At 33.6% G+C, this 72,089-nt stretch overlaps 1 protein-coding gene across 1 annotated transcript; it reads right to left on the bottom strand.

The window, feature by feature from the left end:
- Positions 1–11,805: 11,805 nt before the first annotated feature.
- LOC124369496 (glucose dehydrogenase [FAD, quinone]-like) lies at positions 11,806–36,956 on the bottom strand. The gene is made up of 2 exons (XM_046827510.1): positions 36,546–36,956; positions 11,806–13,868 (listed from the first exon to the last, which is right to left on the bottom strand). The coding sequence occupies exons 1-2, from the start codon at positions 36,954–36,956 to the stop codon at positions 12,423–12,425; spliced, it is 1,857 nt and encodes a 618-aa protein (XP_046683466.1). The 3' UTR covers positions 11,806–12,422.
- Positions 36,957–72,089: the final 35,133 nt, after the last annotated feature.

Raw genomic sequence — 72,089 nt, forward strand, 5'->3', positions numbered from 1 at the left:
TGTTGTTTTACGCTACTAAAAAGTTTTGATTTAAAATATGTTGTTCTTAATGCCTACTGTATTTATATTGTGTGTTTTAAAAGGTTCACTATATTTTATATGATAAAGCTCAAACATTCCAACATTGATCAATAAAGCAATCACATTTATAATATCAGTAAAGTACAATAAGGATTATATGAGTATCACCTGCAGGTTAAGGCGCTGATTTTGATATAATGATTCTTGGCCACAACATGTTTAAAGCATCAAATACTTAATTAATGTATTTAACATAGTTTTACACACAAAATATTTATTTAGTTAATATGAAGAAAGTATCCTATGAAACAGGAATCCAAACAAACTGTATAAGAATCTTCGTATATATATATATATATATATATATATATATATATATATATATAAAGATATAATGTAAGAATCAAGAATCAAGAATCTTTATTGTCGGCCCACAATAACTGCATTGACAATGTCATCAGATGGTTTATACATATACACAGTATAACACCAACATTAAAGAATAAAATAATACATACTACATACTTATGGTAAATAGTACAAGTCACCTAAATGAACCTAAATTTATGCTGGTTCATGAAACAGCATTGAATATATAACATTTATAATAAAATGAATCGGTTCAGTCACATTTTATTTTTATACAGCGAAGGACATTATGATACCAAATAATGGCACAGCCAGAACAATTTTTGGGAGGGAACGTTTTCTGGAAGTTTAAAAAGTGGCCTACTTGGAAATTTGAATAGACTTTTTGTTCAGAATTGTATTTTTAGGCTAATTTTACTTAACTAATAAAAAATGCCTCCTTGAATAAGTTGTGCAGTCAAACATTTAAGAATAAATTGACAAAATTGTCAAACGTATTGAAGAGTTGTATTCTTAATATACTAGTTAAAAAAAAGTTTTTCGGAAATCCTTAAATACAAGAAACAAGCTTTACATTAAAATTTTAATGTGTGTGTCTTTTGTATTTTTAACATAAAGCGATAAGTTTGGTCTGTAACTTTATATGCAGTTTATTGACTTTGCCAACAATCTTGATAAAATAAATTACCTGTAAGGTATAACCAAGTCAGAATTACTCAATAGTTGTGTACTTCAGAACAAGTCAGTAGGATTACAAAGTAGAAGTATGCCACACCACATGTAACGTTGCAGGCTACACTAAAGTTGTATGCTAAATTTCAAGTCTAAAGTTCATTTCATCAAGTCAGTTTTGTTCTATAGACAGACAGAAAAGAAATATTTTCCAGCCCCTTTAGACTTCAATAACGATCAGTCAAATCCCATGGATGGACGTTCACCATCCTAAAACACGATGTTGCATATGTAGATATGAGATTACGTGCAAAATTTCATTATTTTTGTTGCTAAATTTGTTCTTGAGATATTCTGTGGAACACAGACAGACAGAAATGAAATTTTATCAATCCTCTAAGTAATAACAAAATGTACAACATTTCAATTCTATAGTTTAATTAATTTTCAATATATCCCCCTGTTATGAGCTTTGGTAACGCTTAGCCGAGTCACATGGTGGGGCATGCACTATCATCAAACTCAACCTTTTTGTGTGTAGAAATTAACATTTACACATAATCTGCAAAGAGTTAGACTAATGCCGTTGGTTAACGGCATAGACAAACAATGTATCATACAGACTGTTGGTGCCCATGCGCTAAGCCGTAGTTAGTAATGATGGTATCAGAGAGCACAAGTGTTGCCAATCCTAACTCACAGTGCTTTTGCCAATGAAAGCAGACAGCTTTGTGCACTGATGATTCATTGCCTTCCACTGATACTCTTGCTTCAACACCTGGTCTGTAGTCCTGCTGCCTGAGATAGTCACCACTATTCCTGGCCTCTGGCCTCTGTGTTTCCATTTAATAATATAAATCTCAGAATTGGTAATGAAAATTTAGTTTTATACCACGCAAAACCCAAAACAATCATGTTTTATTTCTACCTTTGTGCAAGTTCAAATTATAGCAACCAACAATAGTATTAAATAGTTTATTCAAATTTTGTCTTTCAGATCTTCAGTATGCATATAATATTCTCTACTTGTAATTAATAAAATAATGTAAATTTAGGAAATAGGTGTAGGTAAAACCCAAAAAAAAAGAAACCAAAGGAGTTTTAGTGTTATACTGGATTTAAAATGTAATTTTTCATATACTTACATTGAATGCCCTGCAATAGTTATATGGATGTAGTTAATAACTAAAATGGAAAATGGTTACTGTATATATTGTACTTATGAAGAGTAAATAATAACAGCTGTTGGTTAAAAAAACGTCTCCACTTGAGTTTTAAATTACATATGTCAAAAAGTTTATTCAATCAAGGTAAGGTTAAATTACGTACAGTTAATTGTTTAGTTATATCCCTTTATCTTTTATAATAAACATGTTTATGAATATAAAATGAATAGGTAAAAATAAAAGCAAATATCAATTTGAGTCTATTTTTTACTTACATTTTTTAGACGATAGACAAATATTTATTGTAAAATATGTTTTCTGCTATTACAATGTAATAAAAACTGGTACATAGTCAATGATTAAAAACTATGTAACTAAACTTATTCTAAAACATTACTTTTGATACATATAAAAAAATATTCGTTGCTTCCTACAAACCAATGTGCAATTCCACCTGGGAAGACTTTACGCCTAAAGATTTGGCGATTGGATAAAGTCATTAAAAAAAAAACTTTATTATAATCACGATATCATTTTGAGGGTGGATGAAACAAGATTGGTTCCTTGTAAATGAAGTACACAACTTATTGCAGATTTTATTGAGGATAAGCGATTTTTGTGAATAATCCACAAAATATTTGATAGTACGTAATGGAGGAATAATACTTTATGGAGGTTAGATTATAAATCAATTTATTTTTATATTGTCTGTTTTTAAATCAATATTATAGAATAAAGTTATATAAAAGTTCACTTGAATAAATTAAAAATACGTTGAGTGTATTTCGAGCTATTACAAAGCTTTCCTTTAGAATTTTTTCAAAAATGTCTACCGTTTTATTTTTTATTCCTGTTAAAGCATTTCTTATTTAGATGTGATTACAGTTTATTTTAAAAAAACTTTATAAAGTGATGCATTCATTTTCTTTTATTCATTGAGATATTAAATGAAGTTTGTCCTAGTGGTGTTGAATGGAAGGGGGTAGAGCAGTGGTGGTGGACAGGCATTGATTTACAACAACCCTAGATGCCTTATTCTAATAGGTGCAAAAATAATTACTTTAATACAGTATTTACACAAATGTTTTTTGTTTGATTTAAATATTATCAATAATTAGTGTTATATTAGTGACCAGTCCCTCCATTTTTTATCCTTTTGCTACAGTAAATATGGCATCCCACAATGTCAAAGGAAACAAATTTAGAGTATCCAAACCAAACTAAATGGTTTTAATTCATACCTGATGCCATGTATAGTAAAAGTGAAATCATAACTATTTGCAGCACAATACGACAGATGGTATTTTTTCATGAAAATTCAAAATTTTGATACAAGTACTTTGTAATAAGTAGTATTTTGGATTTAAAATGTGTCCATGTGTTATTCATATATTCAAGCAATATACATGCCAAATTTCATCCAAATTTGAGAACTAGATTTTGTGTAATTGAGTATCGAACATATAAATACATGAATATACAAATGAAAAAAGTTCCAAATATCATTCTACACAAACTTTTGCATTTATAGGATTAATAGGATTAATAATTAAAAAAAATATTAATAGGATTCCAACTTCTGTCCCACTTTAGGAGTAATAAAACATTTTTACTAAGAAATTACCACATTGTGGCTGACAAGGATTACCGACAAAAAAGTTGTTTCACACTGCATCCTGTCACAGAGGATCACATCTTGTGTCATGTTTCCAGTCTGGGGGGGGGGGGGGCTCTGCCACCGGTTGCGATGGCATTTCCGCTGAAGTACTTAAATTGAATTTTAACATTATTTGCAAACCTATACTACAGTTAATTTATTTGAGCATTAGTTCTGGTATTTTCTCAAATAGTTTTAAGATAGCTAAAGTTCTTAATCTCAACCAATTCATAAATCTGTTGAATATTCTGAAAAAAGTAATTTCCAACCGTTCTCTTTGTTAAGTGTCCTGTCTAAATTAATAGAAAAAATAATAAAATAACAGTTTGTTGAATATCTTTTTGCTCATTATATTATGTCGAAAAATCAATATGGGTTTCGGTCAGGCAAAAACATTTCATTTCAGATGCTCTATTTGATGTCTGCAGAGAAATAAATCTGGAAAAATCAAGTTAAGAGCGGCCAATGTTAATTTGTTTAGAACTAAAAAATGTATTTAGTTATGTAAACAGGAATAAGCTCAAGGCTGTGGGTGTTTGGGGTGGCACTCTTTCCTAGTTCTAATCCTACCTCACTGACAGATGACAGATAACAATAGTCTGTGGAGTCAAAATTGATTAAATGCCCATTAATTACGGAGTGATCCAAGGGAGCACACTTTGGCCTTTATTATTTTTAATATATATATTATAACGACTTGGATTGTAGGTATTAATATTCCAGAGTATTAATATTTAAATTATCAATGAGACATGAAAGACAATATAAAATATTTTTTGATTAGTAAGCTCCTAGTGAATATTCAGTACAATTTATTACTAAATTTGTTAACTATTAAATATTATCTGGTTTGTCTAAAATAAAAATCACAGTTCTAAATAAAAGCAATGGATTTATTTTAAACTGGCTAATTAATAAGTTCGTTTCAGAATTTTTATCACTCTATTTTCCACAAAGAATTGTCAAACCTTTTAGTAAATTTAGAAGTTTCTTTGGCAGGAAATAAAAAATATTAATCAAATATATCAAACGAAAATCAGAGCTCTCTTCCAAAATAAAATAATAAAGTTTTAAAATAAAAATCAAATACCACTTGGAAATAACTAAAATAATACAACTCTCTCAAACAATCATTAATGTTCAATTAATTTCCAATTAATAATTCACAATAAAACAGTTCCAATTAAATATTAATAAATTACGACTTTTCCAAATCTCAATTAAAATTATTAGCAAAGTTCAATTTTAATTCACCTTTCTAGCAAGTATGAACCAAATTTAACTTGACTGATTCTATTATGCTTTATTGTTCATCGAGAATTAACTATGCAGATTGCTCTGTAGTTTCTATGAATTTAATTTTTTCCTATAAAAAAGACAACAAAATTAATTTAATATCAGATCTGGAAGACAATTTCAATAAAACATACAATAAATTTGGTGCTTACCTCAAAATCCCTCGCGGAAAAAAATTTAGAAACACAGCGCACTGTAGTTAACTTAACTCACGAAAATAACCAAAAGAAGGGCAAAAATTATAAGTTGGCGCTTTTATACTCCTTCCCTCCAAGCAACTTTGCAGGACATCCGCGGTGTTCTCTCTCTCATTGGTCCAGCTGTATCAAACAAGGAGGACAATAGTCACAACAAGACAAGTTCTAATCAATTCAAGGCAGTAAACCTGCCTTCCTAACAATTTAAAACTACCAGTACTAACTTGCCAAAGGATTACATGTTCGTTTTTACCCTGACTTTTAATTTAAAATTAAATCCCAATATTTCTTTCTCAAAATTTATATATATATTGATATATATATCAATAATATAAGAAGTTGAATATAACAATTAGAATAGTTCTCTTTGCCGATGACACGCTTATTTTAACGAGGGAAAAACCTACGCCTAATGCTCTACACAATTTGATGATTGAGAAAATTTGATCAAATTATTTTAACATGAAACATTTCGAAAACGAAATTTATTTCTATTTTTTTGATTAAATAATCAGATTATGAACTCTCAGATTGGACCATTCACTCTTTTGGAAATTACATCAACACTAACTGTAATTGTGGAAATGTACAGCGTTCTTAGCAGTTACAAATATCTGGAAATTATGTTTGACAATGGTATGAAATGGACGGAACATGTTGAGTATTTGAAAAATAGACTGAGAAAATATATTTTTGCTTTTAAAGAGTTAATTAGTATTCTGAACGAGAATGAAATTAGAGTAGCTTATTTTGCATATGTACAATTGATAACGTCTTTTGACATTATTGGCTGGGGTGGAGCAAATAAAACTTTAATACATAAACTTATATTTATAATTTAAAAACCAATATTAAAAGTGGCTTTTAGGAAAAGTAAACGCTGCCCGACCATCACTCTATTTCAAGAGACAAGACTTTTTACTGTCCGGTAAATTTTCATTAAAACTTTATTAATACATATGTACAATAATTTAACTGTAATTTGTATTCTAATTAGTCATAATTACAGCACTAGATACTCTAGAAACATAGGAATTACTACCTCCAATCCTCTTAAATCGTTTTTAGCTACTAATTACTATTACATTTCTCAACAGCTCTACAGAATTTATGTTTGAACTATGAAGGCATAGAACTTTTTCAAACACAGGCATTGTCGACTTTCAAAAGGAAAGTATCAGAACAGCTTATCAGTCTCACTGAAGAGGAAGTCAGGGCCATTATTGTGACTGGGTACAGCAGGCTGACCTAACCTTGCTCCCCCTCACTTACCCCTGTCATCACGTCATACATTGCACACCCTGCTGCTCCTGAGCATGGATGACATTAAATTCATCCAACTGATATTGCTTTTTAATTATTGATCTTAATATATTATTTATTTTGATTATTTTTTAACTTAAAGAGGTTGTCATTATTAACAGAAAGATCATCCACTAAAACAGTTAACACTAAAATTTTATTGTTCTATTTATTTTGTTGGTATTTACTTGTTTCTAAAATTAATACATTACAATTCATTTTGTTTCTTCTAATTATCCGCACCATAGTGGCTCAGGTCTACGCACAGACTTACTTGCCCATGTAGACCCTAATTTCCCTAAAGGAACTGTGTCCAGTACATACATAATATAGTTAGTCTTTTTATTTTTGTTTTCATATATAATATGTTTCTTCATGTTTTAAAATAAAATGTAATGTAAGATACATATGAATTTTACCTTGTATCATTGAAAAATTGCATCATTGTAGCATTGGAAAATGAATATTAATTCATTCAAAATCAAAGCTCAGTTCTACAATGTGTCAAGCTCATTTAAGCATATATGATTTGTTTAGTATAACAATAACTGGCCAGTCCTTGTGCTAATTCAAACACAATTTAATATGATTGAAAATTTGAAGAAATTTTACATTTGGTTGTCAGATCAAGTTCAAAAATAAAATAAAAAAACGTTACATACGTTACGTTATATTAATGTAAAATATTTCCTTACTTTTATAATTTTATATTTTCTTCTATATTGTGATTCTATAATTTGTATTATACTTGAATGTGACTATCATTTTTTTATATGAGGATCATTTGAGGGTCTAACATATGTAACATTCATGTTAAGGGATGAATTACTGCTGTACTTCCTCCCAGCGGTCTCCCATCCAAGAAACTTAGTTGCGACTGCGAGAGAATTATGTCATTCCAACCTTGCTGGTTAAAGGGATGTTTATCGAACCTGAAAGTTAAACTTCCAGAGTATTAGCATGAATTATCAATTACAATGAAAGTTTATTGTTTACATGCATAACAAAATCTGTTTGTGATGTCATTATTTTAACATTTCTTTGAAACTAAACTAAAAATTCATAATTATTAGTGTCTATTTAAGGCAATTCAGCTGAGATAACTCTGTCAGCTTTGTTTAGTTCCTTTATTTGACTTTCATCTACAATTCAGCTGAGATAACTCTGTCAGCTTTGTTTAGTTCCTTTATTTGACTTTCGTCTGCAATTTAGCTGAGATGACTCCACTCCAATGAATGATGCCATCCTGGGTCCTCTTTCGGAAGAATCAAAGGGTAAGCCAGTGGATCAATGAAGGCTTAATATGGATGGACGTTTGGTTACAGATGTCCCATTCAATGGATGTATTACAAGATTTATTTCTCCAGGAAATGTTCCATCTGGTAAGGCAACATCTGTACAAATCAGAGCAGTATACTGATGAAGGCCTGTTGTAGCATCAGGCACTATTACCAACTTTAAATCTATTAAATCCTCAAATTGGCCAGACTGAACAATACAATACATTTGACAATAACTTTGTACATAAGGACTTACCTCATCTAAATAATTCAATAGCATTTTCATAACAACATCCGAGCAATTCAATTTTTCTGGACAGTTCCTCCTGAGTCTGTTAGTTTTTTCAGAGAAGTAAAAGTAAAGCTGTGGATATAACAATTCACAATTTGTACTAATGGCATATGACCGTGATAAAAGGTTCCATGAATTTAAAAATTATAAGGTCCTCCTCTCCACTCATTCATAGAGGCCTTAGCATTCACTATTGCCATGGCTGCATTGTAATATCTTATGCCTGTTATACCGGGTGTTTGAAAAGTATGGGTACGGCTTAATATTTTAAAAACCATAGGAGTTAACATCTATAAACTTTGCAGAGTGTCGTATGGCTATGTAAACTATTTTCCCTTGCTATTACCATGACATGCCAACCATGGGGGGATGGCCCACAGAGGAAAACATGGAAATCTTAAATTGAAGCATGGGTCGAGTGATACCTCATTTGAAAGAGCTCACGTAGTGGAGTTGAATTCCGCAAACCGCATCTCAAAAGGTTTATCCAATCAGAAATGGCGGGTTGTTTTAGGTACACATTGTGAAGTACATTATGCGCTGCCATTTCTGACTGGATCGTCGTATTCTGATGCGGTAGGCGGCGTTTCACTCTATTAACCAATGTGTTTTCACTGACTTTTTTTAATTACCAAATTATGTCATAAATGTATAACACAATAAATACCGATGTGGCAATGAGGCAATAAATATTGAAGGACTATTGAATAGGCCCCTAGGCCATCCTACAATTTGCAGCCCTCTCCCTCCTCCTCCCGTACATACACAAATTGCTGATAAACGCCGGCACTTGGGCTGATCATCACTGATATGTGAAATGATAGAGAGCAAAATCAATGCTATCCCATAAAATTTGACCTTTGATGTAACTTTTGTAACCAGCTGAAAACATTTTTATAGTCAATTTGTTTTATAAATATAAAAGGTATTATATAATTTAACCCTTTTCAATAAGATAGCACTGCTGGGCTGCCACCATTCCTATACCAGGTCAGAGTGATTTTGTTATAATTGTCTTCTCTGGTTGAGCACATGGTTGTATTGTCCATTAGAGTTAATAATGTGCCTATTCCCTGATGTAAGATGTTCAGCACAACTTGCCTTTTAAGAATTGTTTATTATATTCTATATATTACCCATATGATATTCTATATTTATTATCTTCTGGCCACCCCACCTGGATGACATTTTGATAAATGTGCAACTACCAAGATGACACAGAAATAGTAGTGGCCAGCAGAAACCTGATGTAACAATTCTTAAAATTCCGTTCTGAAGGAAAATGTTTCATCTTTGTCCATCTCATTCTCAAAATACTATGAAGTCAAGTAATTAATTAAACAACACATAACAATATGTATCATGCACAAAGTTACACAGAATGTAATTAATCATAACCTACTTTAGTATCTACTGGTTAAGCCATTAATATATTAACAACAGTAAATATATTTATTTTTAGTATTTGTCGTCCAAGCAGTAAATATGGGATTGGTGTTATTATGTTAAGTTTATGAGGAAGAATTAGTAATTTACAAAGGGGAAATTTCTGCAGAAATGTAAAACTTTTCTGATTTAAATCGCTTTTGACTGTAATCAAAATCTGTTAAGATGAAACAATCATTGGATATATCTTAAAAGACTTATTTATTATTATTCATTATAGTGAATAATACTATTGTTTTACACTCCTGTACTCTGTTTTAAACCAGTAAATTAAGCTTTGGATAGATTGTTTGGTAATGGTAATAAAGTATTAGCAGTCAAATTAATAAGCTTCTAATTATGTTATATTTAGTGTAAAGAGTAGCACCAATAATATACAATATAAGATCAATACAAGAGTGATATAAACAAGAACAGTTTGAACAAGAATGAAAAATTACAATAAAAAAAATTATAAACCAAAATTGTTATATTTGAATAATAATTGAAGGTGGTATTGATCGACTTTAATAAACCACATAATCATGTTTTAAAAGTGATAATGTGAAAAGCATTCCAGTACATATTTTATATACATAGTGGATTTGAAAATTAGTTAAGTTTCTAGAGTCTACCTGACAAGATTATGAATAGTAATGAGATTTTTGACAAAGCTCCTCATTCTTTAAAAAAAGGAATTGCTAATTATCTGAATAGATAGCACTCATCAATGAGAACCCAATAAACCTATTCGAAATTCATTGCAAACCAATATATTCAACATTATATACTCGATTATAAAGTACACCAACATCTCATTGGTTATAGATGAAATTCCTGAATTCTTCATAGACATTTCTTACTACCTTTTTGCTTGCCTATCAAATTGTATAAAATTACTAATTTGCTTATTTATAGAAGACTGTGAGGAAGTTAGTAAAGAATGAAAGAAATGTTTTCATGTATTAAGCAACAATTGTATTTATCTACTTCATTTTGTACAACTTTTGATTAGCAAACATGATGATCAGAGATACTTAATAGTACATACAACCATTAAAAGTTATTTATAACTTGTAATTTCATTAAATAAATTTTCAGTTTAAGAATGAAATTCATAGATATTTTCTATTGAAAAATACAAATTATTTTCCTTTAGATTCTACTTACCTACTACCAAAGGTGTTTGCCAATAAATGCATAATATATTATGTACATGATATTAAATAATATTATGATCAACAATCTTACACTTAAGAAATAAATTAAAATTATTCATATTTTAATAGAAGCTATTATAAACTAATAACTAAAATATACAGTAAAATGTGTTACTATTTATTAAACTTTGCCATTACTGATATTAATCTGTGCACAATTAACTGATACACTTACATTTGATGAAACTTTAAATTGTAGTAAATGGATATTATGGTTAATTTGTAGTGTAATTTTAGGCAGATTATTTATAGGATCAGTGGTCTTTGGTGCAATTTATTCATTGGAAAAAACTTCTTAAAATTGATGTATGCCAATTCAATTATTTTCAAATCACTTCAACACTTATTTTGACATATAGACATTTTTTGAATCTCTGAAAAGCATTGTGATGGAAAGAGGATTTTTCCTGACATTTGCCATTGTTCAGTGATACAAAAAATCAGTAATGCTATGTTTTGGGATCTGCAATCTGATCTTTTCTTCAGGTAAATAACTAACCTAACACATAATTACTAACTAGGTTAAAATAAACAAACCATACCAAAGCATCGTGAAATGCGTAAATCAGGAATCACAACCACCATGTTGTGTGGCAACTTCACTAACTCTAAAACATACACTTAATACAAAACTAAACTAATAATTAGTGTTGTATTTAGTTTGTAATAAGTGCATATTTTAGAGTTAGTGAAGTTGACACACTACATGGCAGTTGTGATTCCTGACTTAAGCACGTCAACGCTCTGGTATGATTTGTTTATTTTAACCTAAGTTTGTAATTGTGTGTTAGGCTAGTTATTTACCAGAAGAAGAGGTCAGATTGCAGATCTCGAAACGTAATATTAATGATTTTTTGTATCACTAAACAATGGCAAATGTTCGGAAAAATCCTGTTTCCTTCACAATCCTTCCATTGTCAAAAACAAACTTCAAATGAAGAGCATTATTAGACATTATTTTAAACGTTTTAATTCAAACTTTAAAAGTTTGTTAGTATCTTTTTATTTTTAGTTATAAATAATTTTCTTGACAACTATCACATTCATTTGTTGAAGAGTAAAACAAAGGACCTATAATATTCCACAATATTAATTTAACGAATATTTGTATAGTATTCAGTACAAGTTAAATAAATTTGAAAATAGACATTGCTGTTTATCATTGCAATCTGTTCACTAAAAATAGAATACTTATGGAATTCAAACAATTTAGTTTTGGAGAACTTTGAAAACTTCGAATGAAATGTGTTTTGTCAAAAATATTATTTGGCCTCAAAATATTTATAAGCCAAAGGGAGCCAACATTCATTCAATCAGTCTCACATCACCCTAACATTCATTTCAATTATGTACAAAATATGGTACAAGACTTAAAAACTGGCTATTCCTATAAAACATTATTTAATTATAAAAGAGATTTTGGCTGTAGCAGTGAAATTACATCACATACTTATTCTAAAAGTTCTCATAATCCAAGATTACAAGTATTAGTAGGAATTCCTGCTAACAATTTTGGCAAATTCTGTCACCATTTGGTCCAGAGTTGTTTCCCAATCCATCTGCTTTTAATCAAATCTGATCCTTTTTCTGCAATCATTATTGTTGGTGCATTGGTGTTGCCGGAAGTTACACTGGGCATGACAGAGGCATCAATAACCCTCAGCTTGTCCACTCCATGAACTCTAAGTTCAGGATCTACCACGGCACCAGGATCACCAGAAGGTCCCATTCTGCAGCTGCCAGCTTGGTGATTCTCTGGACCAGTGTTTCTGCGGATTGCGCACTCCCAGTAGGCGTCACAACCGAAGGAAATATTTTCACACCCCATGGCTGGAGTTGTATCCATTCTGAAACCGTACTTTTGCAAAGCCTGAGTCTCCGAGAGTCTGATACCAAACTTTATTCCTTCTATCATTGTGGCTACATCGGCGGGGTTTGTCAAGTACCTCGCAAAGATCATCGGAGGTGAAAGAGGGTTATTGTCTCTTAATCTAAGAAATCCGCGACTCTTTGGATGTAGCACTGCAGGAATAATATTCACCTCTCTTTGTGGTGGAGGTCCTGTAGTATTCATTGCATCACCAGTTCTCTCACCGACTTGCCCAGTCCTAGCACAGTTTGCAAGGAAGCCACCGAAAAAGAATTGAATATCCGGGTGATCGTCGTTAGGATTTGCGAACTTGGAGTTGATAAAACCAGTAGTGTCTGAAAGACCGGTGCCTGACATAAGGCCATCTCGGAATAGAAGATATTCCATAGCTGTAGCCCAGTTAAGGGGTGTTGTAGATGTATCATTGATGAAGAATCTCATGAAGTAGGCCACATGATTGTGAAGGTTTCTCCCAACTCCTGGAAGGTGATGGACTACAGGTACTCCAACTTTGGTCAAATCTTCTTGAGGCCCAATTCCTGACAAAAGAAGGATTTGAGGGGAATTAACTGCCCCCCCACATACAACTACTTCATTTTTTGCCAATATATTCTCCCTCCCTCCATCCCCTCTGATAATTTCTACTCCATATGCCTGTTTCTTATTGGGATCGACGAGAACACGAGCTACAGTTGTGTTGAGCATAATATGCAAATTAGGTCTATCTTTAACAGGACGGAGGAAAGCTCGAGATGAACTGAACCTAGAACCGTTCTTACTCGTTGTCTGAGCTATGGCAAACCCTGTGTGAGACACACCATTAAGGTCACGGACAGGGTAGCCCAACTCGATAGCTGCCTGCAGTATGGCATGGGAAAGTGGAGGGTGGTATGGAAACTGGGTGACGGGTAAGTATCCTCCCACACCGTGGAAACCAGGGTCCATCATGTCTGCTTGCAGGTTGTCCTCTGATTTGAGGAAGTAAGGTAGAACGTCTTGGTACGCCCATCCAGTGTTCCCTAGTTTCGCCCAGTCATCGAAGTCCTTCCTGCTGCCTCTCATGTACATCATGCCATTGAGGACACTCGTTCCTCCAATAACCTGCAACAGATTATGTTTACAGCACCATTAATTAACACTTAATCAACAAAAAAGTAATTCCATTCTTTATTTCACATTCAAAAAAAATTAAATGATTAGTATAATTTTTTTATAGTTTTCAGATGTAATGCTGATGTTACCCATGCTGTATAAAAAGTTATGATTTGTTCAACATTGTATACTGACATAAATTCTCTCAAGCAGTAATGTCTTCAAATCAATATCTCAACTTAGATCTGAAGTTTATATTCTGTATGAGAATATAGATCGTTATATATCAAGTGAAAAAGTAAATTTCTTCACCATATTGTGAACATGACATGGTCATAAATAATCTTGATAATTGAAATTTTCAAACAATAAATATTAAGATATATGTATATATATATATATATATATATATATATATATATATATATATATATCACATAACTTTATAAGACCTTTATTTATTTGTCTATTCCAATGCAGAAACCCATTTACAATGGTTAGTTCAAAAACAGCAATGAAGAACTTAATTGACAAGGAAAATAATACAAGAATAATACATAGTTTAAATATAATAAATGCAAGGTCTCTGCAACAATATCTGCATTTCTTTAAACTGGTTGCTGCTACCAAAGGTATGATTGAGGCTTAGTTCCCAAGACTTTGGATACGAGACATTGTGAGGGCATAATTTGTAGTCTGGAAATTTCCCTTAAAGAGATGTACTTTGTAATGGAATGTGGAAGTTGACTAGTCCAAAAAAGTTCAGTACGACTGAACAAAGTAACAAAAGCCGTATAAAAATCAGCATAACACATTGTTTTTTATGTAGGAAGGAAAAAAGATGTGTTACAAGTTTATATATTTTCATATTTTTAGACATACACATGCACACACACACATACTCTGTCTCTGTCTGTCTCTCTCTCTCTTTCAAAAAGGTACCTGGCTCATAACATCACCTGGAAGATTTCTTTTTGAGGATTGCATAAATGTTTGCTTCAATACAGATTGACATTTTTACTATACAAAGCAAAGGAGTCAGAGAGAGGATTTCCTTCGCTTATGCATCTCTTGTTGGTGATTGTATTCTGATCCCATTAGCCAACATCTTAGGACATCTCAATATCTTCAGTTTCCCAGTAATACTTTAAACCTCATTTACTTAACAAACTAACTGAATTCAGTCAAGTAAATTACACATAAAATTTACACACTATTTAAATTACACTAATTATTTAAAAACACAATGTTTTTAAATATAAGTTCATGTAGGATATTTAAAATTATTGTAGAGACTCTCTTTGTATATATTTATAACCAAAATATCCTAGTAATTTTCTTAACTTTATTTCATTAACACAGAAGTACAATCAATATTAAATCATAAAAAGTATGACTGAAATAGTTTTAAACTGCATCTGAACGTGAATTATGTTTTCAAGTTTGTGGGATGTAATGCACTTTCCCTCATGTTTATAAATCCAGTCATTATTTCTTTTTGCTTAGTTAGCCAAAACGTAAGTGTTTTCATTTGAACCTATTTGAATCGGTGATTTTACAAAGGGCATAAGTCAACATTTTCTAATTTTTCAGGAAACAAAAAAACGATTATCTTAAATGTATGTGATTTAAAACAATTGGTATTTTTTTGGCTGATAATATATATGATTATGGTATAGTTTATGTAATTTAAAAACATAATTATATTATATACAACCCGTAAACAAATTTAAAAAAAACACGACTCATGCCCTTTGTGAAATCAGTTATGGAAATTAGCTATTAAAGAGGGATAAAACTGAAACTCTTATTGTATTATGACAACAAATTTATTAAAAAATATTATATACTAACATTTTAAGGTCCAGTATTTGGTTAGATAATGACAAAATTAAAATGGCTTCAGTAGTAGGCTTACAAGTAAAACATCTAGCCCCATTCATCTCCAACACTTTCTTCTTGGTCAAGCCTGGATCTACGTTCTTCGGTTGGCCAAGTTGTTATGTCATTATAGAAATCAAGATATTCATGAGGTATGTAACTGATGGTCTTCTTAATATCTTCCATTTTTTCAGAAGGGATGGGTATTTTCCCATTGTACTTTGGTGCTGGTCCGGGTATGTTTGTTGAGTATCGGTCCTTTGCTAGAACAAAAGTTTGTTCTACAACATTATTGTCTATGAATGGACACGTTTTTACTGCACCTGGATGTTCATTTGAGTAGGTAAACATCATGTAAGGTGATGTATGAAAGGATACTTTTTGTTCCTTCGGTACTGCCCTACCAAGTGTCTCATCAGAAATACATGTTTTCTTAAACAGTTCTGGCCACCAACTACTGAAGTTGAGAATATTTTCAGTTCTTACATTTTTAAGAGTAAACCTTGAAGCAATTTCGGTAATAAGTCCAGAAATCTCACTGGGAACGTACAACCGGTCATATTTGTTCAATTTTCTTTTCAAAACTCCAAAATCCGGTCACAGAGTAAAAAAGAATGACCCCGAAGAGGAAAGAAATGAATAATTTTTGAGAAACGTTGGGTCATTACTAAACTTAAAAACATTCTAACTATTGTATTATTCTTATTTTGTCCGGAAAAATCATCACTGAAAACGTACAACTCCTTGACAGAATCCGGAAAATTGTCAATGAAATCTTTCAAGAAAGAGCAAACTTCGTCTGGACTTTTTTTGGCAATACCTTCATAATACTGGTATAATGTAGCTTTGTTGTTGGCTAGATTGTGGATACAAAACATATTGAGGCCAAGTTGTCTCATGTAAAAAATATCTTGAACTGGAATTTTGGGAAGGTATATAACTTGCATGAAGTCAAACGCAATAGCTAAAATGTCATTCCTGTTTTTTGACAATTCAGTAATTTCTTCCAATTTCTTGTAAAACTTTTTGCTTTGCCTTTTGTGAACTATTAGTTCACCTGCCACTGCTCTTTTAACATTATCTGATAGATGAGGGCTTTTCAACTTGGTACCCAATTCTTCACATTTACAGCATGTATCGATTTGTGGCCTACCGAATCTTAAAGTAAAATTTTCTTTGAAATACTTATTGTAAAATTCATATTTCACTGATAGGTCTGGGTATTTTTTGACAAAGAGTTCATGCATGGCCTTTACAGTAAGACGGGCATCTAAGTAAAAGCATAATTTGCCTGAATAATGAGTCTCTTTCTTCGGGAAAGACTCTATGTGAGATTTTATTTTCTCACAAACATCTGACGGAATAACATTTCCGGGTAATTTATGGCCCCGTTTATCACTAGGGATGTCTCCAGTTTTTAACAAATCACAAATTCTTCTAACACGTTTTTCCGTTATTCCATGTAAACTTATATATGCCTTTTTACAAACTTCATGCTTTTTGGACCCTACCTTGACATGATATTGAAAATTATAAGATCTATCTCTTGGCTCATCTTTTCGTGGTCTTCTGTGTTTCACATTCTGTAAAGTTAGAAGTCCTTGCAAATATATATCTTGTTCGTTCTTAGTTTTATAACAAGAAAACAACCGTAAAATATCCATTTTGTCATTTTCAGTAAAGTGTTCAAAACATTTCTTTTTACAGCTGCAGTTTTCGCCAGTGATGCGGTCAAGTAGGGGAGAGTGGGGTAAAACCGGGTGGTAGGGTCCAAACCGGGTACGTTTGGCCTAGCCAGTGCTGCTACTTATCGCCTAATGCCAGGACTAAGATCCGTAGTGCAAGGAGAAGCAGAGGACGCCTCTCCATGTTTATTTAACGTTTTATACAGCTGTTATGTGTTATTTCACATTTTAGTACTTTTCTGATTCAACTTTTGGTGAAATTGGATTGCATACAACAAACGTACTGCTTGACAACTATTAAAGGTAAGTACATTAATGTGTAGCTTACTTATTGAAGTAAACGTAGACATAAAGTCGTTCCAAATCTGTTTGATTTAGCGAAGCTAAGTTACGTTTTTCTCTGAAGCGACATGTGGGGTGAAACCGGGTATGACGGATGGGGCAGGACCGGGTGGTACTCGGTTTTACCCCACGTTTTAAGCATTGCGCACCAATAGCTAAATGTTATAAAATTTTATTTATATAAAACTGATTTTAGCCTACATGTTGATTATTTTTATTAAAGACCAACATCTGAAATCAGTATTTAGATCAGAATTTAACAGCTGTTACATTACCAAAACAAATAAATAAGTTTACCATTGAATTGCAATAACATATTTTGCTTTTAATAAAATTTTTTTGTCACAGTGTGATGCTGAAGGATGCCTAGAACATACATCAGGAAGACCAAACGTCAGTCATGGGATCAGAATAGTATGGAATTAGCCATAAAAGAGGTAATTTTAGGCAATATGGGATTCTTAAAGCCTCCAAGTTATTTCAAGTCCCTCAATCTACTTTAGAAGGTGGAGTAAAAAAGGTGAAACAAAATCAGTTATCAGCTACTGAGGCATCTGCTAAAGGATTAAGACACTACAAAACAGTTCTCACTGAGGAACAGAAAACTTAATAGTTGAACATATTTTGCTCCTAGAAAAGAGGCTTTTCGGCCTTACATTGACTGATGTCCGTAGATTTGCTTATGAGCTTGCTGTGCAAAATAAAATTAAACATAAGTTTTCTAATGAGACAAAACTGACGGGTAAAGACTGGCTGTATGGGTTCTTAGCGAGACATAAGGAGAGGGTTTCTCTGAGTGATCCCGAAAGTTTTCAGGCCAATGTCAAGTGTCACCTGAACAACCAATTTTCATTGTTTCACCGTCGAGAGACATCATCCCACCACGACATTTACTCAAATTCCAAAAGCAACGAAAGCTGGATACAGTGTTCAGGATGCTTAGGGTGGGCACACGAAGAATGCTGTGGTTTAGAAGGAGAGGACGATAACTTTATATGTGATTTGTGTAAACCCTTGCAAAAGTAAAATTGCAGTTCAATTTCACTAAAAAAGGAATGAAAAAGCTTTTATTTTTACATAGAATAAGTTTTTTTACATAAGTTAATTTCATAAATATATAAAAATGTAGATACTTTATTTACAAACCAAACCTGTTACATTTAGTTCCAACATTAAATCTGTATAACAAAGATTGTAGTTTTTCATATTTCCCATATACTTACCATGCGTACCCGGTTTTACCCCACTGGTAGGGTAAAACCGGGTAGTTTCACTTTTTTACTATATTCTAAGTAATTAAAACATCTTTGGTGTCATTTGATATTTATGGCCATATTATGATACATAACTAGTCTAAGACTACAGTAAAAGCCCGCTAATTCGGCACTTTCGGGGATCGAAGTGTTACGGATTATTGAAAATTCCGGATTACCGAGCGTCATATGAAAATGCCGGAAAATTCGGTTTTTAGGCCGCTAAAATCGTATCACACTAAAGTAAAAGGAGTGAAATCAAGTGATATTAACTCAGAAAAGCTGAAAACCCAGCCAAAATACAATCACTCTTTAAAAATAGTGGCTGGGTTTTCAGTCCCAAAGAGATAATGTACAGTAGCTTGATTTTACTTTTTCTACTTTAGCGATGATAGCGGGCTAAAAATCGTCGTCTCAGTTTCAGAGTGTGGCTTTAAAAAAATCACTCTTTACGTGTAAACAATTAAAGAATTACTAAGGAGATAAATAAAATTAAACAAACATTAGTTTGAACACAAAATGAACATTTAATGCCTAGAAAAACATTTCTAAACTTAGGTTAACTTAGATGTAGGGTAACTAGTGCGTACATTATGTAATAAATATTATGGTAAACATAATTTTTGTGTACAGTATTTTATTTGAAAAAAAGACCTAATGTCTGTTTGTTTTTTTGTATTATGTTTCTTCTTTAAAAAGTCGTTTCTCAGAACATATAAATTTACAAGCTCTGAAGCATTGTAGGAGCTGCTGCGTTCGGCAAATCGTATAAACGTGTCGATAGTGGCACTTGCTTCACTCCATGTAGGCACGGGTGTTGGATAATCATCTGCTCCCTCTTCATCATCTGATTCGGACTCCACAGGATGAGGCTCTGACTGAGGTCCAAGTACACTTTTGATGAGCAGTTCATCCGTAATTTCTTCTTCAACTGGCTCGTCGCAATCAATGTGTATCCACTCCAAGATTTCTTCTTGTGGCACTTTCCTTATTTCGTCTTGGGAACTGTGGGCCACCAAGTCCAATATTGTTTATTGTCGACTGAAACAGCAATGTCCTCTTCTTGGTAGGCAGCTGGCAATAGTTTTCGCCAAGATTTTTGTAGAGTGGTGGGCTTGACCTTTTTCCATGCCAAGGCGATTCCGAAAATTACATCCTTTATGTTAATTTTTTCTGAAAATCAACCACCATACACTCTGAGTTTATCAGGCCTTGAAGAAAGGACGCTCTGTAAAAATATTTAAAGTTCTGAATCACACCTTGATCCATTGGCTGAATCAAGGACGTGACATTTGCCGGGAGGTAGGCAGTAAAATATTTCCCGATATCAACTCAGACGCTGCAGGGTGAGCTCTGCAATTGTCTAGGATGAGCACAACCTTGCTGTCTTCAGGTAAGCCACGGTTTTTCAGATTGTCTTTTACAGATGGGACGAAGTGGTGGAAAAACCAATTTCTAAATAAATCGGAGTTCATCCACGCATTGGATTGAGCATCGTATATTACGGGAAGGTGGGTAATGCCTTTCAGAGGTCTTGGCTTTTTTGCTTTTCCGATGACGAAAGGCGTCAACATGTGGTCCCCTGAGGCATTGCCACAGAGCAAAATTGTCAAACGGTCTTTGTTTTTTTTTAAGCCTTTGGCACATTTCTCATCCCCTGCTGCCAAAGTCGAATTAGGCAAACAACGCCAAAGTAGGCCAGTTTCATCAGCGTTGTAAATCCGGCATGCTGACAAATCGTAGTCTTCAACTAGATTTTCAAATTCAGCTTTATATTCTTCAGCCGCATTTTGGTCGGCTGATCGGAACTCCCCAGCTACATCAAGCTTCCGTATTCCGTGTCGATTTTTAAATCGGTGCAGCCAACCATCCGAAAAGGCACATTCTTTCTCATCTATTTTTAATTCCTCACGGAAATGTTTAGCTTTTTCCATGATCATGGGCCCAGTCACAGGCTTCCCTTCAGACCGCTTAACGCTAAACCATTTGAATAAAATTTCGTTAAGTTTAGGTTTTTTTAAAGTTTGTCGAGACTGCATGTCTTTGACATTTGTAGTTTGAGACTTAAATTTAAGTAACTTTTCTTTATTCTTCTTGATGTCATACATTGTTGATGACATGCTTACAGTTATTTCCAACTTTGCTGGTGGGTGAGCCGGGCTTGGAAAACATAGGGCACAACTTTTAGAAAGTTAAAACACAATATGAACGAGCACAACACTCACGACTGCACTCGAGTACGAACTGACTGAGGCAGACACTAGACAAACACGTAACCCCCTCACACACAGCTGCTGCGTCACATACGATCCCTTCCGACTGAGCTCGACCTTTTCGAGCGCTCTTGCGACCTGTACTTTTCACAGTGCGGTTAAAATATCTCATCTACGCGATTTTTTTAAGACGGTGCCGGATGAATGAAAGTGCCGAACCATTGGATGCCGGATTAGTGGGCTTTTACTGTACTAGTAATAATTTTCATTCATTTCTGCCAAAAAACTTAGATTCAGGAAGCCATCAAAGACTAGCCACCCGGTTTTACCCCACTCTCCCCTACAAGCCTACCTTTAGAATTGGTATAACTCTTACCTTCTATTATTGCTTTCTTCCTCACATTATGGTAGGCCTAGTACAAATTGTGGTATCAATTTACAATATCGTGACCATGGAAAGGTATGTTCATTTTTTTTCCTGAAAACTACAATTTTTCCTGAAAACAATAGTGAAAAAAAATTCGTCGGCAGCAAAAATTAAAGGAGTTACGATTTTTTTAAATTCTCTGTAAAACTCTGTTTTTGACAGTACCTCTGGCAACACTATCCATATTTGACAGTTTGGTATTACTCAGTGGCTCTCTCAAATAAAGAAGGGATGCCATTTTGAACTATTTTGTTCCTCCGTGTCTATCCTCCTTATTTGACAGCATGAGACAGTCAACCACTCAAAGGAGTTTGTGGACCCACGCACTCACGCCCACACAAATACCATCAAGCGGACGTGGAGAAGTGTAAAAGATAAAATTCCGCGTTACGGCAGGATAAAAACTCATTTTGTGGGGTATTTGGGTGAATACCTTTTTAAGGCGAAATACCCAAACCTCAATGAGCGGATCCACCATTTCTGGGTTGTGGCTGCAAAACTGTACCCACCTGAACATTACGGTAAGTGATAAGTTACTGAAATGATAGTGACTAGTACGTTAATCCTGTCAACGATGCCTGCCCGCTGCGCACTGCTTGCTCTTTTAGAAAAAAAATTAACTCGAGCTTGCAAAAGTCGAATCCCAGATCACGTGATGCCCCTGCTCCTTAACGCAATAATGTCCGAAAGGCGTCAATATAATACAATAATATTATTTCCCCCCAGTTTATATGCACCTGTGATAATAATACTAGGCTATAAATGCCCAACCCATGAAAAAAGTCCATTTTCCATGGTCACGGTATTGTAAATAAATACCCAAATTGTCATTCCTAACACCTTTCTTTCTTCTATTTTGAGTTTCCAAATCATTATTTAAAATATTGTTAGCATTAGAATTCATCTTTGAGGTTATGAAACCTTCTAAAACCTCACTCAGAAAACTAGTAAATACGTAGTTTCAAAGTCATAACGTTACATAAAAAAGAAATTAGCTTATTGAGTCACATATCTAACTTGATGTTTGATTTTACGATCTATTAAAACACTATAATCTTACTGATAATAACACCGACAAACCCACAAACATACACATCAACTTACTACACTTCAATAACCTAGGAAGCAGAGTGACTAAAAGGGCGGCAATGATCAGCTGATCTAGTTGGCACTTGGCAGTAGTTGAGTGCTGAAACGGCACGAGTCACTGACTCCGTTAGTGCCGTTAGTGAACCACACGTATAAAATATGAGTCTACAATAGCAACACTGAGTATGTGACTTAATATGCCGTTTGACAACTAAACAATGTATTGACCCTCCAGCAGTAAGAAACCAATATAAACTCAATTTCATAAAAAAATGTGACTCATGCCCTTTGTAAAATCACCGATTCATTTAAATTTCTTATTATTTAACAACCAATTAAACGATTCATCTTATGAGTGTTAATTAAAAGAGAATGAAAAAATAACAGTTCTTTGATAAAATGTGAGTTATCTTGATGATGAACAGTTAAACAAGAGAATAATTTATAACATCTTATATCTTACTAGATAAATTCACTTTACAAGCCTTCAAATTATGTAGGCTACTAGCAACACATTCATGTGAGACAGAGGCTTTCTATTTTGTAAGGCTTATCAATTAATCAAGAAGCATATTTTCTCGGTATATTATAAGATTAATTTACATATATTACTGATGGTTCTTTTCAATTTCACAGTTAAATCATTCACTGTGCAAATAAAATATGGGTTCAATTAATGAAATTTGTGTTATTGTGAAGGAGTACGTCAAATGTTTTCAGCATAACAAAACATGTAAACAAACAAATACATACAAATATACTAGGAATGTCAAGTTGAAACATTTACCATTTCATATTTAAATTGTGCTAAAACATTTTTAACAAAAAATTAATAGAGAACAATACAAATAAATAAATCAATTAATTTTAAGAACGTTACAAGTTGTATTTTGGTATTTAATTTAACTATATTACAGATTATTGAAAGTATGAGGATCTGGCTAGTGCAAAATGGATATAAAAATACAAGATTCAATAGAATAACTATTTTGGCCTATGTGCACCCCCAAAATGAATATTTCTATTAAACATAATTATAATCATGTGGACATTTCATAATATGCTGACAAATTTTGTAACAGCAAATATTTGTAGAAGACTGGGATCAGGTAAATGGGATAAACTTCCATTAACCACTACTTTGAACCCATTTGTGTGATGGTAGTCTTTGTATCAACAACCAAACAAATTATGGATGTTATATTTTGAGTATACATAACAAGTTCAACACCATCAATTCTTTTCTTCCTAAAATTTAGTACAAAATACAATATTTTAATTGCGAAAAGTCTTATTTCAACAGTTTTAAGTGGAATTACTTGTTTTGGTGACCCCTTCCCTCAAATAAATAACGTAATTTTGGAAAAATGTTTGTACATAGCTACCAAACTAATGAAATTCAGTCTCCATCAATAGTTAATGATTATAAGGATTAGATTTCATTATTTTAATTTATTTTTTAACCAAATCGATTTGGAACAATGATTTTCTAAAATCCCGCTTTGTATGTTATTATTATTATTATTAGTACATAAAATCCTTAATAAAAGTGGCTCAAATAACTTTTCTTTGAACATTTTTCTGAAGTTAGAATTAAATTATTACATCTTAACCTTATATGATACACAGTTAAGATCCTGCTAGAAACAATACGAATGGGTTAGTGATAGGACTATCAACTACTTTTTACAACCGACTAGTGAGTAGCCGACTACATTCAAACACTGGCTAGACTAGTTGTAAAAACTAATCGACTAGGTTTTCTTGTCTTGACATGAAAAGAAGAGTACTCTTGCCTACTGTGCTCTTATAGTTTGACACTATTTGGAACTATCTTTAGCTAATAGATAACAAAACTTTCTCCTTTATTGTAAGAAATTATAAAATGTAATTTCAGATATTTATTACTTGCAAAAAAGTACTTATGTTTGCCAGCAACATCGGTCCCTTCTGAGACATTTTTTTGCAAATTGCCGGGCAAGTAGCAAATGATAGAATGAGTAAATTTGTCCCCAAAAAATGTTAAAAAATATTGTTTTTTCATTCTAATATGACATAAAAATAATATAATTTTATTCAAACCAATAAGGAAATTTGTAGTTTAACATTAAACTAGTCGATTAGTTCACGATCTACTGTTTGTGATATCTGAACGTTTTCATTACTAATCGACTATTTTGGGCATTAATAAACAGGTAGTCAACTAGTCGGTTAGTCCAACACTAGAATGTGTTGGATTTTATGAAATTCGGCAATGAGTTAGAATAGTTCAGATATATTTGCCACACACACATTTTACATTTTTAGGTGTTTAATCCTAAATAAATAAAATCATGCTTTTTATTAAAAAAATTAATAAAAAATATTTAAGAAGTTTCTAGAGATTTGGATAAGTTATCATAGTTTATAAATCTATTCATTATTTTAAAATTACATAAATCATATCCACACATAAATTGTATTTCCATTGAAAAGGCTACACAAAAATCTTTAATTTTGATTTTGTTCGAAAACTAAATTGAAATCATGGGAACCTAAACCAAGTTTTATTCAAAAAATTTCAGGCCTCTGTGGTGGAGTGGTAATTTATTGAAGTAGTAATTTATCATTGGAGAATTATAAACTTCTTTTTCCAGAAACTTTATTAAATTCCTGGCTGAAAATCCAAGTTTTGGATTTGATGAATGGGACTTTGGTGAATAACAATTTCTTAAGGAGCATAGGTAATTTTAGGATACCTCAATTCAAAAGAAGGAATGAGAAACGTTATATAAAATAGTTGGACACAACTAGAAAAACATGGCAGCCATTAAATCAGCAATTGTTGGGTTTGTTATATGGCTTATTATTTATAGGAATATAGCCCTTCATTACATAGTTTGTTGGCTCAGTTTTTGGTTAGGTCTGTTTATAGCCTCTTGTAATTGAAGTGATATAACATGTTAGTTTTTTTTGTTTCTTCTATTTTTGGTATGTCATTTTCTTTTTGAATTGAATGGACTGTTAGTGATAAATAAGTAATGCTTTTGAATATTTCATATGAAATTAACCATACAATGATATACACATGGTTTGTACAGTAAGGTTTATAAAGTATGCCACATTGTAATAGCGTAGTGGGGATTGAAAAGTATGAACATTTGTTTAGGAAAACATATTTGTGGCACATTAGTTTTGGATTTCCTATCAGAATGTAATTTTGTTTGGTCCAGATTGTAAAAAATTACTTACTTAAAACAGTATAAATAATTTTACATCCAGTATTCAAATGTTTGATATGACTACTTTTTAGAACATTTCCACAGTCTTTTTCTATTGATTACTGTGTTGTGATTTTAAGAATTATGTATAAGTATCTACTTGTCTCATTTATGAATTGTGGTTTACCAAAATGTGTGTGTACGAAATCCCTTTTTACTCATTTCACTATGGTATAATACTTTATATATGAGCACTAACGAATGGTCTCTGCCCACAATAATTATATCTGCAAAATGGATTCATACATCTTTAATAATTAATAAAATTGTTACTTTAGAATATGTAATACTTTACAGCCAATAATAATGGTCTACGATGGCCGGAATTGTGGTGTAGAGATAAATCCAATCCTATTAGGCTATTCATATTAATAAGGGAAACATTTTGTTGGTGTTTGGATGGATCAACACCATATATGTAAATTTTGTCCAAATTATTATCTGTTTAATAGGTTGTAAAAGACAACAAATTGTATTTTAAATGTATTCTTTTTGTAATCTGTTTCCTTTAAATACCCATGATTTAATTGTTATAAGGTGATATTTTAGTTTATACTGTATTGTAAAGTGATCATATAAAATGTATTTATACTTGATTTTAATCATAATTTTTTGGAGCTTTGAGTTTTTCACAATTTTACACAATGAAGATTTAGCATCTTCTTTACTATAGTTAATTGATAAATGAACAAGCATGGTTTAAATTTTGTATTAAAGTTTTTTTTTTTTTAAATATTATTTTATTTAATTATTTAAAGTACAAGTGTCAATTACAGGATACAAAATTAAACAAATTTACCCGCTGTCCTTTCTATTACAAATGCTTTTTTTGTTAGTATTTGGATATACAGTAAAGGAAACTCATATAGAATATACAGTATGCTCCAACCAGTAGCGTAGCCAGAAATTTCGTTCGGGGGGGGGGGTCCGAAACCGGGGGATCCGGGGACGTTTTGTGTGTTGTTTGCCAATGAGTTCACTGGTAAAAGGTAAATACTGGAGCTTTAGTAACTACGCCTTATAGAAAGTGGAAAGATGTAATGGGCAAATTCAACTCTCACAGCAACTCTAGTACCACAAATTTTCTTGTATAGCTACAGAAACTTTACGAAGTTCGATTCTGGCCGAGTAGAAGGCACCAAAGTGATGTTGGATTCACTGGATAAGAAAGAAAAAGAACAAAACATAGTTTCACTCAAGCGCATAATTGACACAACTATATTCTGTGGAGAAAATGAAATACCCCTTGGGGGACATTGGGCTACTGACGGCCGAAGTCCCTTAAGAAAAGGAGGGCAATTTTCGAGCGTTGCTCCGGTACAGATCAAAGTAACGGTCGGAAAAACTCTACTGATTAGAAGTTCGGCTACTTTGGATTTTACTGATTGAGGTATTTATGAATGAGTTATAATGACGATTTTTTTGTATCATTACACTGTAGACGAGTATATAGGCCTAATTATCGGGAAAAAAATCAAAAAAATCACTTTCGGTCGGAAACAAAATACACCTGAAAATCTCTAATGATTAGAACTTCAACTACTTCGGACTTCAGTTATTGAGGTAAACGTAGAATTGTTGATTGAGTTAGGACGACGAGTTTTTGTTATCATTAAACTGTACTGGACTACCTATATAATTATCGAGAAATAAATCACTTCCGGTCGGTAAATACCGAAGAAAAGCTCTCTTCAGATTTAAGTTTTGATGATTTTGGATTTCACTGGTTAAGTTGATGAGGTAAAAGTGGTACTTATAATAATTATGTTAGGACGTTGATTTTAGGTATCAATTCAACGCCGACTAATACCTATATAATTATCGAGAAAAAAAACAAAAATAATCACTTCCGATCGGAGTATACTAAGGGAAATGAAATAATACCTCAGTCAGTGAAATCCAAAGTAGTCGGAACATCTTATCAGCAGAGTTTTTCTGGTGTGTTATCCGACCGGAAGTGATTTTTAAAATTCTTCTTTGATAATTATATAGGTATTAGTCGGCGTTCAATTGATACCTAGAATCAATGTTCTAACATAATTCTAAGTACCACTTTTATCTCAACGACTCAACCAGTGAAATCCAAAATCGTCAAAATCTCAATCAGTAGAGCTTTTCCTCGGTATTTTCCGACCGGGAGTGTTTCATTGTTTTTTTTTCTCGATAATTATATATGTATTAGTCGGCGTTGAATTAATATCTAAAAATAACGTCCTAACATAATTCTAAGTACCACTTTTACCTCAACCACTCAACCAGTGAAATCCAAAATCGTCAAAACTTGAACCTGCAGAGAGCTTTTCTTCGGTATTTACCGACCGGAAGTGATTTTTTTCTCGATAATTGTATAGGTACAGTGTACAGTTTAATGATAACAAAAATTGTCGTCCTAACTCAATCGAAAACGCCACGTTTTACCTCAAGTCCAAATTAGTTGAAGTTCTAATCAGTAGAGTTTTTCAAGTGTATTTTCCGACCGAATGTGATTTTTTATATTTTTTTCGATAGTTATATACACGTCTACAGTTTAATCACACCTAAAATCAACGTCGTAACTTAATTCTAAGCAGTCATTATACGTCCCCAAAACAAATTTGAACGAAGTGGTCGCTGATTGAAACTGTTCGCCGTGTTACGGTTCAGGTTACTTTGCGACGTCACGTGACCGTGCCCTATAGAAATACAGGGTGGTTATAAATTATTGTACACATTTTAAGATTGAATAAATAAATAACCAATCAACTTAAAAACATGGAAATTGTTTTATTAAATAGAAAATTTAAAACAGTTTTATTACCAATGAAGGACAAAAAGATTACTGTTACTCATACTTTTACAGGGAAACTAAACTAATTCCACGTGCTCTCCGAGGTTTGCACGCAAAGTTTGTAGTCTAAATTCAACCTCACACCATGTGTTTCTGAGCATTGCTGGAGTTATGCTTCCAATAACCTCTCGAACTCTATTCTTGAGTTCCTCAATATCTTGAACTTTTTTGGTGAAGACTCTGTCCTTGACATAGCCCCACAAAAAAAGTCTAAGGGTGTAATGTCTGGGGAACGTGGAGGCCAAGGAATTGGACCATCGCGTCCAATCCAACGACCAGGAAATGTGTCATTTAGGTAGTCACGTATTATCTTACCCCAGTGTGGAGGGGCACCATCTTGCTGCCAGTAAACATTTGGTTGTCTATGCTCAATTTGCGGTATTGCAAAAAGTTCAAGCATGTCGAGGTATACCTCTTTAGTGACTGTCGGTTCTGCGAAGAAAAAGGGTCCTATCACTTCATCTATAGCCAATGCACACCAAACGTTTATTTTAGGGCTGTCTCTTTCTTGTTCTCGAACATTATGAGGATTTCAGTACCCCAAATCCTACAATTGTGTCTATTCACCTTACCAGAAACATGAAAGGTTGCTTCATCAGAAAAAATTACTTTTTTCAAGAAATTGCTTTCTCAAATGTTTATTGTTTGTTCTTCGAGGTCAAGTAATCTAACAGCAAAATCGTAGCGTCGAGGTTTATCGTTAGGTTTTAATTCATGTAAGAACTGAATTTTGTATGGATGGAGCTTAAGGTGTTTGTGCAAAATTTTTAAGACTGTTTGTTGATTGAGGTAATCCTAATTCCAAACTTGCACGCCGAGTAGACTTACCAGGGCTCCTCGTAAACAATTCTCTTACTTGATCAACAATAGCTTCAGAAACTGGAGGTCTACCAGCACCTTTTCTATGTTGGACACTTCCCGTCTGTTCAAACTGCCTATACCAGCGTTTTATAGAATTGTTACTCGGAGGATTGCGGCCATACTCTAAACGAAACCTTCTTTGAACAGTTATTATAGATCTGCTTTCATGAAACCAAAGAACACACCTTGCTTTTTCTTGCACACTAGCCATTTTGATACTGAGGTTAGTTTAGTGTTTGTTTAGTCAACTGTAATTAACAGCTGGTGTGGAAAGATCCATTGTTGACCAGCTGACTATGTCACAACACAAGTCATTAAGAAGAATCATACCTTACACCCACAGTTTAAGTGACATTTTTACTTTCTTTTTATAACTACTTTTTATAATTATTGTAATGTGTACAATTATTAATTTTCAGTCAGTATATAAAACTGTTTTAAATTTACAATATAATAAAACAATTCCCATGTTTTTTAGTTGATTGATTATTTATTTATTCAATCTTAAAATGTGTACAATAATTTATAACCACCCTGTACCGTGATTACACTACACTATCCGAAAGGTCGAGCCCAAAAGTATCGTTTGATACTTTATGATTTAAACGAAAGGACAATTATATGTTTAACAACGGTCACTTTAATCAATCAAATAAATCAATTTAATGTTTGTAGGCAAGAATAATGATAACTCTCCCTTTTTCCATGCTTTATTTTTTTAATATGTCTCAAATTTCGGGGGGGGGGGGTCCGGAGCCACGGGACACCCCCCCTTCGCTACGCCACTGGCTCCAACCAAACAGTTTTATGTAACGTGGAGGGAGGGGTCGGTCATTTTATGTTAACTGAATAGGAATACATACAGTGCGTGATAATACAATACACACACACACACACACACACACACACACACACACACACACACCACACACACACACACACACACACACACACACACACACACACACACACACACACACACACACACACACACACACACACACACACACACACACACGCACACGCACACGCACACGCACACGCACACGCACACGCACACGCACACGCACACGCACACGCACACGCACACGCACACACGCACACGCACACGCACACGCACACGCACACGCACACGCACACGCACACGCACACGCACACGCACACGCACACACGCACACGCACACGCACACGCACACGCACACGCACACGCACACGCACACGCACACACACACACACACACACGCACGCACGCACACACACACACACACACACACACACAGTAAGATATTGGACAGCAAGAAGCTTAATTTACAATTGAAAAGAGCTGATTGGACGCCTGTTTATCAATGTCATGAAGTTAATATGAGTCTGTCTAAGTTTTATAATATTTATAATAATTGTTACAATGCTTCATGTGACTTAAAGAGGATCACTAGTAGCAATAGGAGGAGGCGTCCATGGGTAACTGACAATTTGGTTTCCCTAATAAATGAAAAAAATTGTTTGTATAAATTATGTTGTAAAAATAAAACAAATTATGAATTAAGAATACAGTATAAACAGATGTCTAAAATAGTTAAGAAACAAATTAAAATGACAAAATTAAATTATTACTCTCAACTTATTAATCAAAATAAGGGTAACACCAAACACTATTGGAAAGTTATAATAATAATAATAATAATAATAATAATCTCTTTATTGCATTTTAAAACAATTTAACATTGTATCGCAATCGTCATAAACAAAAATAAATAGTCCCAACTATACCTTCATACACATTCACACTTACAATTCATACATTCGCTCAGGCACATTCAAACTGACTCCAGATCCAAAGCAAACATATACATACCGACTCCAGATCCAGAGCAAACACATACAAACTGATTATTTAAATACTGTGCAAATTTAGACCTCCCAGCGGCTCATCATGAATTCATCGACAGAATAAAACGCTTTTGACACCAAAAGGCATTTGAGACGAGTTTTTAATTGATTTTGATTGATGGAATTTTTTATACTCTCAGGGAGCTTGTTGATGAGTCTGACACCAACTTGTTGCGGGAGGTGTTGTGATAACGTCAATCTGTATTGACTAGTTCGAAAATTGTCCCTGCCTCTTGTCCCATATTGGTGAACGTCACCGCCACGAACCAAATCACACTTTGATTTGCAGTACGTGATCACCTCAAGAATGTAGAGGCAGGGCAAAGTCAGCAACCCCAGCTCCCTGAAAGATTCCCTACACGACTCTCTATAATTCAGCTTTGCAATGATTCTGATTGCTTTTTTTTGGAGCTTGAAAACTCTTTCCATTTTGTTTCTGGCACAACCTCCCCAGAGTCTCACTCCATACGCAAAGTGTGGGTGGATTAAGCCGAAATAGGCCATTTTTAAAACTCTGAGGGAACAAAACTTTGCTAAATGCCGCAAGGCATATATGCCTGAGGCTACTCTAGCACATACATTGTCCACATGATCAGCCCAGGTCAGTCCTCTATCTAGGAACATTCCCAAAAACTTTGTGGAATCAGTTTCCTCTAAACGAACATCATCCACAAACACAGCAGGGTGCGCTGTGTGATCATTTTGTCGAAGGCTAAAATGTATGACATTTGTTTTAGACTGATTTGTTTTCAGGTTTATTTCAGCAAAATACTGAATGCATGCATTCAATTCTATGAAAGAATTGATTTCCAGATCTTGGGTTGATTTGTTTTTGAGACAGAGAGTAGTGTCGTCAGCATACTGAACCAGCGTTCCATGCTGGATCACTGATTTCAATCTACAGACGTAAACTAGAAACAATAGAGGCCCAAGGATGGAGCCCTGAGGGACACCGTTATTAAATCTATTTTAGGTAAGAATAGGAAAAACATTGATCAAGTCTATTGTGACGGCACAATTGTTGATGTAGGTAAAAATGAGGAATTTGTAGCAAATCAATTTAATAAATATTTTGTGAATATTTCGAGTAAATTAAAAGAACAATTTTTCGGTTATGATTTATTTAATGAAGATCAAGCAGTAAAAGAGACTATATTAGAATATTTTAACATTTCAATTGATGACATATACAATGTCATAATTAAGATGAAAAGCAAAAATAGTTGTGGTATGGATGGCATCAGCATAGTCACTATTAAAAATAACTTGCAGGTATTTGTACTAATTTTATATAACATATTTTCTAAATCTATAAATCAAGGAGTATTCCCGGAACAATTAAAAATTGCTTGTGTTGTTCCTATTTTTAAGGGGGGTGACAGCAGGGAAATGTCCTCATATAGGCCTATCTCTTTGATTAATACCTTAGCAAAGATATTTGAAAGCTTAATAAAAACTCAATTGTTAAATTATTTCATCAATAGCTCATTAATTTCACAAAATCAATTTGGCTTCCTACCAAACAAAGGTACGGATATGGCAATTGAGAAACATATACAATATATCGCTGAATCTGTTGATAAAAGTAAATACACAATTGCAATTTATCTCGATTTTCAGAAGGCCTTCGACCTGGTGGATATTGACTTATTGTTAAGACAGTTAAAGTTATATGGGATAGGAGGTAGGGCCGGGGAATGGTTAACCTCATTTTGTAAAAATAGAAGTCAAGTTGTAAAGATAGGTAATCATGTTAGTAATGTTTTACAACTGAGATTTGGGGTGGCTCAGGGTGGAGTACTGGGACCTCTCATGTTCATCATTTATATAAATGAATTATTGAAACTAAAATTAAATTCTAAAATTTTTGCTTATGCGGATGATACTGGTCTAGTTTGCTCTTCCTATAATAAAAACATTTTGAAAAAACTAGTAAGTAGTGACTTAAAGTCTATATCAAACTGGTTAATAGAACATAAACTATTAGTAAATACTAACAAATCAAAATGTATTCTTTTTTTCGATAGAACTAAAACTTGTAGCAATCTTCAGAATGAATATGAACTTTTTTGTCATAATCATCAATGTATATATGACTGTAAATGCATAAGAATAGAAATAGTCGAGAAAATAAAGTATCTTGGGTTAATTATCGATAGAAATTTAAAATGGGATTGTTATGCATTGGATTTAACTACAAGGTTAAGTAAAATAAACTATGCCTTGTATCATATGAGGGAGTTTCTCAGACCGGAGCATCTTAAGCAACTTTACTTTTCATGGTTTGAGGGAACAATGCGATATGGTATTATCCACTATGGAGGTACATACAGTACTATCCTGAAAAATGTTATTATGATTCAACGATTTGCAATTAGAAATATTCATCATCTAAGAAAATTTGACAGGGTAACACATATTTTTGAAGAAGATAATATATTTACTTTCAATCAACTATATGCACTGTGCTGCTTATTGTATATTCATAAAAATCTGTACAGATATGAATTTAATGAGTATTCTCGAAATACACGCCTGTCTTCTAAATTTATAATTAAAACTGAAAACCTGAACAAGGAAATGGCTAGAAAACAGTTTATTTATGCAGGAATTAAAATATTTAATAATTTCATCATACAAGGCAGCGACGAGTTGTTGTTTGAAAGCAAACCAAAATTTAAGATGAAAGCTAAACAATATATTCGCCAAATTATAATATAATGTAATGCTCCATGATGTGATTCCTGATTATGGCTTTCCAGTTGAACAGTTTTATACATTTAATTATATTTATTGAGTTCTGTTACTGATTTTTTTGGTTTAAAGTTTTATTATCCTGTTATTGAATTTAGAAGTTTATTATTTGTTATCATTGTTGATATTTATTGCTGTTATGAATTTAGATGTTTATTGTTAGTTATTGTTGTTGTTCATTGTCATCATTATTGTTGATCTTTATTGCTGTTATGAATTTAGATGTTTATTGATAGTTATTGTTTGTTTATCTTGTTGTTATTTATTTATTTTATTTATTTATTAATCAATAACTTATACATATGGGTGTAGACTCTTGAGAGAGCTTACATGTACTGGGAGTCACTTGGAATACCTTTTAGTCAGAAAATGTGTGTTTTGTTGGTGTAATTGTAATTGTAATAGTATTTATTGTATTTTGTTGGGGTGTAGTTTTGTTTTAAAATTCTGTATTTGATAGTTTTAAATTGTTATTATGGATTGTTATTGTTATTGTTATCATTATTAGTTATAAAAAGTAATTTCATTCTAGAGTAGACTTTTCCTATATTGGAGTATTGCACTGTATAGTAGCCATATAAAAAAAAAAATTGTATTAAAGATGCTTGTTTTTTCAGAATCCCGCACTTGCTGTGTCAGGCACATGGGATCATGTATCAAATAAAAAAACAGTTAATAAATAAACATATTTGAACTGTGAACTGAACTGTGAACTGTGAACACACACACACACACACACACACACACACACACACACACACACACACACACACACACACACACACACACACACACACACACACACACGAGCGTGTTGCAATTCAGAATCCCAAGAAAATAACATTCACTCTATCATCATACCAAAAACGACCAACAATTACAATTCTAAGAAAACTAAAAATGAGGTGAGCATACATGCTATCTTGCTGCTGTTAAAATTTGGAATATGCGACAGTAATCATGCTGGGATTCAGTTCAGGTGGATTGCATATGTAGCGAGATATTAACACCACTCGTGTTGTGAAGGCAAAGACGGGCAACCAATGTTCGGACCATACACGTTTCGCCAGTGAGGAAACTACGCTGAAGATCCAAATTCAATTACGGTTGTCGAGATTTGCAAGAGGATCATTTAGTATGTTGTAACCTAACCGAAATTGGGCCCACGTAATGCGGTCGGTTGACCTTGGACCGATACTAGGAGGATGCGTGTATAGCTGGCTACCGCGTGCCTCTGCCGCCGCCACCGCATCACTTCGTGTGAAAGGCGGTGGAAGGAGTCCTGACCCAGTAAGTAGATGCCCAAGGTCGGGATCGCAATCGGTGCCGCCCTAGAGATGACATTTTGGTTTCATTACCACAGAAACCGTTATATATTATGCAACATCTGATTCCTATTTGGAAGACACGCCCTGTTGTACTCCTCGATTTACGCACAAGTCTAGATCCCCTCCTCGAGATGAGATTTGGGTGCGGTTCGTGGCTCACGAAAGCGTGCTCCTGAGAATCATTGAGCAACGGCGAGTGACGGGCCATCGGTAACACCGAAGAGTCTTACATGCCGTTCGTTCTTGGCCGTCAGAAGGGCGCTACAACACTGTTTTGCATTTAACATTTCTATCGATCGGACAAGATTTCTTCCAGTTTCAAGTATTTCTATACATACAAATAACAAAATAAATAAATGAAAGAGGTCGGTATTCTTTTAAATATTATTTTGCCCGTCCTCATCAAACAGAATATGGGGGAAGGTCGAAATAGTGCAAGTTCACCGGTAATGATACAAACTGTTACGGTGATACACACAGAATTTGAAAGATGTCGGTACAGTGCAAGTTCAACAGTACTGATAAGAAGTGTTACTGTGACATACAGGATTAATTTGTGCCTTCTTTTATAACAGGCTTCAACTGATTCTCTGTTCGAGATTGTATTCACAGCTAAATCATATTTAAGAATACTTAAGGATGTCAAATTGATCTAGTGTATGTATGGGTGGTAAGAAGTCTCATTCTCGCAGTTACAATATCTTAAAAAAAAGAAAACACGATAAAAAGTAAGTACTTGGTCTATGCAACCTAGTGCTGTATCCAAGCTGGACAGTTAGTTTCCCCCCATGTATTGTTTCTTCAGGTCTGTTAATCTTAATACATAATAACAATATTCAATAAACATCATACTAGTGAAATCTGATTGACCATCACCTTTCCTCTAGGCCAGTAACACCGCCGCTCGTTCTCCGCAAGACATGCCATGTCTTCCGGCTCCGTCCTGAATCCCCAGTCGATGGAAGTGCCCAAGAAGTTGAGGAACATGGACGGAACCTGTGTTCCCGTGGGTTCGTTGCCTCCCGCCTCGACCAGCAGGACCCGCCAGTGAGGCACTTCACTGAGCCTGCTGGCCACGACCGCGCCTGCAGAGCCCGCACCTACTACGATGAAGTCGTACTCTCTATCGGGGACGCCTCGAGAAACTGGCCGTCCACACGGGTCCTCCAGGTCACACTGGGAACGGATGAAGACCTCCAAGAGACCCATGAACAGCATGAAAGAAGAACCGCCGCAAGTGCTGGCCAGTGTAGGCCCCGGCTGCGTCACCGGGCAGTTGCAGTTCATCTGGAATCACAAATGGAGTGTCAGCTGTTGAGTAGGAGAATTGAGCGGACACACACTGAGAGACTGAAGTATTGTTGTACGAATATCGTAGGAGGGAGAATTGATGTAGGATCGAGCATACTTGTTAATATTCCTAAAACAAAACCTCGACAGATGAAAGTTTTCAATTAATGCTAGAGGAATTACTAATTATTTTAAAAACTGATATTTAGGAAGTATTTCAATCTATAACGGTTATTAGATGATTAAAGTTTTTAACGCAACTAGCTATTTAGATGCTTTTAAAAATGTATAATGGATCTATTGTAAGGTATTAGGTAGCATTCGATAGTCTAGAGAAATTCTAGGTTGTTTGTTTACAGTTATAAACAGCAGATACAATTTTTACTTGATTTATTACTAATAGAATTATTCGACAAGAAGCCTATTTTTTGTCTAATTTTATATACAATATCTAGAACTTACAACTAGTAGAGTAATAATAATAGTGAAGTTCACTTCCTGTCGAGGCTGGAACAATTATCAGTTCAGTAAGTGCACTTAATACTGTTTTGACTGCCCCTTGCCTTTGTTGTACGGTATCGTGTCTGATTGTACATTCAGCTTTCATTGTTTACGACGTCTGTTACTGTGCTATTGTCTATTACTGTGTTTTAGTAAACCTGTGTCTAGTACTGCACTGTCCTCTACAAATGTACAGAAAATCTGTTAGACTGTATTACGTATGCAGTAAGTTCCTTCAGCTTGTTGCGTGACTGCCAGGCTGTATGGTCAGCTTCATTATAAAAAGGTCAGTTTGGTATTATACTGCCGATCATAGTTTATTACAATACGTCAATTTACTTACTTTGAAGTTATTTAAATTCCAGAATTTAAAATTACTTATCATAAATTGGTCCATTTTAAATAAAGACAATCTAGAGATTCCATTGCCGAAAACTAGGTCGATTGAATAACATTTAACAATAGTTCCCATATTTAATATATTCTGAAATTAGGAAATGAGGAACAGCTGTAATTTTTAATTACGTACTTTTATATCGGTTTCAAATATGTGTTGCATTGAAACCTAGTCTTCTGTGCAGTTGTAATTTTGTGGCAATAGTTCGTTATTTCACCCAATTAACCTCTTTGCAGACTCTTATAATACAGCCGTGTTTCCTATTGTTGCAGAACTATTCAGTCCCACATTTGCCATGGAAGTGAAGTACTTGTCCCATTTACCAGTTTTGTTTGCATTGAGTAATTGGCAAAGCACTACACTTTGTGGTAATTGTAAGTCCAGTTACGTGTTGCAACTGGTCGGCTGTCGGCTGTTATTGTTCCAGGGTCGGAGCAATGAGTGGTGAGGGATTTAATTTGGGCGTTTAAGTCTTCTGTCTTTAGTACATAACACTATGAGGGAGTTCAAATCAAATAAAAATCTATTTAGAATATTATTAAAGCAATAAATTGTTTATATACAGTTGACTGTTTAAAGGAATGTTTTCTAACACATGCATTTTCTTGTTCTCACCTTCCAAGTCAGTTCGTTATGTTAATTAATGCATTAATTCCGATCTATCAATTAAGGCAATACTAATAATTAATTAGTCTCCTTATTTCATTACACGATGCATTGTAACGCATCGTCAACACATTTCTCAGTGCAATAGGTAGTCCCCTCATTAAGACATTCACACACATTCATACTTACAATATACCCACAAACGTTCAAAACACAGTCGCACTGGCTTCAGATCCAGCAATTTCAATATCCCAGCGTATCATCATGAATTAATGAACAGAGTAAAACGCTATGGACTCCAAAAGGAGTTTTAAATTGATTTTAATTGTCAGAATTATGTATACTTTCAGGGAGTTTATTGATTAGTCTAACACCAACTTTAGCGGTAGGTGTTGAGATAATGTCAGTCTATGTTGGTGAGGTCTAAAGTTGTCTCTGTCTCTGGTTTCATATTGATGAACGTCACTGCCAGGAATCAAAGCGCATCTAAATTTGCAGTACACGCTCACCTCAATAATATAGAGGCAAGCAAAGTCAGCAATCCCAGCTGTCTGAAAGCTTCCCCACACGACTCTATAATTCATATTGTCGATTATTCTAACAGCCTTTTTTGAGTCTGAAGACTTGCTCCGTTTTGCTTTTAGCACAACCTCCCCAAAGTCTTAAATACGCAAAAGATGAATGGATTAAGCCATAACAGGCCATTTTTAAAACTCCCGCGGAATAGAACATTACTAGATTCCGCAGGACATAGATGTCTGAGGTCACTCTAGCACAAACCATATCAACATGCTCGCTCCAGAATGAGTCTCTTCTAAAGGAACATCAACCACATACATAGCCGGCCGCTTAGCATTATCATGCTGACGTAGGCAGATATTTATGGCATTAAACTGATCTTTAAAATTGATTTCAGAAAATATTGAATTCTTGTATTTAATTACATGTAGGCTAGGCCTACGAAGTGATTTCTAATTATTGATGATTCAATACACTCCTTAGAAGCAAGACAATTTGAAAAATTAATAACGATATTAATTTTGTTGTGTTACAAAGAAATAAGGGTTTATTACTTGATGTTTTCTTTGCAGAACTTACATATTTTCAACTACATCCGTTTACTTGCATTTTTTATTTTTATTTTTGCAATTTATTTCAGACAAAATGTAACATTGAACAAACTCATAGGCTATTAATGTTGTAGATTTTTTAGAGTGAATGAAAATATTTTTGTAGATAAATTTTGATTTCATGGATACACATACATTAATCCACATGTAGAACCATAATTGTAATGGTAGCGCACTCACCCGGCAAGTGAGAGTTACGGGTTCGAGTACCGGTGGAGCAAATACTTTTTGTGATTCAATGTTTATTTAAAAATTATATATATATATATATATATATATATATATATATATATATATATATATATATATATATATATATATATATAATTATAATTTGATTTTAGAAAAATCCAGGAAACTGGGTCCTAAGTTTGTAAATATGACTAACATAATGACGTAACAAAAGCGGCTTTCTGTTGTTGTGAAGAAGCTTAAAAACTTAAAGACATTTCTATAAATAAGATTTATAATATTGTTATTATTTTTATACCATAAGTTCGTAATAATATAAAGTAAGACATCAGTACAGTACAACAGCGGTATTAACATATCTCAATATAGCGCGTCTAGCGCTTCTTCCGAAGGCTTAAAAAGGCACATTGAGAACATTATTTTAAATCTGGAGCTTAACGAGAAGTAATGCAAAATGAGCGGTTATCGAAAACAAAGGAGAGGGAAAGCATGCTTCTACTTTCTGTAGACGCAAAGAACAGCTTCAACAATTATTGGGCATTATATCGTTGAGTTGAAGCACCAACCAGTTCAAAATCATGGGAGCGGTGCAGTAAAGCAAGACGAGATGCTAGCTAGTGGTTACGATTCAGTCAGTGGCAGTTACGGGTAGGAGATAAAAGAGTTGTTCTGACTATTGCGAAATTAGCGGTCAGCGGTCGTGTGGGGCTGCCGTCATAAATGGGTGATTGTGTTGTGTGTGTCTCTTTCTCTGAGATGTGTACATATTAAGTATCCATCTTATTACCGACGATGTAATAAATTCTTTTGATCTTGTACAAAAACGAAATCTTATCGAGTGATTACAATGCAGTGTGCGTGGGCACAACACAATAGAATAAAAATGCAGTCTTCGGCCAAAATAATTTATGTCGCCCATGAAGGAAACAATACAGTGTGTTTTCTAAAAGTTACTGTCTATATCTAAAGAAATATTTGAAATAATTCGAAGAAGCGATATACAGTTGGTTAAAGTGCTTTTTAACTTAGAGTCATAGCAGATCTGTAATATTGAGTACTAGCGGCCAATTCAGAGAAAGGTAACTTTCCCAAACCATCAGAAAATAACAGTAACGCCCTTTGACAAGAATGTACTTATACTGATGTTTTCTAATGAGTCAGAATGCTCATGCATTACCAGTTCAAAAATATGAATATAGGAGTGATTTATTTACGTTGGTTACTTTCATTCAATACTACGACCGGATGGAAACCACCGAGGTGTACAGAGAGCGCGGTACGAGGCTTGGTACTGTACTTGGGAGTAATGTTTGAAAAGTCGTGACTAAGACTCGTACGTTATACTATTCGTTGAAACTCACTTTTTTCATTAAAATTTTAATCTAAATATAAAATAAATCTGTTACAATAAAACTACGCGTATAATTAAATACCTTGCACGTGTATGAATTTTAATTACAGCTGAACCTCAATCAGATATGACCACCATTCATATACAATTAGGAAATATAATTGCAATATTTCGTGTTATTCATCGCAAAAAAGCAAATATGAACTTGGCTTTAACAAGTATATTATAAGTAGAACGCAAAATAGCAGACAACCCTCATTGTTTAATCGCATCCAGTGAAACATTTCTAAAAGTGTTTTTATTTTTGCATAAGATTTGGAAAAAGAAGAGTTTGATCTAGCCCCCTCCCATGAAGGTTGTGTGGGTCCCTGAGTCAAATACCACTACTGTCTACCCATGGGGTTTATTTTTTAAGAATTATTACCCTCTAAATCTTCTTAAATATGATGTCTTCATTATGACGTCACGCAGGCCCTACATTGTAGATTACTATCAATATGTATGCTGCTAAATTTAGAAATGTAAAAATAAGTTTTATACCATAAAACCTGTGGAACTTTCGTTTGCACAGTATTAAAATAAAAGAAAGAGAGCTATCTCTAATCAGTGGCGTAGCCAGGGGGTGTGGGGATGTACCCCCCCACCCGAAACTGTTAAGGCTAAAATGATTTTAAAACCAGTCAAATGTCAATAGGCCACAAATAAATCAACTAAATTAATAAATAATAAATACATTTCATAAGACTTGGTTCTAGGATTTGTCTTAACAAGTTATTATAATAAGACCTACGCAGCAATGTTTTGTTTCATTACTCTAGATTATGGTTGTGTTAAATTTGTTAATTAGATAAATACCGAATGAAGGAATCGCTTAAAACTTGACCTCTCCATTTTTCCGGTATAGAGACCTCAACCGGAGCCAGTTGTCGAGCTGTCGCATTGGAACCGGCGACGATGTACCGAGCCCGCGGTTGTCGGCATTAGGTTGACACGCGACATGTTTATTGTGATATATGAGTAATGCGTGTCACAATCTGGTTCTTTGTTTATTTTAATCTTTATTGTAGTTATGTATAAGGTTAGTTATTCACCTGAGAAATATATTAAAGAGTACAGATCTGATTTCTCTTCTACCAGTGATCGATGGAAAATGTCCTGGGAAAACATCTTGTTACCTTACGCTTCCTATTCTTGACTTTCGATTAAGACAGTAAAATAATACTTTGTATGCTTAATGCCAAGAGAAAAACACAACATTTAATTGTCATAAACTATTAAAAATATATGTGGTCAACATTTTTCATTTTACCACATCATCGTTGTCATCTATTGGGACGTCAAAACTTAAATGGAACAAATGATTTAAATTTAATTTATTTTAGAGTTCAACAATTGATGATAGTCTGAACGTCTTCAATATATAAAATGAAGTACCTGTGTGCACGCACGGGTTTGTGTGGTTTTTGAGAAAATCTAGTTCGTAATATATCGATACCGCTGGGTTCTACGATTAAAGTTGTGTACATAAAAATATTTAAAATTTGTTATAGGTTTTTTGAGATTGTAAATGCACTTAAAACGTTGAACCTATAGTCGAGTGTTAACCTACTCAAGTAAACAACAAGTGAAGTATCGCTGAAAAATGATTGTAAATACAACGTGTTTAGCGAGAGGCTAGCACTACTGCAGGAATTTAATGTCTGGCTGTCCATATATGTTTATAATGTAAAAGATCAAATCTCAAATACGGTATGTACAGAAACACCCTGTATCTAAATTTATAGATTCCAGTGAAATGAGAAAAACGAGGTAAAATAAAAGGTGAATGACTAGTAACATGTAGAGTACATAATTTTTTATGGTTTATGATACATATATCGTATTGTTTTTCCTTGTCGCAATTGAAAGTCTGTAACAGAAAAGGTTATCTTTAGATTTTAAAAATTCCTGTGCAAAATTGTGGTTAATTATCACAAAAATTTCAAATTTTGGGACCCTTGTATAATAGCAGTAAATTAAATGTTAAGGTACTTCAATAGGAGTGTGTATATATATATATATATATATATATATATGTTTTGTTCTAACGGAAGTAGATTTTATGTGTATGTAAACCATATGAAAAATGAGCTTGGTTATTTAAAAACTAACAATGAAAACATTACATTTTCGTCAATGTGATTAATCTTTTTAGAGCATTATCTTTCTATCAAGGTCATATCTGTAAGATTTTAAATATAAGATTTTTCTCTTCTTCCCCATGGGACATCTGAATAAGAATTGGGTTAACAAATGACATAAAAAACTTTTTTATGTCGCATTTTGGTATTTAAGGGTTTGGCTGTCATATGTCAATAACGAGTTGCCAATATCTGTTACTTGTTTCGCATTCCTTCGTATTAGAACCTTCCTGTTACGAGTAAATCACTGTTGACCTTCTAAAACATTTTTAACTAGAAACAGAAATATAGTGTCTACTTATTAGCATATTTCCACACAACTACATATTACTAAATCAGGTCCTCACGGTTAGCGCTCTTCTCCTTGCCACCTCCGCCCGCCAATCCATTCACTCTTCTGCTTGGCCTTTCCTAATCGGAATCCTGTACTTATCGATACGCAATCAAGTTACATGATAAAGAAAACCTCATAAACCCGAAGTTTTTCGTCGAAACGTCCCGAACGTCCTCATGTTTCAGTGCCGGTCATTGAAACACCGTACCTCCAATAATAGCGTTGGTCGCGCACTTACAGAGGTTTAAGTAGACGTATTGTAACAACTTTTAGTACTAAAGGATTTTATGGTCAATTATTGCAAAACAACTACGAGAGGTTTACTGTTGAATTATCGTAATTATGATGAATCACCCTGTTTCTGCAATGAAGTTCAGGAGCAACAGCTTTTGATTACGCTGAATACTTGGATCTAACTTGAACATCTAAAAATATATTTTGTATGCCTTGAAGCTATTAGACACCATAGAATAGGTCAGTAGGATTACAAAGGATTACGCCACACCACATGTGAAGCATACTATGTGCTAAATTTCAAGTCAATATGGTTAATTTCATTCTCGATATATTCAGCAAACAGGCAGACAGATCAGAGAGAAACAATTATTTCCAGCTCTTTGAAGCTTCAATAACGTTCAATAATATTCCGAGGATGGACCTTCCTAAAACACGATGTTGAGAATACAGGAAGGAGATTACATACAAAATTTGCCTATTTTGGCTATTTCGTTCTCGAGATTTCCTGACGGAAACAGACCTACAGACAGGTTGAAGACAAACATACAGAATAGAACTTTTTAAATCTTGTTAGTAATAGCAATATATACAAAATTTAAACTCTATAAGCTCCATAAACAATTTCAAGCTTATAGCACAATATATTCTCAAGATATTTTGCAAAAATCAGACAGACAAACATTACACAATTTGTTTGCTAGCCCATTGTTTGAATATTTTTAATTAACCGTAATACAAGTACTTAATATAACAGAACACAAATATTACAATATAACGTATACAGGTCACAATAGGTCTGCACTCAATCACCTACAATTGACCATTAATCATACTAATACAGCGTAATGTAGATGTTGTCACTGGTTCTATGCATATTTAGGTACTGTGCATATTTATAATTAATTATCATATTTATTTTTAGATTTCTGCATCCTTATAGGAGTAGGAAATAAAATTTCAAAGAAATCCCATAAGATACGTCTGTTTGCTTAGTTTTAAATGCCCCAGTTTTATGCGTTTGTCAATTCATATGAAAAAATTGTTATGGTTATTTAATAACCACAAAGACAACACAGTGGAAGCTTTAAATAAATGATTTTTTGTCAGTATAGGGTTGGAATTTCGTTGAAGAATGTATAAAACATAATGTTGTGTTTACTGACGAGACCGATCGATACAGACTGGTAACATCTTCTCTATCCTGGCGCACAGAACCTTGCTGGCGCACGACACAAGTCAGTACCGCTTGCGCAACCGGTTTGCATCATTAATGGTCGCGGTTTTCATGCCGATTCTTCTTCCCATTCACCAAGACTCATTTAAATACGCTCTTTCCTGTTACAATCACTCGTGCCGTTCTACTTTTATTGTCCCAGGAGTATGGGGCAAAGAACGTTGCATGCAATATGTACTTCTATAAATAAACAGAAAAATCTAGTTTTCTAATTTTGTACTTATTTTATGTATAAAACCACATCACATTTTGTGATATCATTACTATGTTCTTGTGTAAAAAATGAAGCATATTTTACGACATAAAAACATGATGAGGATCAAAAAGAATTAAACTCAGTAGAAAATGATTTTACATATAAATATGAAGCCGTAAATAAAACATGGGAGCTAAAAATAATGTTTTATGTAATTAATTATACACATTTCTGCAACAAAACTTAAATCTGTTGTGATTTAAAACAACAAAAATTCTATTAATATTGTTTATTTAATTCGTAAAGGTTTTGCATAACTTGGGTCTAGTAATATGCTCTAGTAGGTTTTTCGTGCTAGTTGACGTAGTTATGCTAATTAATTTAATTCTGTTTTCTGAATACACACTCGTAAACATGGAGTATGAGTAAAACTTATGTGACGTTGGTATTGAGGAAAGAAGATTGGATATTTAAATTTTAGACTCTAAGTATAGTTTTCTATATGTAGAGGAAATTGCCCTTTCAAATTGTTAGTTTAAGTAATAAAAACGATTATATTTGGAAAAGTTAACTAATTATTATTATAATGATTAATGAATCAGTAAAATTGAATCAGTAATGAAGCAGATAGATAATATGTGATGTGGAAATAAAAACAGTGTTATTTAACTACCCTCCCACCTGATCCCACATTAAGTAATGGTGACATAAATAATTTATCAAAAGTTCGTTACTATAAAAATGTATTAGCGATAGATTTCAAGAAGTACATTCATTGACGTGGGAAAAACATAACAGAAGAGGTTGTGAAATTACAACACGAGTTATTACTTAAAAATTATAATTTAAAATTATGCATAATATAACTATTTAATATGGCAAGTGAATATGACGTTGACGAAGTATTGCATAAAGTATTTTAACTGATATTAGAAGTTTCTATCCAAAATATTGAAATGCTTTTTTCGCTCGCGTTCTCCTAGCCAGATAAATACTTTTAAACATTACACATTTGTTACTCTATATTTTAAGATGCAGATGACAGTCCTTAAGTGTGGCAATATCTTGTAAAGAAACAGCCATTGATTGCACTTAAAAATTGAGATTAGTGTATGACTTGCGTGAAAACATAAGAAGATGAAATAAAAGAAAGTAGTTAAGATAAGGCAAGAAGATCATATTTTCCAAGGACCTCAATTACTTTTGTGCTCGTATGAAATTAGTTAAAACAAAAATATTCTTTATTGCGTGAGACAATTTTTACAACCGTATTTCATGCATCATATGCAATAACTACTATTATGCACACCTATATATATTTAGAATTAAACATTTATTTTATTGAGTTGTATTAATTGCGTCACTCATTTTAAATCGTAAACATTAATACATCTATTTCGGTAACATATTAGAAAAAATTAAATTTTATCGATCATAATCTTGTAAACGGAATAAAAAGCATTCGAGACTCTTTCATACACTCTCTCCCACTTTGGTGATCACCGTAAAACCAACCTGAGATAGAAGTCTCATAAGCTTCATTCTGTGACACGGTGTTTTCAAGTTGTCCCTGCCTCTCGTATTATATCTTTGGACATCACTGCCTCATGTAAACTCGCACTTGAAATGACAACAAGTGGTCATGTCCTAAAGCGAGTGCCAAGTCAGTAATCCCGAAGTCAACACCATTCTTGAGAATAAATTATCGCGAATACAGGAAATAGTTACTTGCGTGTGGTTAGTGGAGGAAAGTATTTAATGAGAAACGAACAGCCCACGACCCAAACATGTGACAGGTAAGACCTAGGGCACGGTGTGGTGACGCACAGTCTACTTTTACATGCAACCGAGAAGTTATTAGCACTTTCATTTTCTTTATCATTGTTTTCGGTTTCCGCGAACCGTAGCCACTTTCATGGTCCTAATGAGCTTTCCCCATCTCCATGTAAGCTGTGGATCTCCGCTCCATACCTGTTACTCGCAGATCACTGCTTCGGATAACCTCTCTCTGTTTGACAACCCACAAATTCTTTTGCAGCGATTGAAATGTTGCAGTCCTAGAAGAATGAAAGTGGTTTGTCACAGGAATGCTTCGGACTTTGTTAATGATGCATTTTACTGCTATTATTGGTTCAGAACAAGAATTCCAGAGCGGTCGTTAAAATGTTGTGCCACAAACTCTAAATAATTGTTCCCCAGCTTCTCTCTGCTGAAACTAACTTGTTCATTGTTAAAAGAAGTCAAACACGTTATCTTTTATTTAATATTTAATAGTTTACAATAGTGTGTGTGTGTGTGTGTGTGTGTGTGTGTGTGTGTGTGTGTGTGTGTGTGTTTATATATATATATATATATATATATATATATATATATATATACAAATGCTGGAATTTAAATATTAATTTCTAGCAGTAAAATCAGTAATGGTCAGATCAAAACAAAAACTCTCCGTAAGCCCTAAGAGCAGGAAGAGAGTACTTTTGTCGTGTAGATTTGATACTAGAACAGTTCAAACATATTTTTCGTGTTAATTGTTGCTCTCAAATATTCTGCTCTGCATTGTTTCCTTCTTAATATTGAGAAAAGCACCACAATGTACCATAGACGGAGAATATTCTATTATATTGTTTTGAGGCCAATTAAACATTTAAACAACTTCTTGTGGTCGTATGTAAAACACACACACACACACACACACACACACACACACACCACACCATATTTTGTCATAATATATGTAATTCCTGACGAAAACTATATAGGTTATTCAATGCCAAAAATACACCATACTGTAAGCTGTACTGTAAGCTGCCAGGGTTGTACTCAGCTATGGCGGGCCCCGCAAAATATATTTTGCCGGGCCCCGTCATGTCCCACCACCGCGCTATCAAATGGACGATCCCTTCAACTAGTCGTGTGGTGGGTAAAATTGTCCAAAAAACCAGTCTGAGTATAGGGCTGCATGGATTCTGAAACTGCTCTAAAACTGCAGTAATGGTGAAAACATTAGTCATTCTTAGATTTTTAGAAAATACTAGTATGATGAATAAAGCTCAATAATTTGTTTCGAACTATGTAACTTCACAAATTGTACTAATTGAGGAAGAATTTCGTAAATGCATAAGAGTTTGAAACAAAATTGGAAACCAAATAATTCAGATAAGATTTACCTGAGTTGACTTTTCGTTTGCATAACGTAAGCTGGAAAGATGCAACGGATAACGCCTAGTAACATAAGTGTACAAATTAGGTATCGAAATGTGTTCATATTTTTTTAGTGGTTTTATATCATCTCGCCAACGGAAAACTTTGCAAATGTTTATGGCAGGAGTAACCCTTCCCCTCTCCGAGGTGGGAGAGCAACTCTCGTAGTCATAGCTCGCGTTTTGTTTGTTGGACATACATCTCGTAATCAGCGAATTGACAACGGCTGCATATCGAAAGATCTATTTGACGTAACTTTATGTACGCAGTAAAATATCGCCGTTTATTAGTATCGTTAATGTTAAAATCATTCTGTTTTACACACTTTTACATTCAATTCTTCAACGTTTAATATTCAAAAAGGTTAAAAAAAATTGAACGAATAATTTTTTATGAACATCTACCTACATAAGTCTACTAACACGAGGAAGCGATATGCAATGAGGTATTCGGCTATGTAATAACGTCCTGGTCTTTGAGCAAGAGACAGGCGTACTTCCGGGCATTACTTCAGCGCAGTTCCGATCTTAGTATTCCTGTAGTTCGCTCTGCTGTGTTCTGCCTTGCTCAGCTACTGTCTGTCACACAGATACGTGTCTATATCCACAGGAGTAGTCGCATCTCACAAGGGAGCGTTACTTTGTTACTCACCATTATTTCATAGATATTGAAGTCAGCAACAAAATGAACAGGCTGGAAGTCGCCATTTCATAGTCTCTGTAACTCATTGACTGACGTCGACATAATATATTACGTGTTTAATATTAATAGTTAATTTCAACTGTGTCAGACAAACAATATTACTTGTGAATAAGGTTATCATTTAGCGATTTTAACGTTGTCACTGCCCTCTAATTTTGTTCTTTGCCAAATCTAAAACGGCTGATGATTTTTCTAAAGAAACCTCTTGTTTTATATTTTGTTTATATTTCAAGTTTTCCGGATTCCTAAAATGTCAAATCTAAACATGTGTCATGTTTGACATACTTTTAAGGGTTTAAATTAACATGTTGGTAAAGAAGAAATAAAAATGAAGACCTTTGAACGTATAAATATAGTGTGGGCTATAAATATTTATACTAAGTTTTTCAACAATGTTATCATAATACAACATTTTCAAATGTAACTTTAATCCATAAAAATAAAAAAACATTGAAAAATTAAATTTATGATGCTAAACTTTTTTTAATAGTATATTAATAGTAAATACTCTTTACATATAAACTAGGTTATGTATCTTTTCTGTAAGCTATAGGGAAAACTACGAGTTTAAGACTATTGAATTTCACCAACATATTTCAGTGTTGCCTTAAGAGTCGAACATGAGTAAAATGGAAGATAACCTAAAATATAAGAAAAAATATTAAATTTAAACGCTGTTGAAGTATTTTTTTAAATAACGTACAATACATTATACAGTCCTTCTAAGTTGATAAAGCTGATCTAAAATTACCCTTATTTTTAATACTGCTGGATTGATAACAACACTTTTATAAGATATATCTTTGAAAATCTGATTTAATTTTAAATACAATAACTATACAACAATAACTTAAACTCTGGGTGGGGTTTAATTAAAATAAAGGATGATCTTGGTGTCCATGTTTCTACCAGTTTTGAACATTTGTACTTATTTAATATTTTAAAATTACCTGTTATATAGGTTGTTTAATTAAAAAGCTGTCCGAGATTCGAACCTGTAAACCTCAGTTTTTGGCGGACGGTGTACCATTTAAAAAAAATTATCTGCTTTGCTATAATTTTATAGTGTATTTTAAGTAGTATAAGCGTATTTTAGCCTGCTTTGTCAGTTTAGCAACAGTTAATCTGTGACAATTTGTTTGAAACAACCATTATATTAATTATTGATCAAATTATTCTGCTTTCAATTGGTTTATTCTCACTTTGAAACCTTGTATTTTTTTGGTTCTTCATAAGTCCGTGGGCGATTTTCGTATTTTGGAGAATGGTTAATTGCTTCATTCGAGCAACATCATTATGCTGATGTAAATAGATCATACCTGTTCATAGCAATATAGGTAACCTAAGTAATTTTATTCCTACAACTTACAATTTATGCTCCTACACGAATAGGCAACTTTGAGCGTAACTGTTGGTATTGTAAAAATGACATCATTGAACATTTTACATGTTTCAAGAATTTTATTGTGTTGGACGTTTTGTTAACCTGAAAACTTATACGTTAGTCGAAAACCGGCCGAGTAAGTATAACACTTAAAATTAAAAGTTTGTTTAAAGACCTTGCTCTCAAATAGTATTACTCCGTGGAATGGTAATGTGGATGGTTTCCAGGAAATTGGTTGCTAAAACGGTTTGGTTAGATAATGAATAATGTATGAATGGTAGTGTTAAATTCAAATCAATTGAATTAAGTATTTAACGTATTGATTACTCTTTTGAAGATGACGGGTGTAGTACAGTACCTTTTTAAGTATACACATTAAAAGTGGTTTTATTCCAATGAAGGACGCAATAGAGAATTGAGTATACATTCTCTTGTTATTTGCTTTCACTCCATCCAATTTTATTACTAAGGTATTATATATTATTTCTTGTCAAAAAATCGTAAGTTTTTTCGTTGCTTAGTTTTAACTTAATTTATATTTTATTTCATTATATTTTCGAAGAATTAGACTAAATGTCTTGTAGTTACCAACAATGTTAGTTGAGAAAATGTAATTGTCTTTAGATTAATATATAATATGTATAAACTAACATGAATCAGCATAATTCATGCTATATTAATTGCTATAGTTGACGACTGACTAATTGTTAATATTCACGCGGTATTTAAAATTGTGCCTATTATATAAAGAAATTCTTACATACTTATAAACTAACCTTGTACACTGCAATATATAAATTTGCATTTAGAATGGTGTCAGGAGTATTCTTATTGACTGAGTTGTCTGTTGATGAATGGATCATTAATTCATTCTACAGACCATAATATCTCATGTATATGGGATACATCAATAGTTGTAGGTTACAGTAGTACAAAATTCTTTGTAGACAATTTCCTTTTAAATTCTCGTTAAATACATTAAGTAAAGACCTATTACATTTTAGTCTTATTCTGCACGTCCTCGTGGGTCACTGGCCTGTGTGAGGATCATATCAGGGGGAGTCTGCATAGTACAAAGTCGACAGTACTGTTAATGTAGTCATATACAAGATCTGAACATGCGACATATCTAACTCAGATCCGAGTCCGGCGCCATAGACCGCTTGGCGATAACCGACTTTTCCACTATATAAATTATTATAAGACTAATTTGAATTTCTAGTACCATAAAATAGGAATGTTATCACTAATGCTAAAGTTGTTGTAAATAATTTTAAGTTTATCTCACACACCGCACTACGAAGATTCAAATCGTCTTTGGAAAATTCATGTCGGAGTATTAAGGCTCAAATATTTTACACCTGAATCAAACGAAGCGGAACGCAGCAGCAGTGGTTGTTATTAGAGCAAGGACCTAACCGTGCAGCGTGGAATCGTTCACCGGACTTGGAATAGATTCTTTGACCATGTAATAGCGATTAATCAGTTCTTAGGAAGTCCAGACATAATTGTCTGATAATTATGAAACAGTTAGCGTGAACTGGTGGATTACGTGCAAAGTGGAAGGCAATGTCTATTGGAAGGTTAATATCGAATACAGATCTTTTTGTCGTATTCAAGTTAATATTATCACTCTAAAATTTGGTAATTTCTAAAGTCTGTACGATATCTTTGGAGAAGATCAAATACACATTAAATAGTAATGTTTTGGTCAAGCATTTTGAATGGAATATGCGTGAATGGATTTTTATACAGTAACACAAGTAACAAAATGCTTTAGATATACTGATAAAGAAATAGTTCAGTATTAACGAACCGTATACACTTTGAACCTATACCGAATATAAGATAGAATACTAAGATTATATCTGAACACTTTAGATTTTTTATACAGTAACACAAGTAACAAAATGCTTTAGATATACTGATAAAGAAATAGTTCAGTATTAACGAACCGTATACACTTTGAACCTATACCGAATATAAGATAGAATACTAAGATTATATTTGAACACTTTAGATTTTTTATACAGTAACACAAGTAACAAAATGCTTTAGATATACTGATAAAGAAATAGTTCAGTATTAACGAACCGTATACACTTTTAACCTATACCGAATATAAGATAGAATACTAAGATTATATCTGAACACTTTAGATTTTTTATACAGTAACACAAGTAACAAAATGCTTTAGATATACTGATAAAGAAATAGTTCAGTATTAACGAACCGTATACACTTTTAACCTATACCGAATATAAGATAGAATACTAAGATTATATCTGAACACTTTAGATTTTTTATACAGTAACACAAGTAACAAAATGCTTTAGATATACTGATAAAGAAATAGTTCAGTATTAACGAACCGTATACACTTTGAACCTATACCGAATATAAGATAGAATACTAAGATTATATCTGAACACTTTAGATTTTTTATACAGTAACACAAGTAACAAAATGCTTTAGATATACTGATAAAGAAATAGTTCAGTATTAACGAACCGTATACACTTTTAACCTATACCGAATATAAGATAGAATACTAAGATTATATCTGAACACTTTAGATTTTTTATACAGTAACACAAGTAACAAAATGCTTTAGATATACTGATAAAGAAATAGTTCAGTATTAACGAACCGTATACACTTTTAACCTATACCGAATATAAGATAGAATACTAAGATTATATCTGAACACTTTAGATTTTTTATACAGTAACACAAGTAACAAAATGCTTTAGATATACTGATAAAGAAATAGTTCAGTATTAACGAACCGTATACACTTTTAACCTATACCGAATATAAGATAGAATACTAAGATTATATCTGAACACTTTAGATTTTTTATACAGTAACACAAGTAACAAAATGCTTTAGATATACTGATAAAGAAATAGTTCAGTATTAACGAACCGTATACACTTTTAACCTATACCGAATATAAGATAGAATACTAAGATTATATCTGAACACTTTAGATTTTTTATACAGTAACACAAGTAACAAAATGCTTTAGATATACTGATAAAGAAATAGTTCAGTATTAACGAACCGTATACACTTTTAACCTATACCGAATATAAGATAGAATACTAAGATTATATCTGAACACTTTAGATTTTTTATACAGTAACACAAGTAACAAAATGCTTTAGATATACTGATAAAGAAATAGTTCAGTATTAACGAACCGTATACACTTTTAACCTATACCGAATATAAGATAGAATACTAAGATTATATCTGAACACTTTAGATTTTTTATACGTGTTTGAGTTAAACCCCTACTTCCGAAACAAGTGTTATGATTAGACAAATCGGCCTGTCTCAGCCACGAAGCCAAATTCACGCGAGCTGTGTCTGCCAATATTAATTTTGCATGTTACAGTAGTAATTAAATCGAGAACTTAAATGTTTACGTATATATTAACGTATTGTACAGTTTACTAACGTTTTGTTTTAGACGATTAAAGCCTAATTAACTGCCTATTTAGTTGTCTTGTCTCTCTGCGTGATAACTCGAAAACAAACTAACTTTTAGACTGTAAATTATGCATGAAGCTTTATTTCTATATGAGGAACACTAAGTTCGATGAAGATTTATATCTAGCCATGGCATTGGGCTAAGAGTTCTTTTTTAATATTTTTACATTGATCTTATAGGTAACTGCGTTGGCAACGAGAAAATAGTAGAATAAATAAATAAATATGTAAAAAACCTCAATTCACCCATAAAAGATGAACAAAGTGACATATTTATTTTTTTGTGACACACTTCATTATAAAAACATATACAACATAATTTTATAGAGACTGTGGTGTATACTTTTATAACCTCGAATTTAAACACTAATATAATACCCATTTCAACGAACAAATATCTAAATATATCATGTGGCAAGATTTGTCGAGAAAGGATGTGCAGACTTTGAATTTAGCAGGAAACTTAAATTTTACAAGAATTAAGTTCTATGATGCGTCAGTTTTGTGTAAATTTCTTTTTTTATGATGGTCTATTTAAGTCTATCTATCTGCAGGACATCTCGAAAATGAAATGAGCTATATGTGTAACACTTTGCATGATACTTCACCAAAGCCTGTTACGGCACTTGCTGTGCATAATTTTTACCTTGTTAATTACTGTCTTGGTTTAAAGTTAATTATTTTGGGTTTGTTTTAGGTGGATTCCTGGTCAAGAATTTCTTGGTGAACATTTAGTGGTCGACAAGTTTCGTGGTAGCAAGACTTCTTAGTCATCATTATCCGTGGAACCAAGACTCATAATTTAGTTAAAGGGACTTAATTTATTAAGGAAATTATTTGGGAATGTTTGCGATTATATAAATAAGGGTTCAGGACTTAAGGCTATAGGACTACGTTTTACCTAATAAATAAAGTCAGTCAACGATATTATTCCAAATCAAAGTATCGGTACATAAAAGAGTGTTGTTATAATTTATTATTATCAGCTCTGAAGGCTAAGGTTTATTTATTAGCGTACACTCGCTGTACCCGCAGTATGAACCTGAAGTGATAAAAATACTATTGTAGTTCAATATCAATCGTCTTTAAAAGTTTGCGAAGCTTAATGGAAACAACTACTTTGAAAAAACAATTCAAGTTACTTGGTTGTTGGGAAGTTCTAAAAACTGAATACAACATCGCAACATGTCAAAAGGACTCCCAAAAAAATTCATTTGCTACATTTACTTCACACAAAAGAAATTCATAAACTTTGATTATGCGATTTGAAATATAAACTACAATGATATGTTTATATTGAAGTAATCGTGATTCATGAAGAGCGTTCCATAGAAATACAAAAGAAGTTATTTTCTAAATGTAAATAAACATTTAGGATGTTCCACTTTTACTTTGAAATTCTTACTAAATTTAAATTGTTTTATTATATGTTCTGTTTATATAAACAAGCACTGTTGATATTTATTATTTACATGTTGTTTATTTATTTCCAATATAGCAGGATGCAAACTTTAAAAATATACTATGTAAAGTTTTCAATTACGAAAATAGTATCAAAATATTATATTAAATAACAATTACGTGCCTGATAAATTTAGCAATCGATACTTCTTAATAATAATGATTCGCTGTTTTATGGCTACTGCGATCACGAAATTGCGAAAACTGGGAGAAGTGCCATAGAAAACCACGTTGTAATTAAAATAACACTTTCTCTTGCCTCGCCATCCATAAAAGCAACAACTCATACCTTCTCTTCTCTCCTTTGGTATAGTGTAATTAGCTGTAATAACCTATTTTCACACAGGAAGAGAAATGCATGCATATATTATGTTATTTTTGTTCATAAAAATCGAAAATTAATATGATCATTGTTCTGTTATAGCTCAATCGGCTGTAAATTGCAGTGATTATAATAATTTCTTTGCTTACAGTACCACTGATGGAGTATAGATATGAACTTATGACTTACTTAAATTATAAATTATTAAAAAATATAACATGTCATAACTCATATATATATTGTAAAACATTAATATCTTTATCTTCCGACCTGGTTACAAAATGGGTTAAAGTCCTACTTTAAGATGTCAATCAGTGGTGGCAGAATTTCTATTCCTTTCTGTCTTCAGGGAACAGAGAAACCTGAGGGTACCACAACTATTTAAGGTACCTTGTCTGGAAGACAGAAAATATAAAATCTTTTTAAAAGACTGTTAAAGATAAGGATATGAAATTTCTATAGTATGTAACATACGTGAGAGTGTATTGTAGGGATGAAGCGTTTTAATTCTAAAAATATTTATTAGTTGTTTAGTATGAAATATTTGTACAAAATAGTTCACTTTTGTAATTTATACTTAATTAAAAAAAATTAATTCATCAATCAATAAAACACATGCCTTAAGCTATAAGTCTTGTATAAGCTGCAAAAATTTCACATTTTAATATTGAGCCTTTTGGGCCTTATAACAAAGTTGGATGGGTACCATACTTTAAATTCCTATATTTCCAAGTGGAGTGATTAAAAAAATGGTGTCTACCTTTTCTTCCTTCCTTTTTCCCACACCTTCTTTTATTGGTTTTCGAGTGGACAGATAGGATAGTTGGAGTGTCATGTATGGCTGTTTCTAAAGGTACATTATTTACGGTAAGTAAGTACAGTGGGTTACATATGGGTTATGTGTCAGTTATCATACAATGTTGTCTATCACTATATAACCTGGTATTTGTTTGGCTCTTTTGTATCAGCTCCATTCAGTCATCTTTTAAACGTTTAGATTCAGCAGCTCCCTTGAATGATTGATCAAAATCAACCATTAACCAACGTGTAAATATTTGACGTATTTTAGGCTCATCATTTCCGTTTTCAGGCAATATGAGCTTTTGGCATTGCATAAATACACTAATAATACCCTTATATTTAATACCACACGTCGCAGAACACATGTCATTTGATTTATCCATAATTATTATTTTAAATCACACCAAACTTTGAGTATTTTCGTTCTAAAACTATTTGTTTTCGTTTTCTTAAAGCTATTTTACAATAATGCCTAAACAAAACTGGTTTACGTTCTGGGAACAACCCATGTCGTAAAGTAAACCAGAATTATGAGAAATTACAGGACTGCGTACATGATTGAATAATTCATAGAAATCATGAAGAGGAGAAAACCATATTCAAGAAGAAAACTTCTGGATTTACAAATCCTTAAATTATAGCACATTTCTAAAGTATGGTTGTTATTGGACAGCTGGACTTTCACACTTATCTTCAACACTTTTATAGACTTGGTATTTGTCACTGGAAAACGAGAAATGGCGACCCCATTGGGTTTATTGCAACCTTATCTCGAGGTGTCGGAATCGTTTTACGCCAACTATCGCTTGGCACTTTCATATTACAAGGGATACGACTCCCCATTTTAATTATTTTACGAACGTGTGTGAAAAAAGCTAAGTTCTGGGAACCACTCATGTCGTAAAGTAAACCAGAATTTTGAGAAAATACAGGACCTCGTACATGATTGAATAAATCACATAAATCATGATGAGGAGAAAACCATGTTCAAGAAGAAAACTTCTGGAAAGTAACTGAGACCGTGAACTGGACAAAGTATACTCCAAGGAACCTTCAATTAAGAGTAGAACAATAACTTGGGTTCGTATTATATATAAAAGAGGACAACGTCAAGTGAGAACCAAGTCAACGAAGAGTCGTGGTAAAGAGTAAGGAAATAGTCATTCTAGTTGCATTGTTGATGCCCGTCACTGAGAAGGTGACTTGACGAGGATTGTTGACGATGACGAGAATGACGGTGCGGTGGCTGCTGGACGGACGTGGACAGTCGCAACACTACACCGCCGGATTGGCCGTTAAAGCGGTCATAACCGGCAAGAAACGGGAAACGGGGTAATTATTGCTGAGGCGAATGTTTCACAGGATTTGCTACCGGTGAATGTACGAATAGAGTAGAGACTTTGTAACAAAATGGAACGCAGTAGAGCCAGACGTGGTTGACATTTGTACAAATATTCAAGTCACCTTTTAGGCTATCTGCTCATTATCCTGTTTCTGTTATCAACGGCAACGTGGAAAATCCTAAAAATTCCAAAAGAATTATTTTCTTTGTATATAGTATTTTTATAATACTTTTTTGAGCAAATGATATCAAAACACTTGGTACTTACTAAACTGTTTTATCTCAATTTTACTGTGGCAACGTAATAAAAGTATTGACTTTGCCAAAGTTAGGCCTAAATGCGTTGTCATAAAGACAACATGATGTACATGCGAGACAAAAGTAAGGGGATTTCTAATGCCCCACACCATAGCTATTGCTCAATTGATGCATTATACAAACATATCTGTAAGTTTTATGTTATATCTTTTAAAGAGTTTTCCGATAGTTTACTTTTATCAAATTTAGGCATAATCGTTTTCCAAAATACATTCCAAATGTAGATGAAACTGTTCCTACGGATTCTTATGGACGTGTTTGATTATATTAAGAATTTTCTTCCACGAAACTTTAGAAGGGAATTATAAAGGGAATTCTTGTAGGAAAAGTTACATTTTTATTACCTCAAAACTTAGTAACAATACATCTCATTACTGAATGTCTAGGAGCCTACAGCCAATTTTCCCTGTATATTTTTAACTCTTTTGATACCACCCTATTTTGAATTCCGCTAGAACTAGAATGGGTGATAATCGATTCTTTCTCAAGCAAAATATCTTTATCGACCTTAAGAAAAAACAGGCTGTGTGCAGCTATACAGTGCAAATTGGTTCTTGGCTCCTTGACTATAAGACTGAAAATTCCAAAAGCAAACTATTTTAATGATCTTCAGTACTTTTTGAGAGGTTTACAAAATCTGCTGTTGATTGAAAATAAACAATATTTCGAATGACCATCCCTTAATTAAAACTATCGATACAGGTTATGACGTCTCAGTATAAATGTCGTAAGCTGTAAGAAATAAAAGTTTTGAGAGTCTGTGAAATAATATAACAACTGATTATGCAGTTAGCTTTAAGAACGAAACAATGTTTGAAGAAACGTTGATTTAAAGGATCAAAAGTGTATATAGCCTCGCCTAATAACAAACTGTTGGTGAAAACGATAAATAGCAACGAGCTAACAAAGATAAAAGAAATATTCCTTTACGTTTGTGTTATTTTTGATTAAATATAATGAACCTTCAAGTGTGTTTACTGATTAATAAGGGCTGTTTTTACTTTTGTCAGCAGTATGCACCAAATGCTTTAAAGTTGCCCATTTATAGTTTTATACTCCGAAGTCAAAGCCATTAATTAAAATACAAAGTTATTGTATCTCTATTTGATAAATTGAGTAAATTTTAATATTTGTCTCTTCTGTCAGATCTTTTAATAATAAATATTGAATGATTTTGATGATTGTATGATTCACTTCGACACATCTCCTGGAAATCTTAAATATTTTATAACTAGTTAAGCAACATTTACAAAAAAGGAAAATTTTGTATGGCTTACAAGACTAAGATGTTGACAGCTTCTGGTGCATCTTATTAATGTATGAGTGAATTTAAGAGCTTAGAACTTTGATGGGAACACATATTTAGGAATCTGAAATAGAACTCTAAGCTACATCCATGCATCAGAATACATCAATAACAAATGAAATACATAACATATGACCGGAATACTATAAATCATACTTGTGGTTTACAAAAGGAGAAAGTGATGTTCCTAGAGATGCTCGGCTAAGGAGTACTGCGACCTTTGCGGTACCGGCAGCAGGCCAGTGAGCGAGGTGAAGGTCGGGGAGTCAGGCCACCGTGCCTCCCATAGCAGTAACCCAGCTTTATCGGCAATAAACTTGGCGTATGTTTAGGAATGCTGAAGATCTATAAAATCCTGTGGGATGGTGACCTAGACTCCCGTAATGACGGACTTTAAAGCGACACTCATATAACGTTCGTGTTTTAAATAGCTTTTAATCAGGAGAGCCAAGCTGTAATTGGTGGTACACGAAGAATAAATTCTTATTACATAAAATTCTTTGACGACATAAAATTATGACAATACTTCCTCTAGACGGAAACGCCTTTTACTTCGGTATTAGGGCATTCATAAATATAGTTTACTTTTGGATATCTAGAAATTCCTAAATTATAGCACATTTCTAAAGTATGGTTGTTATTGGACAGCTAGACTTTCACACTTACCTTCAACACTTTTATAGACTTGGTATTTGTTACTGGGAAAACGAGAAATGGTGACCCCATTGAGTTGATTGCAACTTCATCTCTAGGTGTCGGCATCGTTGTCCGCCAACTACTGCTTGGCACTTTCATATTACGAGTGAGACGACTTCCCCCTCATTTTCATTATGACAGTCAATCTGGACTGTAGTGTAGGGGTATAACTACATAACACCACATACTTGGGCATCCATAAAGTTAATTCGCATATGACGTAAGAATTAAAGGTTACATTACAGTTCAAACGTTTCAATAATTTTCCGCGATAGAAATCAAGAACATTGAACAAGTAATGTCGGTTAAAACTATTGTCTGAACATCTACAACGGGTTTTTACATTCAATAATGACCAGCTTAGGTATAAAATGATAATGTCGCGAATTCTGGACTTATTTACTAGTTTTATCTCTTATTTAATTAACTCTGGCATGTTCCAGTTGTTTATCCAAAAGGCGGGACTTTAATTTCTTAATTTTCATAATAATATATGGCGCAGTTTCATACTACTAAAACCGTACGTACATCGCAAAGTTGGGACACGAAAAGAGGGTATGACTTTGAACGTGCGTTGGGTGGTCTAAAAGCTCGAAGATTGTATGGAATGCGCGGAGCGAGCATTGCGGTTAGTTACTGATTGTCGTGACTATTCCGAGCCGATTGTCGTTTGAAGACAATTCCAGTGTTCCAGTTGTTTTAGGAAAACAAGCTTTTCGTGTTTAACGATTTCGTGATTAATTAAAATGAGAGCAACGTCATTGAGTCAAGTTCGTTTGAAGATAGGTAAAACTTCGAAGAAACCTTTCACATGCTGTAAGAGGCCATGATTTTCATGGTCTACACAAAACCGGTTATTCGGGAAATTCTTAAAATTTTTGATGGTAATGAAAACTTTTTAATGCATTAATGGAGACGATGTAAAAACATCATTAAATTTCCGACAATTCCAAATAATGTTCACAAATTCTTTGACAGAAGAGTGTTGTCTACCAAGGTTCTCTCACACAAGGTGTGACGATTACTCGTCATTGCTTCTCGTATCTTGAACATCTGAGACGTTACGATAGGATTAGTTTTAAAGCCTTAAAGGAGGAAGAGACCTTAACTGTGGTAAAGTTGCTGCACAATGCTAATCTGCGTTACCCACTCGCATTTATTGCACTACTCATGATCGTCATTCCCCCAGCTTTGTACACTCCAGACCTGCAGAATGTTTCATGTTTTTTAAGTTGAAGACACCCTTGAAAAGGCAGAAATTGGATTCTGCTGTCGAAATTAAAAAAACAATATCACTGAAAGAACTAAATTACTAAGTTACAGCATAAGACTGTGAGGTCGTTCTAGTAAGGGAAGCAGAGTTGGGAAAAAAATATATATATGGCTTCCATGATCTCCAAGTTGGAATATGAAAAACCTCGTTTACTTAAAAGACATAAATATGTAAATAGGATAGCAAAATCTTTGAAAGTTGTTGTGGGAAAGTACCATTTCGGTCTGTTACAGATTATTTACGACGATATCAGATCAATGTACGTAAACCGTGCACTGTACTGCACGTTCTATTACACGAGCAGTCGTGTCCTCGGTATCGCGTGCAGAAACTAGATTAATGTCCCATCTGATCCAAGAGTAACGGGTGTTGCTCCTCTAATCACGATGAGCCGCCCAGTGACGCAATTGATCAGTTGTCTTCGTAAAAACCGAAACAATGGTCATTAGCTTTTAATATGCTTTCAGCATTATAGATAAATTAATTGTAAAAGAATAAAAAAAGATGAGATGTCGGAAACACTAACAGCACAAGAACGTGTAAGTAAAATGATTTTAGTACTCGTTATAATTAATTCTCTAATCATATATGAAAAATCCGAGTGTGACAGTGTATGGTGCCGGGATGCTGCAAAGAAACCTTAGTAGCAGAAGCTCTCTTATTTCACAAAAACAAGGTTTGTGTTTTATTTTTTTCTCTAAAAAATAGATTTAATTTCAAATGCTGTTCTAAAACCACTTTTTACCAAAATATACTCTATGATAATGAAAAAAGTGAAATATTTATCAAATATTTTATCTTTTCGTTCACTTAGGACATGAGAATGAAGAAAAATCCTTCTTGCACTTAGTTATAAAAGAGCCCTTACGCTGCTTATGGAATGACAGGATATTCAGTTGAAGGTACACTCCTCATGTCGAGATCGCAGACGAGGAATAACGAACCTATCTCAGTCATGTCACCTTAAAAAGAAGGGTAGGCTAGTTGTGTTCCAGCTTCTTCAGTCAAACGGGCAGAGGAAGCCGTTCTTTAAAAGTTTTTCCTTTAAAAACCTTTCACGTTAAGGTAGCCCCACCCAATCCAACAGTCCATGCAACTACCATACCTGGTTGAACTTTATTCTTACCCATCTTTACTTTGTAGAATGGAATGTGCCACCGCCTGACACGACTTCTCGAGTAGAGAACCAAAAGTGTGACAGGAGTAAAAACTCGTAGTTAAAAAGATGGCCAGTTGTCATTACAACTACTCTGCGATTCACATCACTTTTGCCTCTCCCTTAGGCTAACTTTCTTCTGGCACGACTTGTTGGATGTTCAGGTAGGCGCACAAACTCGGTCGTGACTGCTCGTAGTGATCGGAGACAGAGACAGACACGGTGACGCGCTTTCTATCGCCAACTCGAAGTTCTCGCCTCAGTTGCATTTTAACCAGCCTAAATGACGTGGTAGAGTTAGTTGCTTTTACTACCGTCAAAACCCTTACAACGTTCTCGAAGTAAATCAGTGTATCAATGGCGCATTTTACTCCGAGCGCTTACATTAGAATTTTCCATTAGATTTTCACCCAGCATTTGTTACAAAATAGTCAATAGTGAACGTTTGGCAAAAAATGTAGAAATAATTATTTTCTTTCGGTTGTTGAAATAAGAAAACCCAACATGGGTTCAGAAATATTTTCCTCTATCTAATATGTCATTTTAACCACCATTATAAATTTGCAGAGTTCACCCGAAATAGAACTAATACCTCTTGAACAGAAAATCTTGTCAACGTTACTCGATTTATCAACGGAAATTATTTAATCAACCTGTATTAAATTATGCAAATTTGTTAACAAATCCCTAATTTTGTTTTTGGTTGAAGTGGAATTAGCACTTTTTGGAAGGTACACGTACTGGGTATAACTACCCCTAATGTTCACTGATGCTTAGGATTGTTCATTAACCACAATTCGATGACATGAGAAACTGCGGTTTGATTGTAATGGTTAAACTGGGATTTGGTTAGAGATTCTGTGTACACTCACCGAGGTTATGTATTCAAATTGTCGGGGTTCGGCACGCGAAGATTTAACACCTTAATCTCACAAATACCACATTATCAATATCTTAGCTGTGTGAGTTTTGTCAAATGATATTTAAGTAGGATTTTACTCAAAGAATACACTCAATAATAGGGTCGTTGTACTTTTCCCTAATGACTTTTTAACGGTCTCCCGAAACGCAAGAGGGCGCGGGTGCGGGTGAGTTCGGTTACACAACTTTGACCACGTGGGGAAGTGGTGTCATAATTGAGTATTATGAGGAAAGCCGCGTTTGGGAACCTGCTCCTTTCTCACGCACGGTTCACTTCAAACAATGCGAATAAATTGCGTGGATCAGCGTGATTCCGGCGGGCCTCGTTATCTGGACTATGTCCTGGAGGATGATGTTCTGGCCTTCTAGATAGGGTCTGGACCTGGAGGCTGTGTTTCTGTAGTGGGCATTAATGTGGAATAATTGGTACCTGCAAGGGCTTAGAGCGCGTTAAATTTATTTATAAGCTCCTTCGCCCGCCCTCTGTGTACATTATACATCTATTGTAATGCTATTATGTAATTGAATGTTTCTGCACTACGAGATTTTTCATTAACGAAATTTAACTAATTAAATGTATGTATAGCCTACTCGAATAATGTTTTATGACTAATTTCAGTTTTATATACTAAATCTGTAAAAATAGTTTTCAACTATTTACATTTTCTTGTAATAAAAATAAAATATTTTACACTACAGAATTTATAACAGACGTCAAAGAGATTAGTTGTAGGAGCCATTAAATGAATAGTAATAATTGTAAAGCAAAGAAATTCAAATTTTGGTACCCCTTAAAAAAGTTTTAATTCCAAATTTTACCAGAGTTATTACTGTTGTTAATATGTTTAATGTAATGTTTCCACTTTGCAGCATTACTGTTGTAATCATAATATATTTAGTATTTAAAGTTATCTAGCCTCCAACTTATATTAGTTATATATTAATTCAACTATGATTACTATATTATAGTATTAAGATAACTGTATTAGGATAATAACTATGAAAATGAGTTATGTATGTATAAATTTGACTACACTAATTTTAATTTAATTGTTTGTAATGTACAGTTATTACGATTATCTCAAGCAATAAAACAAATTAACTTTTTATTATTTAATTTTAAAAGTTGTTAATATAGATTTAGTGGGTGTAAACCACGACGAGACATTTTCAGGTAAGCCGTCAACTAAGTTTACTTAAAATATGTTAAATTTGAATGATAAATACTGTTTATAATATTTTATTAACTGAACGTTAGCGAAGCCTATCAATCGATGAGCTGGAAAATTTCCACGTATTTTGATGGCTGTTTATCTGTGTGTCCGTCCACACGATACCTCGAAATCGAACTGACTTGAAATCGTCAATAAAGTTTCTTTTTTATTTAGGCAATTCTAGGTTCGATGACAGTGCATGTCACCCCAAGGGATTAGGCTGAGCGTTACCATTCGTCTTATGGATAACCATGTAGGCTACGAGAAACTAGCAGAATAAATAAATTTGTAAACAAGCTTAGTACAATCGTTTTGAGATTTTAAAATGTGACCTATTGACACAAGTCACATTAAAAAAAGAAATAATAGGGGAAAGTACATGTTACAATTTGGTGACAAGGTTTGATTTCAGCGCACTTTTGTCACCCTGTATCCCTCCACACAAAAGTATCCTCTCTACATCCCCAAAACTTTTGGTTATTAAGCACTTGCTATGAAACCTAACCCAATGAACAAAAATGTGAATGTACCATGAGACAAGATCTTGAGAATGAATTCATCTATTGGCTTTAAATTTTGCATGAAACTTTGTTTCTTCTCAGAAAATATGTTTCCTTTAACAGTGAATGAAATTTGGCTGAGCGTAATTGAAGCTACTCAGGAGACTTACAAATTTTACTTTTGCTTGGTGGTTGTTTTTGTGGTTTATTTAAGCGTCATAGATTTATTTTCTGAATGACGTATGTCTTGCTACTTGGCCGTAGGACACCTGTAAAGTGAAATGAGCTACTAATTTGAAATTTTGCATTCATCCTCAGCGAAGTATATTACGCAACATGTGGTCAGGCGTGTTATACCTTGTATTTCTAAACAAAAGAAGAGAGTTTTGTAACTTTTTAAACTTACAGTTTGAGGGGCAAAGAAATCTGTCGTTTTAGACCTCAAGCTGGTCAAATACAGAATATGGTAAATTAATCTGAAATATTAAAACATAAACGTAAACACTTAAATGACGTTGTAACTTAAATGACACCAAATTGTAACTTCACTTTAAACACTACTATTTCTAACTTCTAATGCGGCTATATAATTTTACCGTAAATTTATTATCTAATCGCGAACCAAACAACAAAGCAAACAAGGCTTTGTACACTACAGAATTTATAACAGACGACAAATGTAGTTGTAGAGCCATTCAATTATAGTGTTATTTTGCTTTATTTGGTTGAACCTCCATTTAGCAATTGAAATTTCATCAAGTGAAAGAAACAACGTTGTTATGACTTGGATTACGTTAGGATTGAATTCTATTTAACAACTATGGATATCACGTTGTAGATATGAGAAAACAATAAACACTAACTAAAGTCGCCTAATTACGAAAGTAAGGTCTTATAGTTCCTTTAAACAAGAACTTTTGGTAAATTTGCCTCTAATCCAGCGAAAAAATATAATTGATTCGTTAACAGAAATGCTCAATCCCTTGTTTGTGCATAATTACTTTTCCAATCCCTTGAAACGCATAATTACTTTTCCAGTAAAATGCCCACACAGTACAGGGCTGTTGAAGGATACTCAAAACCTCCTTAAACGTGTCTTGTGTTCATTAATGACCGGTGGCCTTCAATTTTCAGAATAAATCACTTAAGATGATTCACTGAGATGATTTACAGCCTCACTGTTACTCCCTGAAGAAGATAAGTTGATGGTTTAGCCAGGATGCGATGGCGGATCCACAGTAGGATAGCGTTGAGATGACTTCAGCCTGTGTCACCCGGGCAGTCCTTGGCATCATCATGGCTTTCACGACAAACACTAACTCTAGTAGTGAAAAGGACAAATTAATATGAGAGTAATGTTTTAGTGAATCGTCGTGGTTGTCAGTTACATTCAGACCTGTTACAATGCACCAAAATTTGAAATCAATTTTATGAAATCAGTGCTTAATAATATTTGGCAAACTATAGTATTTGTAAAATAAAACAAATAATACAAAATATGCAATAAAATTAATATTCATAGATCATGTTTCATCATGTCAGATACTAATCTAGTTATAGCTACTTGTTGCACGTAATAGATTGGACACCATATCGCCACATACTCATTGCAACAAAGAATAATAAATATTGAATATAGGTACCTTATATTCAATATTAATAAGTATAAATACCATGAAACTAAGCATAAGTTTTCTGCCTGTAATATACGGGCCTATGGTACTGTCTTGTTCAAGTAAAAATGGAATATACAGTACATATTACATTATTACTTTCATGTATTTGAGCTAATTCTGAGAAACTGTACATAAATATACATCTTCTAACCAATATATTTCCAATCATTCATCGATATAATACAGTTTTATTATATGTGAACTCTTTTACCTATCGTGGCATTTTCTTCTTAAATCATAATTTACTGCAACTGGTGTAACAGGAAATTTCTCACGGACTAAATTCAATTATATTTCAACACATAATAATATTGTAAGTTGTCCATTCACATTCCTAACGACCATGGGTGCTAAACCACTAGGTTGCGGTGTCGAGGTTTTGTAATTCTATCGCTTCAAATAGATTTACTTTTAACAAAAAATAGTGTCCACAAACCAAATTGTAGTAGAAAGTAAGAAGTAAATGAAGAATTATCCCCCTGGTCCGTTCGCTAACATTAAAGCGACGCCCTTTCACAAATGTCCGAACGTAGTCGTTAAACTTCATGGCGAATAATTCAAACATACGATAACGAAAATTAGTATCAGTTTAAAATTATAATAGCAATGTGTCAAGCGTGACACAACCGTCCCTAAGGCTCCACAGAGAGTGAGTAGAAAGTAAAGATTTACATATGAGTATCGATTTGCTACCGTGAGTAAAGTTAGTAGTATCGGAGTCTCGGCTTTGACACGGTTCGAACCCAGAACGTACTTAACGTGTTCTGAGCTAAGTTTCAGGTAACCAAGTAGTATAAGAAGGTTTGTGGCAAGGATAAATCAGGCGGATTGATTTATCTGGTTACGACAAGCCATAACGTCGCGACCACAAAGTGGCAATAGAATTTAATTTAACTACGTTCTTTCACAATAGTGAAAACAGGTTAGGATAAATCTCTGGTCGTTCTTTCAGGCCTTAGAAAAAAGTGAATATTGAAGAAACCTTCAATATTATTGATTTTGTAATGAATAATATGAATTTTGGTAGATTCTATTGAAATCAAATAAAAGCTACCAATAAAACGCCCGTGAAATTTCGTGCAGTGTTCTGTACTAACAAGTTTCCACCCCGGGTGCAGTAATGACTTGCACTGAGCCGCTTTTGATTTCACACGCCGCGGCAGAATCGATTTGCTGCCACTATTATATATACTGCATCTCACGTAACCTATGGCGAAAGCAGTACAATGTACAGCATGCATCAAGTGGTTTCATGTTTGGCACAGAACTTGATTGTGGCTGATAGGGGACAATCTTTCCTTTTGATGGGAAACCGTTATAGCTGTGCCTGCGTGTTCCTCTGAAGACTGCATTCACAGGCGGGAACCTGACAGAGTTATTGCTGACGCATGCAATAATAGAGTGACTTTTGTTGTACCGCAGCAACTGAGGAAACGACTTATCCATGAGCAGCATGAATCACGTTTTAAATGTCGCTAAACACGTTTAGACGTTAATTCAAGAAATAGTTTACGAGGGATTTCCCGACGTTTCATGTTAATCTTGATAACAATATGGATATTTTCGATACATTGTAAAATATTAACTTTGTATTTAAATAAGAAGAAAAATATAATGTGATACTAAGCTTTTATTGGTTGCAACATTTTTAAAGTGGGCCTACATAAAAAAAACACGTGGGACAAGTGGTACAAGTGGTTTTTATAAAAAAAAAATCACTGTTCATTATATCAGGTGTTAATGTACAGTTATTTTATAAAAAAAGCTGATAATTTAATGCTATACATTTCAACTTGTGAAATTAATAACTGTATATACTAGGGGAATAACTAAAATATTAATAATTTTAAAATATTCAGAGAACGGTGTGCGAGGAGAAAAAGTAACTTTGCCATTTTAATGTTGTAACAGAAATGAGTGAATTCTCATATTAGTTCAATGAGAGAACCATAAAACAGTAGGGGACAATTTGAATATTATATTATATAATGAGCTAAAGTTCACTAATGGAATCCAAACTATTAAGTATTTACATGAGTCTCATTCACGAAACAGGTTGCTTGACGATGAAGCCAAGAGTGCTTTACATTTATCATTACTACTTTGACACGTAGAGTGTTACCTTTGTTTACATCCAATACTGTTCTTATACTTAATACAAATACCGACATTTATGTTTCTCTTAAACTTGACTCTTTTAAATTTGGGCACTCTAATTTTTAATATTAATCTTCCCATTTCTCAGAGCCTGTAGATCTGTGTGGGGAACTTATTGAGTAGAACAAGGGGAAGGTACAGCACGTAGTACAGATGAAACTCTTGAGATGCGGAATTGAACAGTGTGCTAACAAGTCTGTTTCAGGTGTTTCAAGTGATTCCTGGAAGCACGAGGACTGCCCATAGGAGGCCCTGCTTGGACGTCGCCGCCGTGAAGAGGTCATATGAACTCGCGGTAGCCGAGTTGTGCCAAGTATTGTCTCTCCCGTTACCTCGCTACTGTCCATATTGATGTGAATTCAATCTGACTCGTGGATCGATTAGCGACATCCCTGTGCAATATGTGACTGGACTCAGTTTGAGCTTTTGTTTTTTTTTTTCAGATTATATCGCTAACTGGTTTGGTATAAAAGTTTCCTTTAAGAACTAAGATTTAGTATATTTATGCTTTGTGACCTGCCTTATTCTAAATGCCTAAAAGTACAAATCACACTTTTATAATCCATATGAAATAACATAAACATATATAGTATACCGTCCTCAGGATTTATAAGTACTTCTAGAGTAACCATTAAAAATACCTTTTCACCCAGTACATTTTATGCCACTGATAAATAGTTGCATAGTTGTGATAAATCTCACGAAACATCTTTCACTGCGTGATCCAACCACCAGACCTAGGAACCACCATAGTTGAGGCATAGAGCATCACTACTGAATTGCATTGACTTCTAGTAAACCCCAGTAAGACGTCAAAGTTTAGATTTTCTTTGCTTCTCATATTTTAAATGCTCGAATAACAGTTTGCGTATAATATGTTTATAGTAAATAATGTTCCTTAGCGTTCATTTTCTTTTTTGTAATAATAAGTATAACTAGATGATTGTCAATCAATCAATCATATTTTTATTGCTTTCAAACAATTTTACATTGTATTTGCAAACGTCAACAAATAAAGCTAAAAATCCTTCAGTTTGCTACTCTAACATTCATTCACTGCTCGCATACATACATTAAATTATATTCTCCCTCTCATTCATACATGGTTTCAGTATATAGAAATTATAGAATATGATCATTTCTATTAAAATGTGTATTTAGTCGGATTTGCTAAAATGGATCCTTACAATTTTTATTTACAGACATTTTTATGAGGAACATATGGCATAGATTTAGAACTGAAGATGCCTACTTAGTAGCTCGCTCTGAATCTGAAATTAGTTCCTGCTCGTTTTATACTTAGCAGGGCGTTTCATTCCTAGGAAGAATGAAATACGAGACAGTAAGATTATTATGCCCTTTGAGCACAAGGGGTCGAAGTTGACGCAATGGGGTAAGCATAAACTTCACAGTCGAATGGTCATCCGGGTCTTCACGTATTCCATCAATCCTACGAGACAATCACGCTTCCGCTCTGCCTTACCGTTGCCCTCACTGTCGTACTTTCCCTCTCATACCCGTCTCATCCTCGACTAAGTGTTACATGGTCATTCCCACTGTGAGGCGTCTGCTACTGCCACATCCCCGGCCACAATCATTGCCACAGCCTACAGTCCACATATGGCATGTATTTGCGACTCTGCGCAACGTTAGCTGACCTCTTCGTCTCAGAGGTTGTCAAATAGTTCAGTGCTACATTTGTAATTTGTCGCTGAAGCGTATGTACGACATTTTAGATATATCGGTCAAACATCGAGAAAATATCGCCCATAATAATTTCAATAATTAACAGTTACAACAAATCCGTAATAACAATCATAATTTCTAATTGTTGAATAATTTAATTAGTGTAACCTCAAAATACATAATTTTACCAATAAAACGTGTTTTAGTACGGTTGCAATGATAGTCAAATAAGGGTATTTTCATTTTAATCCTCCTTACTATTTTTAGTACATACATTAAAATTGGACATACTAATGTCATATCAGCGTCATCCAGTGCTGATAAAAGATGAAAGATAAAATTGTCTTTGTGTACTATAAAAAATTCGTTCTTTAATAAAATAGTCATCTGCAGAATTTATTTTCAAACTTGTACTATTATTATATGGAAATAACAAGTAGAAAATGTATATTTTTAAAATTATGTAAATTTGAAAAAGAGAGGAGAAAATTATTATTATAATCAATAGGTCAAACTGTACTGTGTGTTAGGTGTTAATATATTACCGCAGGGGTGTGCTTAAAAGAGAGCATAGGTATATTAGTACATCAAATTAAAGGCTTTATTATAATGAGTACAAAGCCGCAAATCTCGCCTCTAAAGGTTTGCTCTTTAACGCATTATGCTTGTTTACAGTTTGAAACATTTACAATGTAGATCCTGTTTTAGATGGTTTAAAATTCTTGTCTTGACTCAACACCATCAAAAGAAGTGTTATTCGTTCAAGTTCGTCAAGCGACAATATTGAAATGTTACAAGCAATATCATAAACTCTTTGAATAAAATGCACTGAAAGTAAAGCTGAACTGCACTACTACAACAGAAAAACACACCTTTAATTTGATGTACTACTAGACCTATGCTTTCATTTAAGATTCTCTTCTGACTCCATGGGAGAAATCTTCCTAACACGACAAAAAATATAGACTCTTCAAAGAGTAGATTTATAGGTGCAGTAATGATGTACCAAAGTTTATTGTTTTACCTGTAATCGTTGAAATGTTACAAGCAATATCATAAACTCTTTGAATAAAATGCACTGAAAGTAAAGCTGAACTGCACTACTACAACAGAAAAACACACCTTTAATTTGATGTACTACTAGACCTATGCTTT

Source organism: Homalodisca vitripennis, chromosome X (genome assembly GCF_021130785.1).
Source record: "Homalodisca vitripennis isolate AUS2020 chromosome X, UT_GWSS_2.1, whole genome shotgun sequence".
Taxonomy (NCBI): domain Eukaryota; kingdom Metazoa; phylum Arthropoda; class Insecta; order Hemiptera; family Cicadellidae; genus Homalodisca; species Homalodisca vitripennis.

Excerpts from the sequence above, each read along its gene's own strand:
- LOC124369496 (XM_046827510.1), bottom strand. The coding sequence starts at position 36,956 with ATGAACTGCAACTGCCCGGTGACGCAGCCGGGGCCTACACTGGCCAGC. Across the intron at positions 13,869-36,545 it reads GTTACTGGCCTAGAGGAAAG|GTTATTGGAGGAACGAGTGT; the intron begins GTGATGGTCAAT and ends AATCTGTTGCAG.